This window comes from Ursus americanus, chromosome 24 (genome assembly GCF_024610735.1).
Source record: "Ursus americanus isolate L20-20 chromosome 24, mUrsAme1.1.p, whole genome shotgun sequence".
In the NCBI taxonomy this organism is placed as follows: domain Eukaryota; kingdom Metazoa; phylum Chordata; class Mammalia; order Carnivora; family Ursidae; genus Ursus; species Ursus americanus.
The window spans coordinates 839,041-911,129 of NC_142150.1; the positions used below are offsets into that span (position 1 = coordinate 839,041).

General features: G+C 35.7%; 2 protein-coding genes and 3 pseudogenes across 2 annotated transcripts; 4 read left to right on the top strand and 1 right to left on the bottom strand.

Annotated features, from left to right (window-relative positions):
• Nucleotides 1-3,584: 3,584 nt before the first annotated feature.
• Nucleotides 3,585-4,497, top strand: LOC123791615 (olfactory receptor 6C65-like; annotated as a pseudogene).
• Nucleotides 4,498-11,589: 7,092 nt separating this feature from the next.
• LOC123791623 (olfactory receptor 6C76-like) lies at nucleotides 11,590-12,528 on the top strand (annotated as a pseudogene).
• A 9,957-nt stretch (nucleotides 12,529-22,485) lies between these two features.
• On the top strand, nucleotides 22,486-28,303 carry LOC123791624 (olfactory receptor 6C2). Its single transcript, XM_045796468.2, has 2 exons — nucleotides 22,486-22,529; nucleotides 27,328-28,303. The coding sequence occupies exon 2, from the start codon at nucleotides 27,356-27,358 to the stop codon at nucleotides 28,301-28,303; it is 948 nt and encodes a 315-aa protein (XP_045652424.2). The 5' UTR covers nucleotides 22,486-22,529; nucleotides 27,328-27,355.
• A 22,490-nt stretch (nucleotides 28,304-50,793) lies between these two features.
• Nucleotides 50,794-52,194, bottom strand: LOC123791625 (olfactory receptor 6C70-like). Its single transcript, XM_045796470.2, has 2 exons — nucleotides 51,265-52,194; nucleotides 50,794-50,832 (listed from the first exon to the last, which is right to left on the bottom strand). The coding sequence occupies exons 1-2, from the start codon at nucleotides 52,165-52,167 to the stop codon at nucleotides 50,794-50,796; spliced, it is 942 nt and encodes a 313-aa protein (XP_045652426.1). The 5' UTR covers nucleotides 52,168-52,194.
• Nucleotides 52,195-68,875: 16,681 nt separating this feature from the next.
• LOC123791626 (olfactory receptor 6C2-like) lies at nucleotides 68,876-69,814 on the top strand (annotated as a pseudogene).
• Nucleotides 69,815-72,089: the final 2,275 nt, after the last annotated feature.

The window sequence follows — 72,089 nt, forward strand, 5'->3', positions numbered from 1 at the left end:
TGCTAATGACCTAAAATTAAACTAAAATGTCCATTAATGGGTCCCACATTTTACCTATTCCATCAAAATTCAAGTATGCAAATATTTATTTTAAGAAATCTAATAATCTGCTAATTCAACAACTAAAAATGCATGGTCTTCTCCAAAGAGAACCTCAACTGTACTAAAAAAAAATACTTCATCCTGTTTGTACTGTAAAATCACCTATGTTGGGATTTTTTTCTAGGAGCATCAATGAGAATATCTTTTCTTTTAAAATAATAATCAGAAAGATAATTTAAGAAATAATCAAGAAAGAGATACTTTTTTCATCAGTATTTCCTTTTACTTCATTCAAAGTCTAATATTATAGGTAGAATTCTATATTCCTCCAATATATAATGGCTCCCAAGGGAACCCAACTAAAAAGTATTGCCAAAATTAATTACATTTGAGATGCACTATTTTTCTGTCTCCAGAGAGGTTTCTGTTAGGTTTCCCTCAAAAACAAACACTCCAGTAATGATATACACTCAAAAACACATAAAATGTGTCTTGCTTCTTTTGAAGAAATGTTTTCTGGAAAACTTACATCACTGAGCAGTATCAGAAAAATCATGAAACACATGACATTTAAATTCCAAAACAAAATATTTTTGAAAGTATGCTCATTGGATTTTCTCATCCTCACAGACTGGATATCTGATTGAGAAATGTATGGTTTGTAACAAAAGGGAATCTGAACAAAATCTTTAAATTTTAAATAATGAATGCACAAATGTGAATTAAGTTTATAAAATGTAAAAATGAAGGAACATTTTTCTATCTAAAACATTGTGCTTCTCTTATTACGCGTAATCAGAAAAATATCTAAATTTAAACTTTGACTTGGACCCATCAAGGACTATCATAAAGTGAGTATGTTTCATCTTAATTGACATTGTTAATTTATCTTTATAAATCATAGAACTCTAACAATTACTCTCTTTGAAATGTGTCATGAAAGTATCTTGTTCATTCTTGCATTATTTTCTCTTCCTATAGCTTCCTAAATTTGGCATAGCTGAGCTCATAAATGTATCACACTTGCTTAGGAAGAAGTCAGGTAGCATTTTTTCTTTTAGCCCGACCTAATCTTGTATGACCACCCATCGTCATACCAGCTGCAGGATAACCCCATGTTATTCTCATCTGCACATTCCTAACATTTCATAGTTTGATTTTGTTTTTAAATTAGACTATCGTCATAGTTTACTACATTATTGCCAATCTGGTTTCTCTCTTTCTAGCATAGAATCCCCCCCCTTATTTGTGGGGGATGTGTTCCAAGACCCCCAGTGGATTTCTGAAACTATGAATAGTACTGAACCCTATATAGACTGTTTTTTCCCATACATACATACATACCTACGATAAAGTTTAATTTATAAATTAGGCACAGTAAGTGATCAATAACAACAATAAAACAAAACAATTATAACAATGTATTGTAAAAATATGTGAGTATGGTCTCTCTCTCAAAATATCTTATTGTATTATATTCACCCTTCTTCTCTTGATGAGGTGAGATGATTAAATACTTACATGAGATGAAGTGAGGTGAAGATACCCATGTGACATAGCATTAGGCTACTACTGACCTTTTTTTTTTTTAAGATTGTATTTATTTATTTGGCAGAGAGAGAGCAGAAGCAGGGGGAGCGGTGGAGGGAGAGGGAGAAGCAGACCTCCCGCTGAGCAAGGAGCCTGATGTGGGGCTCGATCCCAGGACCCCAGGATCATGACTTGAGCTGAAGGCAGACACTTAAACGACTGAGCCACTCAGAAGTCCTACTAATGACCTTCTGATGAAGGTCAGAAGGAGGGCCTTCTGCTTCGAGACTGCAGTTGAAGGTGGGTAACTGAAACCGTGGAAAACAAAACCATGGATAAGGGAAGACTGCTGTACTGGTAGAAGCACCCCATGCTGAACTACATCGGTAAATATCTTTATTTAGTATTTTTTTTAAAGATTTTATTTATTTATTCGACAGAGATAGAGACAGCCAGCGAGAGAGGGAACACAAGCAGGGGGAGTGGGAGAGGAAGAAGCAGGCTCATAGCAGAGGAGCCTGATGTGGGGCTGGATCCCAGAACGCCGGGATCACGCCCTGAGCCGAAGGCAGACGCTTAACCGCTGCGCCACCCAGGCGCCCCTATTTAGTATTTATTAAGTATCTACCTCACTGGGATTCCAAAACTCTCATTACCTAAAGCTCCCGTTTTGTTGACACACACTGTCTGTTTATCTATCTGGATTGACTAGTTCAGAATAATCAATGCATGAATGCAGAGCTGAACCCATACAGCCAAAGAAATCTCTGGATTTTTGAGGGCATTTTTAATCTGGTATTCATATACATTATTCAATCATTAATTTGTTCCTTAATTCATCAAATAAAATTGAATCAGAATTTGTGTTAAGCACTGGGAATGGTGCAGTCGAAGACACGGAAGTAACCTATCTACATACACTGCTTACACGACCTTGGGCAAGTTACAGAACCACTGTGTACCTCAGGTTCCTCATCTGCAGAGTGAGTCTCTTAGATGGACCTACCAGAAGCATGCTGGGGCACAAAATAAAGCTGTTTCGATCTTTGCCATAATATTAATACTAATGATAATGACAATAATAATAATAATAAAACTTTAAGATATGTTGTATGATTATTAATTACTATTATCTCTGTTCCAATATACTTCTTTTCTTTATCACATCCTTGAAAACTACAGTTTAATAAATAAGAAAATTATCAGATTATTATTTTTGAAAGTGGAGTTTGACGAAAGCTGTCATGCAACAACTGTCTGAAATAATTATTTAATCTTGGAATAATCTGACTTCTTTTATTGTTTATATAATTGACTATATTTAAAGAGTCCAATTTAAACAGCCCTTTTATACTATGACCTTGTTTGTTTGTTTGTTTGTTTGTTTTAATAAGGGTTGTCATTGTTTGTGCCAACTTTAGTCAAAGAGTAGCAAACGGTCAATTTTATATAAAGGCTAAAGGGAATGGATTTCAGTGAATTCCCCATAAATACAGTATTTTCTGTTTGATGTTTTACTATAAATATAAAACAAGACTTACATAGAAAAATATTGCATTCTGACTCAAAAATAAGTTTTTCAATGGCAAAATTAAAATATAGAATTTTATGGGCATTAAGTTTTCAAAAATAGTATATATTTCAATAACTTGTTTAATCTTCTCAAATGAATTACTTCCACAATGAAGTAAGCTAAGTATTTATCATTATTTCTCTTCTTTATGACTGTAAAAAGACTTTCTGTATGTTAAGGAAGTAATTAAAGTATATAGCTGGAAATTAAACATATTTAAATCTCAGTTTTTAAAAATAAAACAGATTAATGTTTCTCTACTAAACAAATTCTGATATGAGTTTTCAATTCTAATGAATAATTATTTTTTCACTTCTTGATAATGCATGCTTTATCATTCTTTGTGCAGAATAAGGGCACTACAAATTATTTGAAATTATCAAGAGCTGACTCCCACTCTTATTTTTATCTACAGAGCTACAGAATCCAGAGTTTAGTCATGCCAAATAAGACACCACTTAGAGAATTCATTCTGGACTCACCGACGACCAGAGTTACACATGTGACATTCCTCTTCATGGAGATCACCTACTTATTGAGTGTAAGTGGAAACAAGACCATCGTCATGTTAACACTAGCAAATGTTCATTTGAAGACTCCCAGGTATTTCTTCCTCAGGAATTTCTCTTTCTTAGAAATTTCATTCACAACAGTCTGTATTCCTAGATTTCTGATCAGCATTGCCACAGGAGACACAACCATTTCTTATAATGCTTGCATGACACAAGTATTTCTTTTACTCCTTCTCGGATCAACAGAGTTTTTTCTTCTGGCGGTAATGTCCTATGATCGGTATGTGGCTATCTGCAAACCTCTACGTTACACAACTATCATGAGTAACAAAGTCTGCAACTTTGTTGCAGGAGCTTTCCTTATTATCTTTCCTCCTGTGATGACGGGCCTCCGGCTGGATTGCCGTGACTCCAGTATTATTGATCACTTTACTTGTGACTCCTCCTATGCTATCCATTGCTTGCACAGACATAACATTTCTAGAGCTCATGGCATTTTTGTTAGCAGTATTCACACTCATGGGAACTTTGGCCTTGGTGATACTCTCTTATACACTCATCCTTAGAACAATTCTGAAGGTCCCTTCCGCCCAGCAGAGGAAAAAGGCCTTTTCCACTTGTGCCTCTCATATGATTGTGGTTTCCATTTCTTATGGGAGTTGCATTTTCATGCATGTAAACACATCTGTGAAAGAAGGTGTGGCTTTGAGCAAAGGTGTAGCTGTACCTAATACCTCTGTTGCTCCCATGCTGAATCCCTTTATTTATACTGTACAGAATCAGCAGGTGAAACGGGCCCTTAAGGACTTCACCAAAAAACTGTTATCAAACAAGCACTAATAATTATGAACCCCGTAGCTAAAACCACAAATAAACCTTCCATATACACAAATCATTGTTCTGGGTGGTAGGTACACACATGGATACGAAAGTTCCTGTCATTGCAGCACTTATTTCTAGGGAGGGGACACACACATTAAACAAGCAACATAACAGAAAAGTAAAATTCCTAGTACTTAAGTAAATGACAAATGCTGTGGGGGAAAAAATGAAATACTTCAAGGAAAGGAGAGAAGAAACCAAATTAAATAGAGTGGTCAAGGGGTACCTGCATGGCTCAGTGGGTTAAGCAACTGACTCTTGATTTTGGCTCAAGTCATGATCTTAGGGTCATGAAATCAAGCCCTGTTTCAGGCTCCATGCAGGTGTGGAGTCTGCTTAAGATTCTCTCTCCCCCTTTGCTCTTCCTCCCCACCCCACCCCTGCCCACTCGCATGCAGGCTCTCTAAATAAATAAATGAAAGAAGGAAGGAAAGAAGGTAGGAAGGAAGGAAGAAAGGAATGAATGAATGAATGAATAAAGTGGTCAAAGATTTCAGTCATTTTAGAGCTCCTTTTTATTTCATTTTTCTTCTTTCAAACGTATTTTTCTATATTCTCTACCTTTTATCTTTTCTGTAGTTTTCCTAGGTCCATACAGTCATCGTCTCATGAATGTCAAACATAGGGAGCCCATGAGATATGGCTCTAACTAAGCATTGTTCTTCACTTTCTAAAGTAGCAAGATCTAGATAACTAATCCAAATTCTACTTGAAAAGAAATGATCAGAAATACAATGCACAGCACTCCACAGTTAATGGATGGAATGGAACCTAACTTCAGGGCTTAGAAAACCATGCTTTATGATTACTTCTAGCAATTAGCTCTGTCTCCTGCCCACTCTTATTCCCTTATGCTATTGAATCAGATATTCAAAAACTGCACAGGGGAAAAAAGCTGATAAACAGTTATCGTCTACTGTGAAAATGATTTATTTCAAGCTGTCTGATTACTTTTCTACCAACTATGCTCCATCAGAAATATTTGTCTATGTCTTTTCGGATTGTACAGCTCCTGTTAAACAATAAACTGGAATTTCGAGAGGCTGCAGCTGATGGGAAGGGTGTTCTCTTCCCATGAGTGCTATAAACTGGGTTACTCAGAATGCCTGTTTTTACACCACATGGAGTGACCTTAATTAATCGTTTGATATATCATATATCAGAAAAGAGTTAGAGGTGGGAAATCATAAAAATCAGTCCATGAAGTTACTGAAAATCAATCCAGAGTTTGTACACACCTATTTAACAAGCCCATGAAGATCAGAGAACACATTTTTTTGGTACTCTGATGAATAAGGGGAGTTCAAAGACAATCCACTTGCCTGCGCTGTTTTCCAACAATCACTCTAAGTCTCACGTTGTTTAATTAGTAGGAACAAAAATATTGGAATTACACGAAATTCGGGACCCTGAAAACTAAAAAACAAAAAAAGTCAGTATGTGGAAAACCAAAGAAAATAAATATTATAAGGAAATTAATGAAAATAAACAGTAAAGTTGATACGAATTAAAATTACTAAAAAAAGAAACTTCTGCAATTCTAATATAAAAATTTGAGACAAATGTAAATATTTTAATATTATAATATTCCAAGTACAGAAAAAAGAGTAAAATTGTATGCTTACATGATACTAATGCATTATGCTACTACGAGCAATTATATAAAAACACTCCTATTTTTAAATTGTTAGGATATAGTATTAATTAGCAAGTATTCATAAAGCAACAGATAATCTGAATATGTATTTTAACTATGGAAGGAATTGCTGGAAAAACATACGAAGTTCTGAGTGTTGTGCTTTTAAAAATTCCCAACATTTTATTAATATCCTGTTAGGTTCATGAACCTTAGATGAATAAGCCATTCATGTAAAGTATTGTGTGTGTGTGTGTGTGTGTGTGTGTGTGTGTGTGTGTGTGTATTCACACACTGTACTTTATTAGTGTATGGCCAAGTTTACTTACCAGAGCACACAGTGGAAGGACCTGAAAACCTTAATAAATTGAATGACTAGGCTCTGTGCTTGATACATGTTTTGAGTTTTGATACCTAAAATCAGATTCTGTAATCCTCTATTTCTGTAGAAAATTGATATAGAGTATCACATAAAATGATTGAGAAGGGTTAAAAATAATTTTCTAACCTCAAGCATCAGGGTAACTATTAAAATGTTTAGAATAATAGAATTTTCCATGTAGAGGGGATTATAGATATATTCTCCTGCAGGGGTAGCAAATGAAAGAGACATGCCACTAACCGCCCTTTCCCACAGATATAGCAAATCATTGCAAATAAGTTCTAATATTACTTATACCTCGAAGAGTGAGGATCTGACCTCAGAATCCTTCTCAACTTGCTGCCAATACCATAAGAGTTGACCTACGAGATGAGATTCATTTGTACCCCTGATAAAGTAAACTTTCTCACTTGTGAGATGAAGAAAGTGAAACCCAGAAAGGGAAGGGAATTCTCCAAGGTGACTCAGTGAATCAGAACAAATTGAGATCTACATCCCAGTTCAGTTAATTTTCCATACACCATGCTGCCTACCTGCTTGGTCCTTTCCTGGTCATGGTTCCTAAACTAATTTATGCTTTCCAAACAAAGCATGCATGCCAAAAACTAGGAGCACATACAATATCAAACCCAGAAAGGAGAGTCATGGTATGTTTATTCCCCCAAGATGAGAAACCGCATCCCTCCCTGATCACCATAAAATGTTTTCTGACAGCCAATCCTCATCCTAAACTAATCACACACATCCTTCTTGCATCTCAGCCTTATTCTCAATCCCCTGATATGCACTCCTTGCCAGGTATCCAGAAATGACTTTTGCTGAAAGTCTTCAGGACCCTGACACTCCTGCTTACTGTTGCTTATACCTCAAGGTTGTCCAGATAAATCCGGGGGCTGGCTGGGGGTGCACAAATGCTTTAGTGCTTCCTCCCTCTTCCCTGTAGTGCAGTTGTTTGCAGAGCTTCCCAGAGGAAAAAGCCAAAGGGCCCCCTTTTCAGAACTGTGGTGAAAACACATAACATGAGATCTACTCTCTTAAATTTTTAAGTGCACAATACAGTATTGCCAACTGTAGGCACGGTGTTATACAGCAGATGTCCTCCCCACTGCCCCTGGCAACCACCATTCCACTCTCTGTTTCTATGATTTTGACTGGTCTAGGTACCTCATTATAAGTGGAATTATACAGTATTTGTTCTTTTCTGTCTGGCTTATGAAAATTAGCATAATATCTTCAAGGATCATTGATACTGCATTTTATGTATCTAATTTCCTTCCCTTTTAATTCTGCATACTGTTACATTGTATGTGTACACTACATTTCTTTATCCATTCATCTACCAATGGACACTGAGGTTGTTACCATACTTTGGCTATTGTAAATAAGGCTGCAATAAACATATCTCTTTGAGTTTCTGATTTCAATTATTGTGGGTATACCTCCAGAAGTGGATTTGCAAGATTATATGGCAATGCTGTGTTTAGTTACATATAAAAATATATTAAAAATATGCATCCAAGGGTGGGGGGGCAGGGGCATTTACGCTCTACCACGCTGGTAAGGGTTGAAAGTATTCATCTTTTGCATGCTGAGTTTGTGTTAAAATAGCCCTTCTTATTAAAGTATGACACATAAACACCACTACTCTAGAGAAATATGTAAATATGTATGAACATTTTAAGTATGCAAAATTATGATCAGTAACTCCGTTTGTGGAAACTTAACACTCAAAAGGTAATAGGACGACAATGCTGAAATGTATATGTGTGTTCTACGCATTCTAATATTACTTATACCAGGAAAAGATTTTTCAAATCATTTATTTATTTATTTATTTATTTATTTATTTATTTATTTATTTATGAGAGCAGGGGAAGTGGTAGAGGGAGAGAATCTTCAAGCAGGCTCCCTGCTGACAGGGGGCTCAATCCCGTGACCCATGAGATCACAACTTGAGTGGAAACCAAGAGTCCAACACAATTGAATGAGCCACCCAGGCGCCCCCTGGGAAAATTTTAAATGCTCAGTAAAGAGGGATTTGATTCCTCATGGCGTATCCATAAACTGAAACCATATTCAGCCATTAAAATTGACACTGGTAATGTTTATGCTAATATCAAGTGGTTAACGATTGCTTAAAATGAAGATTTCCTAATTAGGTATAAAATGCTTAAAATTAAGCATATCACGTGAAACAACTCCTTTAAATTGAAAATATCCATGTTGCACTTTTGTTAAATTATACTTGCCCCTACAATAATGATAAAGTCTCTAATAATCCAATTATTAACTAAATATCTGGTTTTGAAGTGCCATTATTGGTTATACAAAAGTAATTTAAATATCCTAGTTTTCATTTATGTAGTATGTTTTAACAAGAAGATACGATTTCAAAGAAGTTTTTTAAGTGTTATATTTATTCACAGTAGAATGAACTGTGCCTAATTTGCTCATTAACAAAGAATAGCTTTGGTGCACATTATATAATAAAATATGTCTTGGGTTTTACACTAACATGTTGAAAATAACATAGAAGCGTAAAGGTGAAATCTGAGTTGCTTCTAATTTTATATTTAAACTGGTTATTTATTTATTTTCATTTTCTTTTAAGTAGGCTCCACACCAAGCATGGACCCCAACACGGGGCTTAAACTCGCGACCCTGAGTTCCAGACCTGTAGTGATATCAAGAGTCAGACACTTAAATGACTGAGCCACCCAGATGCCCCTACATGTAAACTGTTTAGCTCAACTAAAAGAACTATTCTCTAAGGAAATTTTAGTTGAAATGATATATCTCAAAAGTCTACAATAATTCTAAAATTATTTTATAAGCAATGGAACTAAGTGCTTTTCCTTGATAGTCTCTACTAATTTGCCTTTCATACCATAAACTGATTCCCCACAGTGTTAAAAACGATAACAGAGGTCATAGGAATATGAACATTAGAAAATGCTGGGGTTTTTTTTGTGAAGGTCCCTCCTCCCCCAAATACCAGGTCATCATCCTCCTGGATAATTTACTTAGAATTCTCCTGGGACACAGGTCCTATAATAAACCAATTAAATACACTCACCAAAGTTGATCTTGTGCATGATTCATCAGTACCCTGTTACTATTTTCCCAAAAGTCATTAAGAATTTATCTCAAAGGATGTTTTCCAAAGTAAAAAAAATATATCTGTAGAAAAGCACATTAAAGGTGCTAGGTTTACTTTTTTCCTCAGGAAAATAAATGGAAACGGCCCTCTGTGAAATATGAGAATAGCTTATCAAAAAATAATTCTAAGTTGTTTTTCTTTTATGAATTTATGTGAAGATTTGCTAGTAAGATGGCAGGTGGGATATATCAGGATTCCATGAGAAAATTGTTCCATTAAATATTTTGAGATGAAACATGGTTTTTATGGGAAATATACAGGTTTGTGGGAAGACAGGGAAAACAGTTATTTTTCCATGAAGCATTAGCCTACCACTTGTCTTTTGATTTAACATGATTGAGTACATTAGTTTGCATTCAATATTTCACACTGACCATCAATCTTTTGATAATATGTAAGTATTCTCAGTTTATTTATCTTTGTATGTTTCAGCTTTATATATATCTTTAAATGTTTCAGCTTATATGTTATCATTATGTACCAGTGATTAGCCTTTGGTGTGTTTCTCTCTCTCAATATATAGAATATATTACCATATGTGTGTGTGTGTGTGTGTGTGTGTGTGTGTGTTCAATAGTTCAATAAATTAAAATGTAAAAATATTTTAAATGGTAATTTTTACCAATTAACTGAAATATGTGGAACATGACATACTTTCCTTAATATTGATACATTTATACTTTAGAAAGACTTGATGGATATTCCTGGTGTGGGTGTCCAAGATAGTTCTAAATATATATGTAAGCTGTTTGTATCTAATTTCTATATAAGAGTACTGCTGAACTTCATTAACAATATTTTGTGAACATATTTTTTGATGTTCAACTATTAACTAGATTTTTGAAGTTATTTTATTAGGAATCTTGAAATAATAAAGTGAAAATCACCAAGTTAAGTTTTTATATAAAGATACCTTTCTTTAAAATTTTAATTCCAATATAGTTAACATATAGCGCCATATTATTTCCATGTATACTATACAGTGATCCAGCCGTTCCATACATCAGCCAGTGCTCATCGTAACAAGTGCACTCCTTAATACCCATCATCTGTTTCACCCATCTTCCCTTTCACCTCCCCTCTGGTAACCATCAGATTGTTCTCTGTAGTTAACAGTCTGTTTCTTGATTTAGAAAGACACCATTTTTTTTAAAGAATCAAGAATAAAGATAGGCATCAAAAGGCTCAATTTCTACCTGGAAATAGAATGTATAATAGCTTGAAAAAATATGGGTACTACTTATATAAACTATTGTTTAATACAAATAAAAGTTCATAATGCAACATTAGAATGACTTGGTCTCTGAATTTTTACAATGAAAATGGCAAAAAAATAAACTAATAGAGTAGTATTCACAACTTCCCAAAAAGAACACTTAGAATTTTCACTAGAAAATATTAATTATGGTTGGGTTGATCACTAATTTCCATCAGCGGTAGGAATTTTATGCTCAGAAAAGATGACATAAGAAAAACATTATGTCCTCTATATTTTAGGGGGAAAAAAGTGAAGCATGAGAATAACTCATGTTCAATAAATACAGTTCCCATGTAACATTTGTAAAAATGGAGGTGCATATAGGAAAGAATCAGAGGACATTATTCAGAGGAATAAGACTGATTTTAAACACAGAGGATATGCCTGTAAGATATACAATAGAACTGGGGGAAATGAGGAATGTATTTATAGAAGGTAAAAATTTAAAGCCCCCAGGTACTTTTTGTGAAAATACAATCATTATTTTATTTTTTAATTTTTTTTACAATCATTATTTAAAAAAAATAGAGGCAGATATTTAGGTTTGTCTAAATGATTTATTATTGTCTGTATTGATTTTGCCAGTAAGATTTGTGAAAAATCAACCACCAGAAATGAAAAATAGAACATCAGTGACCGACTTCATCCTCCTGGGTCTGACTGATAATCCAGAAATACAGGTGGTAACTTTCTTCTTCCCATTTCTCACATATGTACTGAGTGTTACTGGAAATCTCACCGTCATCATTCTTACCTTGCTGGATTCCCACCTGAAGACCCCCATCTATTTTTTCCTCAGAAATTTCTCCTTCTTAGAAATTTCATTGACTTCTGTCTGAATCCTAGATTTTTGATCAGCATCCTAACTGGAGACAACTCTATTTCCTACAATGCTTGTGCAGCTCAGCTATTTTTCTTTATCTTTCTTGGCTCAACAGAGTGTTTTCTTCTGGCCTGTATGTCCCATGATCGTTACGTGGCTGTCTGCAAGCCTCTACATTATACAAGCATCATGAGTAACAAGATCTGCTACCAGCTGTAGTCAGCTCTTGGCTGGCTGGTTTCTTGGTCATCTTCCCAGCACTGGCCATGGGCCTGCAGCTGGATTTCTGTGACTCCAATGTCTTTGACCACTTCACCTGTGATTCTGCTCCTTTACTGCAAATCTCTTGCACAGACACAAGTACTCTAGAGCTCATGAGCTTTGTTTTGTCTGTGCTTACTCTTATGTCCACTTTGACGTTAGTAATTCTCTCCTACTTTTACATCCTTAGAACAATTCTGAAAACCCCTTCAGCTCAACAAAGAAAAAAGGCCTTCTCAACCTGCTCCTCCCATATGATAGTTGTTTCTATCTCTTATGGAAGCTGCATCTCATGTATGTGAAACCATCGGCAAAGGAAGGGGTTGCTTTGACAAAAGGTGTAGCTATGCTCAATACCTCTATTGCTCCTATGCTGAATCCATTTATTTACACTTTAAGAAATCAGCAGGTGAAACAAGCACTTAAGGATGTTGTGAGAAAGATACTTTTTTCAAAAACATTGATCTGACCATAATTTATAAGTAAAATATTGTCAAAATTAAAAGCAGGAAAGCACATTGAAGTGGCCTTGGCATGCTAGAAGAGGAAGCTGAAAGGGGGTAGCCATACCACTCAGTGTCAATTACAGGAAGAACTGTCAATTCCAGACCTCACCAGCAGAATGGAGGGCAGAAAAGAATCATTATTTACAGGCCCCAACAGGGAACATTGCATCTCCTATGATAAATCGACTACCCCTGCAACTCAGCCAATGAGAAATAATCATCACCCTAAATTCTTGCTATTCTCCAACGAATTTTTGTTCAAAACAACTTCTAGATTCCACCTTTTTCTCCATAAAGTAACATTCTTCTTTGTCGGATTGGCCTATAGCTTTCATGAACCAAACTGTAATTCTCATTCGTTATTCCCAAATAAACTCATTTTTTTTCTGGTAAAATAACCAACTGTTTTGTTTTTAAGGTTAACACTATACACATGACACTTTTCCCAGAGAACCAATAGATAATTCATTGTTTTATTTCTTCTCTCTCCTTACTTTTATCAATTCTCAGGAATACAATTATTTATGTTATTTGGATTCAATGTTCTTACATGAACATCCTTATATGAATTTAAGCACAAAATCATTACAGAATGATTTGTAGTATTTTCCCCACAATATAACACAAAGAAATGACTAAATCACTTCTTACATAAATGTATGTGCTTCAGATATATTGTGTTGATATTTATCACTGCATAATCTATTCACACAGCATATGGCATTAGTATTTTTAGTTATTAAATTATATATACATATGATTGTACCTACATATGTATGTACTTACATACGTGTGTGTGTGTGTGTGTGTGTGTGTGTGTGTGTGTTTGCAAGTATATATATACACTATTTGGAGTTTTTTAAAGATTTTTTTAATGTATTCACTTGAGACAGAGAGACAGAGAGAGAGCATGAGCAGGGGAGAGAGGCAGAAGCAGACTCCCCTCTGAGCCAGGAGCCAGACACAGGGCTCGATTCCAGGACCCGGAGATCATAACCTGAGCTGAAGGCAGACGCAACCATCTGAGCCACCCAGGGGTATATATATATATATATAATCGTTTTAATGGTTTTTTTTAAATGATCCATAGAAGAAACTTACAGAAGGATAGCAGATATACAAACAAACATTAAATTAAAAGTCAAACAATGTAGAGTAGGGGAGCATTATTTGTTATGTTGATCATGAAATTCAATTCACAATTTACTTACTTCCAATATAAAAGAGAAAACTTGAATTACATGTTTGTCATTATGACAGCAAATCAATAAGAGCTAGAGTAACCTTTAGTAGTTTTTTTCTTTTGTCTTTAAAGCAATTTATGGTATGAGTGCTTAAATAACAATAATCAATTAATAAACTATGCCATTAAGAACAAATTTCATGAGTGAAGAACTTTTCTAATTGGAGTTATTACTTAAAGGAAAGGCAATAGCATGTAATCATCTTTCTATAAAAACATTTTACAGACAACTAGCATCATTTGGCTTGGTAATGAAGCTCTCTAGGGACCATTAACCAAGACTGTGGTTTATAATTATATAACCATACAATATCTTAGCCAATAGTATTGTTTTTTTCTCTAAGTTGTCTCAGTCTAATTTTGATAAGATTCACCTATTGTAGCATGTGGGATTATATTGCGGCCTAATGCACATAAAAAATAAACCATCTCTTCTTGCTTAAAAATGAGAGTAAAACAGTTTTTAGGCAAGTAAAATACCATCCAATTTATATGAGTCATCCTCACTTGTCCTATTTGGTTGTATGGAAAGCACACATAACTGAAGATGCAGGGGCCCTGACAAGATAAAGACCACCTAAGGATGCATATCAACACTCTTTAAACAGTGGCATCCTTCTGGTGAAGGGTCAACTGTTTGACATGTCCAAGTAACATATTTGATCAGATTTGGACACTACCATTTGTAATCACAAGAGAGTCAAATATATAGATAGCACAATATAAATTTAATCACTTAAAAATTGTTATTAGTGTCTGGGATTGTCAGGTGCCTTATGGGAAGGAGCCACACTTTTATCATCAGCATACTAAGATGCTGAGAAAATCAGGGTGATATAGATAATAAATATCATTGTTCTTTTTTCCATTTTTTATTTCTTTTCACCTTGACATCAAGATACGTGATGAATCATCCTTTCACCTAATAGCATCTGTGACAAGTTTAAATGCTGTAGACCAAATGTATTTCTCCTAGAATACACCAAGTCATACTGCCGAGTTCTGACTTTGGATATTTTGTGTGTGTTTTTACGATATGCTTAACTCCCTTTAAATGACTTGTACCAACGTTGTTTAACCACTCAGTGTCTTGTTTTATTAACTGTCACACTGGGTGAATAATCCATGTCATATTTTTTATTTGATTGATTTTTAATTTGTTTGACAAGGATAAATTACGTCATTTAAAGTGTTTATTTCAGGAGCCCAATAAATATTTGGTATTATTTTATCATACAATCTTTTTTAGCAAACTCCATCCCTGGATTTAAAGAACCTGACTCTTCCTCTCTTTTCTCTTGTTTTGTTTTCATTCCCAAGTTTACCAATAACTACTTGTCTTCTGTAATTAACTGTTGATAGTATTTTGTTCTCTCATTCTCTATATACCCCCTTTTAAAACTTTATCACAGAGTTCCATACTGCATTCTGAGATAATGGCATCTAAACCAATGATTAACCCACTCCTATCATGCAGCCAAGGCCTCAATATCTGACTTCCTAATTTTTGCCATGTTTAAGTGGTTTGATTAGTGGATTTACTCAAACATTGTTTGGCCTACAACCTCAAAAAAGTATGCTAAGAAAAACAACATCTTTGCTACATAACACCGTCTAAGATGTAATTGTCCCAGTGATAAACCTGATATGGAGATTGCCCCCATAAGCCAGCTCTTCTATAGAGCATGTCTGGAACTGACAACATGTAATCATCCCATCTACATTTCTACATGGATATCTGAATGCACATCAAAATCAGGGTCCAAAAATTGAAAATATCCTCTTCTCCCTCATACAAGCAGAGGTCAGTGGGCACCTAAAAATCCTATTCTGACCAGCTGTAATGAGGAAGCTCCCTTCACCTTGATGTGAAAGTGGCCAAGTAGGGGACCCACGTCTAGCGGTAACAAGGCTGAGTACTTGCCTTCCACTGCTGGACCAGTCCCAGAGGAAGCCAGCTACAACAGAAAGTCTAAGTAAGATCCGGAGACTCTTAAAGTAATAACAAATTTGTCCAGATTTCAAGAAAAAAATCACCTGTAATACTAGTAACCAGGGAAATCGTAAATTAAATGAAAAAAGACAATCAATCAAAATCAACACTGAATGAAAGAGGTGTTAGAACTACCTAATAAGTATTTTAAAGCAGCTATTGTAGAAGTACTTCAACGAACAATTATAAAGACACTTGCAGAAAAGAAAAATTAGAAAGTCAAGAAGAGAAGAAAGAAAGAAAGAAAGAAAGAAAGAAAGAAAGAAAGAACCCCAGCAAAAGAAAGGAAAAAGAAAAGCCAGGTAGGCACAGAGAAGAATATGCATGAAAGATTTAGTTATAGAAACAAATTCAATCAACAAGCTCAATATAAGAATGGAAGCCACAGAGAAAAGATTCAGTGAACTTGACAAAAGAACAACATACATTTACAATCTGAATTAGGAAGAAAATAAACTGAATATTAATAAGCATAACAACAAAAATAAACAGAGCCTGAGGGACCCCTGGGACAGTAACGAAAGTTCTAATATTCTTGTCAGACTCATCTCTGAAGGAAAGGAGAAAGAGGGTGGGACAGAAAAATTATATGAAAACTCTAAAATGAAAATACAAAATATCAAAAAATTTGGGACAACACAAAAGTGGTGCAGAGAGAAGAGTTTATAGCATGAAATACTTATATTAGAAAACAGGAAAAGTGGGGAGGCAGGTGGGGGATGGGCTAAACAGGTGATGGGTATTAAGGAGGGCACTTGTTATGATGAGCACTGGGTGTTATATGTAAGTGATGAATCACTAAATTCTACTCTTGAAACCAATATTACACTATATGTTAACTAATGGTAATTTAAATAAAAACTTGAAACATACATACACGCAATTTAAAGTATAATATGTACATAAAAAAAGAAAACAGGAAAAGTCTTAAATCAATAATCTAAGCTCTCTGGTTCAATATAGAAAAGAGGAGCAAATAAACTCAAAGCAGGCAGAAAGAAAGAAAGAATAAAGGGAAAGGCAGAAATACAATAAATCAAAACCAGAAAAACAATAGAGAAAATCAATGAAACAAAAAAGTTGTCATTTTGTAAAGATCAATAAAATTGGCAAGCATCTGGTAAGAATGAAAGAGAGATAGAAAAATAAAAGAATGGCTCAAATCACCAATATCAGAATGAAACAAGGTATATCACTAGAGACAATGCAGACATCAACGTGATAATATGGGAATATTATGGACAAATCTATGCACACAAATTTGACAGACGCAATAGAGCAATTCTTCAAAAAACAAACTGCCATAGCTTATCCAATAAGATATCAATAATTTTAATATTTTTGTAATTATTAGGTAAATTGAACTCATAATTAAAAATAAAACAAAAGTTCCCCAAAGAAGTATCTAGGCCCAAATGTCTCACTGGAGATTTATCAAAGTGTTCCTACTCCTTGAACACACAGTATGTTAAAAATGTTTGCTCAGTGTGTTTTTTCTTCGTTTTTATTTATCTCTGCTTTCAAGTTCTACAACTGTCCACATAATGGCTCCAGGCTTCAATGTTTTTGAACCTCAGGCCTCATTAATTTGTTTTTATTTTGTCAGTATGTATAAGCATTGGTCAGCGGCATATTATTCATTTGTTTTGTGAATTTTTATAGCCATATAAGTAAGCTGTGAGAAAAATGATTTATTCTGTTAATGGAAAACTGTTAAATAAAAAGAGCAACAAGTTAAAAAGGTATTACATTACTGAACCTAACTTCTGTTACCCTTTATCTTACTGTGTTCTTCCTTCAGGATTCTGAAAAACATACCATTTCTCCATAATCTCTTCAGTATCATGTCATTTGTCACAAGCAACATATGAGTGTGAATTTCAGAAGACAGAGTACAGTTTCACCCAGGGAAGGATAAGAAAGTCAACTAATAGGTTAAGAAAGTGGCATCTAATTATATTGGAAATTCAGCTTTCTCTAAGAATAAAGTAAAAGAAAAGTTGAATTAAATAAATATGTATTCTATTTCTGACAGTGCTGGACTAAGTGGTTTATATCAACATGTATACTCTGAATTAAAAGAAAGATGGAAAAATATGTTTAAAGTACAGCTAAATAATTGGAACAGTATCGATATTGTTCCTCAGATTAAGGCTGTCATCATTTAAGGCTAGTTTTCCACTGGGACATCTGCTGATACTGGAATTCAACAACAAGAAAATGCACAACTCAATTAAACAATGAACAAAAATCTGAACCACACTTCACCAAAAGTGATACACAGATGGCATAAAAGCACATGAAAAGATGTTCAATATCATACATCGCTAAGGAATTGGAAATTAAAACAACAATGGGGTGTTGCTAAAAGCCTATGAAAAAGGTGAAAATCCAAACATTGACAATACCAAATGCTGGTAAGGATGTGTATCAACAGAAAACCTCATTTATTGCTGGTACAAAAACAAAATGGTACAGTCCCTTTGGAAAAAGCTTGGCAATTTCTTAGAAACCAAAACACACTCTTACCATACAGTCCAGCAACTGTACTCCTTAGTACTTACCCAAATGACTGAAAACTTACATCCACACAAAACTCTACACACTAATGTTTATAGCAGCTTTATTTATTATTGCCGAAACATGGAAGCAACTAAGATATCTTTCACTAGGTGAACGGATAAAGTGTGGTACATCTAGACAATGGAGTATTTATCACCACTAAAAAGAAATGAGCTATCATGGAGAAGCCTTAAGCACATATTACTAAGTGAAAGAGGACAATCTGAAAAGGCTGCATACAGAAGGATTCCAACTACGTAACATTCTGGAAAAGGCAAACTATGGATATAGCAAAAGAAATCAGAGGTTGCCAGGGGCTAGGAGAGAGAGGGAGGAAGCAATGAACTGGCAGATCGTAGGGGATTTTTATGCCAGCGAAATTATTCTTATGATATTACAGTGCTGCATACATGTCATTATACATTCGTCACAACTCACAGAATGTACAGCACAAATATGAACTCTGGAATTCAGCTGCTTAAAAAAAGATAATAATCTATATTCCCCCAACTAAGCATACATGATTTTGAACAGGTTTTTTTTAAGCATTATGTTTCCTTACAAGGGACACATCTAAAATATGTGCACAGATTTCAAGTAAAAGCATGGAAGATATACATAATACAAACACTGAAAAAAGAAAGCTTATATACCTATGTTAATAATAAGGGCATGTATCCTACACGATCAAATTAAAAAATCACTAAAGATAAAGATTTCATAATGACAAAATTTTCACAGTTAATGTAATTGCTAGATAGATAAAATTGGTAGAATCAAAATAAACACAACAAAATCATTAGAACTTTCAAGAGAAATAGACAAATCCACAGTGAGTATTTGAACAAACTACTCTCAGTAACTGATAAAATAGACAATAATAAATGTGTAAAGAATATAAAACATATCTTTAGGCAAAAAACACTTGGCAAGTATAATATGCAAATCTGAACTAACTGACGTATATAAAATACTACATCCAACTACGCCAGAATTAGTATTTTATGCAAGTAGTTACAGAAAATTTGCTGAGAATAGCCATATATTGAACCATGAAATAGATATTAAATATTACAAAGGAGTGAAATAACCGACAGGATAAATTCTGAACAGAACAGTAATAAAGAAGAAAAAAACTATTGAAATCACCATACATTTGGAAATTATGAAATAGCATCTAAATATGACTTTGGTCAAAGAATAAATCACAACAAATATAAGAGGAAAGTTTTATGTCACACAAAGATATGAAGTAACAAAATTGTGGAGTAAATATAAAGTGATTAGCAGCATATTGAGATCCAAATGTATTAGAAAATAAATTATAAAATCTTGAAATCAATGATCTAAGCATTAATCCAAAGAAGTTTTAAAAAGCATGACATAATGCCTAAATCGGAAAGAAGAAAGTAATAAATATTAAAGGAGATATTATAGAAATAGAGAAAAAGCAAATAGAGACTGAGCAAAAAATTTTTTAAAAACCTGCAGTGCCAAAAAAGGAATGTTTAAACGGACTAATGAGATCATTAAATCTCTCCCAAGGATGACCAAAAAAAAATAAGAGAGGAATTCAATCATTATATTAGGAAATAGAGTGCACATAACTACACATAATACAGGCATAAAAGTAAAATAATTATAATTTTGCCAATAAACTTGTAAATAGTGTTGAAATTTCTACAAAAAAATAAACCTATCACAACTGGTACAACAAAAAACATTAAATCTGAATATTCATATATTGATTACAAATTTTGAATCTCCAACTAAAAATCATCTAATAAAACTTCCATAACATATTGGTATCAATGAAGTATTTAGTAAATATTTAAGAAATGTATTCCAGTTCTACACAGACATTTCCAGGGCATAGTTCAAGGAATATCTACACATTGTAAAAAATGAGAATAGCATAATCTTGATACAATAGTTGATGATGATATTCTAAGGGGCTCTCACTGGCTGAACCCAAAATCAAATCCACAGAAAAGGAGCTCGTGCATGCAGTGTATCCTGGTCAGCCTCCTCAGACAAAGAGCAGGATGAAGAAGAGGACAAACAGAAACTATGTGGCCCTTGAATTCATCTATTAGAGATAAAGAGGAGTTTGACCAAAAGTGGACAAACAGGAGGTTTCAAAGGAACGGGTAATGTTCTGTTCCTTAACCTATCTTGTGGATACCTCTACAATGATACATTATTTTGTATGCATGGTAGATTTTTTAAAAATAAGTCTTATTTAAAAATTCTGCAATAATACAACTCTATGGTATTGTAAATCCCATTGGTGAATCCATGAAAAAATTATTATAATATAATCATAATATGATTATATGTTTGAAAAATCTAAGAGAATCATCTGTTAGAAAAGATGACTCGTTATAAGATATATTTATTAAGATCAAGTCCTTTCTAAATACAAAAATATTAGTTAGATATATTACATATATCAATGTATTACCTACAATTAGTAAAAAAAAAAAAAAGGTAAGATAAAGGGATGAAAGAAAATTTAGAAATATCTAGGACTAAACCTTTTTGAAGTTGCACAATGTATATGCATGATATGATTCATTCTTATTACTTAAAATCCTACAAATATGGGGTACCTGGGTGGCTCAGCTATTAAGCATCTCCTTCGGCTCAGGTCAGGATCCCAGGACCCTGGGATGGAGCCCCGCATTGGGCTGACTGCTCAGCGGGAGGCCTGCTTCTCCCTCTCACACTCCCCTTGCTTGTTTTCCCTCTCTCCTTGTCTCTCTCTGTCAAATAAATAAATAAAATCTTAAACAAACAAATAAAAGCCAACATATAAAATCATAGTTTTCATAAATCTTAAATTCACTGTTTATCCGCTTTCTATTCCCCAGACCAAAAATTTGAATACTTATTGGCATGATAAGAACCTATTCCAGGGTGCCTGAGTGGCTAAGTCACCTAAGAGTCTGCCTTTGACTCTGGTCATGATCCCAGGGTCTTGGGAATGAGCCCTGAGTCAGGCACCCTGTTCATGGGGGAGTCTCCTTCTCCCTCTGCCCCTCACCTCCAATTCCTTCATGTGTTTGTGCAGTCTCTCTCTCTCAAATAAATAAATAAAATCTTAAAAAAAGAACATATTCATATAATATATTGTCTTCCATAACATAAATCCTAATAATAAATAAAACTTTATTGTGTGAAAAATCTTAAAAAGAAGAATAATTTTAAAAACAAATTCTTGCCTTAATTAAAATATAAAATGAAAATTAGGGAAAGAATCAGAGAGGGAGACAAACCATGAGAGACCATGGACTCTGGAAAACAAACTGAGGGTTTCGGGGTGGGGGGGGGAAGAGGGGGATGGGATACCCAGGTGATAGGTATTAAGGAGGGCATGTGTTGTGATGAGCACTGGGTGTTATACACAACTATTGAATCATTGAACACTACATCAAAAACTAATGATGTACTATATGGTGGCTAACGGAAAATAATAAAAAAAGAAAAAGAAAAAAGGAAGAAAGAAAAGAAAATTAGGGAAAGAAAGCCATAGAAGCGATGCTGGTATAATAAAAAGTAATGATAAAGAGAGATTAGCTTTATTTATTCAAGCATTTTGCAACAAGGGCCTTTTCTCCTTTCTTCAATATAGGAGCTTTCCTTCTTAATCATGACACATGTATTAATCATGAGCCCTAATCTACCATCATCAAACCATAACTCCTAAAGCAACTAATATGAAACCATACAAGCTTTTTCCAGATCTCTAAACAGTCATCTCATCTCCAATCTACTGTAATACATATTTCAAATTCTCAGGGGCAGATATTTCACAGCAGAAATTATTAGAGCCGTGGTTTTTACTCGAGTGAAGTGTTTTTGAGTCATCCATGTAACCATGGTCTTATCAAGCATCGTCTGTAGGTAGAATAAAAAATATATCTGCCATATATATTTTTTCCTGTTTCTCAAATGTAGGTAAATATTCCTGTGATTAAAAAAATAAATTCATCCTGTGATATCATTGAACATAGTAATTTTTTCAATACATATTTTCATATTAGATAATTTACAAACAAAATGATATCATGGGAGATTAGATAAGGCAAAATATTTTTATTATTAAAGTCTCCTATACCCATATCTTTAGGAAGTGTAGTAGAGATTTCAGTCAGGCTTGCACACTTTTTCTCATTAGTACGATGGGCACCTAGCCTCTGTCTGATGCTGTCGTTCTATCTTATTGTCTCAAAGGACAGCATCCCTGTTGCTGTCTATTTTAGTTGCTTTGCCAAAATTCATTAAGCAAAAGATTCCTTGGTGACATTAGACCCCAGGGCACTGAGGATCCTTTGCTTTATTCACACAAGTGATCCCAGTGCACCCCCAGAAAATAGAGCAGAGGAGCACAAATATCATTATTTTTGGAGCAGGAAAGCCAACTCCTGGCTCAGAACAATCAGAGCTCTTCCAACACCCAGAGAAAATTTGTTTGGTTCTCCTCCCTTACATTAAGTTTTCTTCCTTTCTTGACAGAAACCAAAGGAAAATGCTTCCAAGGTTTAAAATAAGAGTCTCTAATGAGAGTCTTTACATGATATGAAAACAGAAAACTCAAAGAACTCAAGACCCTCCAGAAAATGCCTGAAGAGTGACTGTGAGTTGATGATTCCGTTGGACCTGGGCTGAGGCACATCTCCTTCCACACCACACAGTGAAACACAGGAAGAAGCTGCCAGCTGAAACCACAAATAATTACCCAAAGAGTAAGTACTGTAGGTAGACATGAGAATTACTTTCTCTTTTAAAAGGTAAGAGAAAGAAATATTTGTTGGCATCTTCTTCTGTAATGTGGTTACTTAAGCTTAGTTTAACTTTTAATGTGGAAAACTATAGTCATGTTATCAACTATTCAACAGCCTTTTGTAAGGTCATAGCCAGAGCTATATATTTGCATCTGTAAGTTGTCACCATGTAGTGTAATTTCAAGAACATACAGAAATATGCCTTTCAATCCCTGGAATTTGTACCCAAAAAGAATATTACATTGCTTAAAATGTCAACATTTTCTAATTTGTAAATATCCTCTATGATGAAAAAATTAAACAGAACTAATTCGATCCCTCCTAAAAACCTATTAGTTCAACAGAAATGTTCTCTTAATACCTAATTCCTCAATAACAATAATTTGAGTAATTTGATGGCTAAGGAGAAAGAGGCCACTTTATTGTTCACAGAGCACAGTTCAGGATAGCAAGGTTGAGAAGAGTATTTCACTCGGGCAACTTCTGCCTGGTGTGGTGTGTATCCAGAGGGGAAGTATGAAAAAGGAGATCAGAGCAGGATGTCAATTTTTAGTTACTTTGTAGTTAGTTCTACTTATTGCCCTTTTTGTAGCCCTGAAGTGGTTAGAGAGAATAAATTCTTATACAAACCAAATATCAAAGGACAAAGCAAAGAATAAGCCATAGTAAATTATTAGCACACTATGTTACTTGCATGAAAGAGAAATCATTAATAAATTGAGCTTTTCTAAAATAAGCAAAAATAAAATTGCCCAGAGAAAGAGGGTTGAGGGGAAATGAAAAATCTCAGAAAGTTTGAAAACAAAGAACTCTGTTTTTCTTTCCTTGTATAAGCCATTGGTTAGTATCAGAGGCTCACAAAGAGATCACTCTTTAGGAGTGGAAGAGTCATCAAAGAAACAATTTCAGTGATTTGAGAAACCTTGAGAGTTTAAGCATTAGGTAAACGCCATGTGACAGGCTGTCCTTACATAAGGTTGGCCAGTAGCTTTTTTAAAAAAATATTTTATTTATTTGAGAGAGAGAGCAGGGAGCCCGACTCAAAGCTCAATCCCAGGACTCTGGGACCATGACCTGAGCTGAAGGCAGACACAACTGACTGAGCCCCCCAGGTGCCCCTAATGTTGGCCAGTAGCTTTGCTAGTGTCTTCACTTTAGTTGTGCCAGGTCTGCACTATTTCCTTTATCAGAGTTTTTCATTAGAGTCCCTTCAGGAGTGTCCATTTTCCTGTGATGGTCCCTTTAAAGCAAGGTTTGCCCTGCTATATACCCCGCATAAGCCTTTAGAAGGCACAAATCCATAGGAAGAGAGGAATTAATGTTGCCAGACTCAGAGGGCTCATGCCATTTGGAGGAACTATTTTAAAACCAACCTAGTGAAAAATCATTCATATAGCAAACTAATTGATGTCTCCTGGGGAGATACTATGCCATTCAGTAATGGAGAAATAGCAGAAACCCTAGGGACTATGTTTTCAGATAGGACGTATTTTCATAGCTACCATTATAAATAATTAATGCTAATTGAGGACTAGCAGGAGTTACTGCTCCACAAACAGAAATAGAGTCTTTCCTTTGTCGAATAATATACATGATGGTCACACATGATATCAACAAAATAATAAGACTCATACTATGGGAAAAGGGAGCCAGTTACTGTTTTACTCATCCTTCATGTGTATCTCCAGCTATAATATAAATATATAAATAAGGTGACTGCACATGCTGTCACAGCACTGATTGGAGGAAGGGAGGTGTGGATAGGAGTGATGAGGTGGGTCAACAAACTTCCTTAATTGTCTCGGTGGAGCTCAAACATTCACATGCATATGAAATTCTTGATCACCATAATGCAAAATAAGAATGTTGAGCAACCTAACCGGAATAGACATTAAATAAGATAGCTCAGTCTAAGTACACAGACAACTCTTTTTTGTTTCTTCAGTTTACATTTACATAACAACATTCTTGTGTCAGACATAGGGAATAAAGGGATATATAAAAACATAACCTCTGTTTTGGAGAAGCTTACAGTAACATAGCAGAGAAATGTAAGTATATGGAAGCATACCATGTGATCCATTTCAAGAAAGAGTGAGCAGCAGGTGTTTATAAATAACATGGTATCATAATCTCACATACTCTGGGAGGGTGAATGAAGATTTCTTTGGAAAACTGATACCTAAGGAGAATTCTGAATGACCCATTGATATGAATCAAATATTAGCCGTTGAAGAGAAGACAACATGTGAAAAATATGAAGGATCCAAGCAGTCAATGTTTGTGGAATTAAGTTATCAGAAAGAACGGTAAGGAATTTGTAAGTGATGAAATGAGAAAATAAGGAAGGTCCTGTCCATGAAGAGCCTTGCAGGACACACACAAGAGACTAATTTTTGTCAATAAATAGTTAACACTAGAAGAGAAGGCTTGGAGAAGGACCATGATGTCACGTTGAATTCATGGTGTATGAAGTGTCTGTAGAACATCTAACAGGTGATGCACACTTAGCAATTGTTTTATATGGAAAAGTCCAGCCTGTGGAATTCATTATATAAATGACAATAAAATCAATTGCATGAAGTGAAATCCTCTTGGAGAGCATGGAGTAAGAAGAAGAACAAAGAGAAAACAAGAAAAGAGAGGTCTCAATACAAAATATTGGGGAACAGAAATACTTCATAGGTGAATAGAGGATGAGGAGACTGTAGGTCACTAAAAAGAGAGATATAGGGCTCCTGGGTGGCTCAGTTGGTTGGGCAACTGCCTTCGGCTCAGGTCGTGTTCCCAGGGTCCTGGGATTGAGTCCCACATCAGGTTCCCCCTGCAGGAAACCTGCTTCTCCCTCTACCTCTGCCTGCCACTCCCCTTGCTGTGCTCTCTCTCTCTCTCTGTCAAACGAATAAATAAAATCTTTTAAAAAGAGGGAGAGAGGCAAGAAGAAAATCAGGATGCTGGCATGGAATCCATTTGAAGAATGATGGAACATTAACTTTAAAAAATATTGTGGGGATCTCAGGCAAAACAACTACAAAAAAAATATGCCGATGGCCTCAATGGTAATACCGTTCCTGTGGGTGCTAGAGCAGTGGGAGGTTGGATATGAAAGTCAGGTTGCAGAACCTTAAGACCTAAACTAAGTAGGGGTAAGATGAGAAGGTAGAGATGATAGTATCTTTCCAAAGGAATTAAAAATATAATTAAAGATGCACAGCCTGTGGGGAGCCTGGGTGGCTCAGTCAGTTAAGTGTTCCACTCTTGTTTTCAGCTCAGGTCATGATCTCAGGGTAGTGAGATCGAGCCCCGAGTTGGGCATGGGGCACTGGGCATGGAAGCTGTTTAAGATTCCCTCCCTTCCTCTCCTCCTGCCTCTCCCCTTCCCTCTCTAGAAGAAGAAGAAGAAGAAGAAGAAGAAGAAGAAGAAGAAGAAGAAGAAGAAGAAGAAGAAGCAGCAGCAGCACAGCCTCTGGAAGACTGTAGTTATTGATATTAAACATAGATTTCATCTCAGGGCTTTTGAGAGATATGGAGCCACAGATGACTGAAAAATAACATGTATGCATATAAAAATATTCCTTTTCTTACACTATAGATAAAATAGTTGTCTATCAAACCATCTTTGAATTAAGAACGAGGAATATAAGCAGATAAGAATAAAGAGGTAAAGGAAAATCTCTGGATCCAGTGCTGTGTTTTGTTGTCATTATTGTTTAGTTGTTTTCCAGAGGAAATGCATGTTACCCTTAAAACAACCCTTTGATAATAACAACTGAAGAGAAGCCATGCTCTTTGTTATCTGGATATGATAAATATCCAAAGTTTGTTTTGGATAAACATTTAAGTACACATTAAGTAACATCACCTTTTTTCCCTCTAACTTCCTTGTAAATTCAATCCACGTGATGAATTATAATCAACATGTATGGATGCAAATTTTGAGGAGCAAAGATTGATCTGGGGAAACGTCGGATTGTTTTACAGAAACGTGAATTCTGAAGGAATAATCTTTACTGCTCATACGTGGAATATTCAGGAGGGCTAACTGAATAGTGGGAATATTGATTATGATGTGAAATGAGAAAATAAATATAGACTTGGTTTGCTTGGCTTTTATACTCAGTCTTTTGCTACAGAATTCAAATATTGATCTCCTCATAAAAATCTTTTATTTTCACATGCTGATTGGTAGATTTCAAAAGTCAGTGATGAGAAACTACACAGCAATAACAACTTTTATCCTGCTGGGACTGACAGATGACCCACAACTGCAAACCCTGCTTTTTGTCTTTCTACTTCTCACCTATATCTTGAGTGTAACAGGGAACCTGACTATTATCACCCTCACATTGGTAGACTCCCATCTTAAAACTCCTATGTACTTTTTTCTCAGAAATTTCTCCTTCTTAGAAGTCTCATTCACCACTGTCTCTATTCCTAGATTCCTGTACAGTATATCAACTGGGGACAATACCATTACCTACAATGCTTGTGCAAGTCAATTATTTTTTATTATTCTCTTTGGAGCAACAGAATTTTTTCTCCTGGCCACCATGTCCTATGATCGCTATGTTGCCATCTGTAATCCCCTGCGTTACATGACCATCATGAATAATAGGGTGTGCACCTTATTTGTCCTGTGCTGTTGGGTGTCTGGCTTGATGATCATTCTCCCACCCCTTAGCTTGGGCCTCCAGCTGGAATTCTGTGACTCCAATGCCATTGATCATTTTGGCTGTGACGCAGGTCCCCTCCTGAAGATCTCATGTTCAGATACGTGGGTAATAGAACAAATGGTTATCCTTGTGGCTGTATTTGCACTCGTTATCACCCTACTGTGTGTACTTCTGTCCTACACATACATCATCAGGACAATTTTGAGATTCCCTTCTGTTCAACAACAAAAAAAGGCCTTTTCTACCTGCTCGTCCCACATGATTGTGGTGTCCATCACCTATGGCAGCTGCATCTTCATCTATATCAAGCCATCAGCAAAAGAAGAGGTGGCCATAAATAAAGGTGTTTCGGTGCTCACTACTTCTGTTGCACCCCTGTTGAACCCCTTCATTTACACCTTGAGGAATAAGCAAGTGAAGCAAGCTTTTAATGATTTCATAAAGAAGATAACATTTCTCCCAAAGAACCTGAAGTTTTGACAAATCAGTAAAAAATGAAAGAATAAAATCCTCTAAATATTTAACTACAGCTTCTGACTTGTTTCATTGCTTTGTGACTATGAATTAGTCATATTAACTCTTTCAAAGACATTTAATAATACATCCTAATCTCAACTTTTAAAAAATTTTTTTATTATATTATGTTAGTCACCATACAGTACATCCCTGGTTTCTGATGCAAACTTCGATGATTCATTAGTTGGGTCTAACACCCAGTGCACCATGCAATACGTGCCTTCCTTACTACCCATCACCAGTCTATTCCATTCCCCCACCCCCTCCCCTCTGAAGCCCTCAGTTTGTTTCTCAGAGTCCATATTCTCTCATGTTTCATTCCCCCTTCTGATTACCCCCCCTTTCTTTATCCCTTTCTTCCTCTACCTATCTTCCTAGTTCTTACGTTCCATAGATGAGAGAAATCATATGATAGTTGTCTTTCTCTGCTTGACTTATTTCACTTAGCATTATCTCCTCCAGTGCCGTCCATGTTGTAGCAAATGTTGAGAACGCATTCTTTCTGATAGCTGAGTAATATTCCATTGTATATATGGACCACAGCTTCTTAATCCAGTCATCTGTTGAATGGCATCTCGGTTCCTTCCACGGTTTAGCTATTGTGAACAATGCTGCTATGAACACTGGGGTGCATATGGCCCTTCACTACATCTGTATCTTTGGGGTAAATACCCAGTAGTGCAATGGCTGGGTCATAGGGTAGCTCAATTTTTAACTTTTTAAGGGACCTCCACACTGTTTTCCAGAGTGGCTACACCAACCTGCATTCCCACCAACAATGTAGGAGGGATCCCCTTTCTCCACATCCTCTCCAGCAATTGCTGTTTCCTGTCTTGTTAATTTTTGCCATTCTTACTGGCGTAAGCTGGTATCTTAGTGTGGTTTTGATTTGAATTTCCCTGATGGCTAATGATTTTGAACATTTTTTCATGTGTCTGTTGGGCATTTGTATGTCTTCATTGGAAACGTGTCTGTTCATATACTTCTGCCCATTTTATGATTTGTTTCTCGTGTATTGAGTTTGAGAAGTTCTTCGTAGATCTTGGATACCAGTCTTTTATCTGTAGCATCATTTGCAATTATATTCTCCCATTCCATGGGCTGCCTCTTAATTTTTTTGATTGTTTCCTTGGCTGTGCAGAAGGTTTTTATCTTGATGTAGTGCCACATGTTCATTTTATCTTTTGTTTCTCTTGCCTTTGGAGATGTGTCATGAAAAAGGTTGCTTGGCCGATGTCGTAGAGGTTGTTGCCTATGCTCTCCTCTAGGATTCTGATGGATTCCTGTCCCACATCGAGGTCTTTCATCCATTTGGAGTTTATTTTTGTGTATGGTGTGAGAGAGTGGTCAAGTTTCATTCTTTTGCATGTAGCTGTCCAATTTTCCAGCACCATTTATTGAAGAAACTGTCTTTTTTCCACTGGATGTTTTTTTCTGCTTTATCGAAGATTAGTTGCCCAAAGTGCTGAGGGTCCATTTCTGGGTTCTCTATTCTTTTTTTTTTTTTAATGATTTTTTATTATATTATGTTAGTCACCATACAGTACATCCCCGGTTTCCGATGTAAGGCTCGATGATTCATTAGTTGTGTATAACACCCAGTGCACCATGCAATACGTGCCCTCCTTACTACCCATCACCGGTCTATCCCATTCCCCCACCCCCCTCCCCTCTGAAGTCCTCAGTTTGTTTCTCATAGTCCATAGTCTCTCATGTTTCATTCCCCCTTCTGATTACCCCCCCTTTCTTTATCCCTTTCTTCCCCTACCGATCATCCTAGTTCTTATGTTCCATAGATGAGAGAAATCATATGATAGTTGTCTTTCTCTGCTTGACTTATTTCACTTAGCATTATCTCCTCCAGTGCTGTCCATGTTGTAGCAAATGTTGAGAACTCGTTCTTTCTGATAGCTGAGTGATATTCCATTGTATATATGGACCACAACTTCTTAATCCAGTCATCTGTTGAAGGGCATCTCGGCTCCTTCCACGATTTAGCTATTGTGGACATTGCTGCTATGAACATTGGGGTGCATATGGCCCTTCTCTTCACTACGTCTGTATCTTTGGGGTAAATACCCAGTAGTGCAATGGCTGGATCATAGGGTAGCTCAATTTTTAACTTTTTAAGGGACCTCCACACTGTTTTCCAGAGTGGCTGTACCAACTTGCATTCCCACCAACAATGTAGGAGGGATCCCCTTTCTCCACATCCTCTCCAACAATTGTTGTTTCTTGCCTTGTCTATTTTTGCCATTCTAACTGGCGTAAGGTGGTATCTCAGTGTGGTTTTGATTTGAATTTCCTTGATGGCTAATGATTTTGAACATTTTTTCATGTGTCTGTTAGCCATTTGTATGTCTTCATTGGAAAAGTGTCTGTTCATATCTTCTGCCCATTTTTTGATTTGTTTATTTGTTTCTCGTGTATTGAGTTTGAGAAGTTCTTTGTAGATCTTGGATACCAGTCCTTTATCTGTAGTGTCATTTGCAAATATCTTCTCCCATTCCGTGGGCTGCCTCTTAGTTTTTCTGACTGTTTCCTTGGATGTGCAGAAACTTTTAATCTTGATGAAGTCCCATAAATTCATTTTATCTTTTGTTTCTCTTGCCTTTGGGGATGTGTCATGAAAAAGGTTGCTGTGGCTGATGTCGTAGAGGTTGCTGCCTATGTTCTCCTCTAGAATTTTGATGGATTCCTGTCTCACATCGAGGTCTTTCATCCATTTGGAGTTTATTTTTGTGTATGGTGTGAGAGAGTGGTCAAGTTTCATTCTCTTGCATGTAGCTGTCCAATTTTCCCAGCACCATTTATTGAAGAGACTGTCTTTTTCCCACCGGATGTTTTTTCCTGCTTTATCAAAGATTAGTTGCCCAAAGAGCCGAGGGTCCATTTCTGGGCTCTCTATTCTGTTCCATTGGTCTATGTGTCTGTTTTTGTGCCAGTACCATGCTGTCTTTGTGATCACAGCTTTGTAGTACAGCTCGAAATCTGGCATTGTGATGCCCCCAGCTTTGTTTTTCCTTTTCAACAGTTCCTTGGAGATTCGGGGCCTTTTCTGTTTCCATACAAATTTAAGGACTGTTTGTTCCAGTTCTTTGAAAAATGTCCTTGGTATTTTGATCGGGATAGCATTGAAAGTGTAGATTGCTCTGGGTAGCATGGACATTTTAACTATGTTAATTCTTCCGATCCATGAGCATGGAATATCTTTCCATCTTTTTATGTCTTCCTCAATGTCTTTTAAGAGTGATTTATAGTTTCTAGAATATAGGTCCTTTACGTCTCTGGTTAAGTTAATTCCAAGGTAACCTATGGTTTTTGGTGCTATTGTAAATGGGATGGATTCCCTAATTTCTCTTTCTTCGGTCTCGTTATTCGTGTATAGAAATGCAACTGATTTCTGAGCATTTATTTTGTATCCTGCCACGTTACTGAATTGCTCTATAACTTCTAATAGTTTGGGAGTGGCTTCTTTTGGGTTTTCCATATAGAGTATCATGTCATCTGCAAAGAGAGACATTTTGACTTCTTCTTTGCCAATTTGAATACCTTTGATCCCTTTTTGTCGTCTGATTGCTGTTGCAAGGACTTCTAGTACTATGTTGAATAATAGTGGCGAGAGTGGGCATCCTTGTCGAGTTCCTGATCTTAAGGGAAAGGCTTCCAGCTTTTCCCCATTGAGAATAATATTTGCAGTAGGCTTTTCATAGATGGCTTTTATGAGATTGAGAAATGTACCTTCTATTCCTACACTCTGAAGGGTTTTAATCAGGAAAGGATGCTGTATTTTGTCAAATGCTTTTTCTGCATCTATTGAGAGAATCGTATGATTTCTGAATTTTTGTTTCTGGATAAAATCTAAGACACTGATAGATTTTCGAATGTTGAACCACCCTTGCATCCCAGGGATGAATCCCACTTGGTCATGATGGCTAATCCTTTTAATGTACTGTTGGATTCTATTAGCCAGGATCTTGTTGAGGATTTTGGCATCCATATTCATTAGGGAAATTGGTCTGTAATTCTCCTTTTTGATGGGGTCTTTGCCTAGTTTGGGGATCAAGGTAATATTGGCCTCATAGAATGAGTTTGGTAGCTTTCCTTCTGTTTCTATTTTTTGAAATAGCTTTAGGAGAATAGGTATTATTTCTTCTTTGAAAGTTTGGTAGAATTCCCCAGGAAAACCATCCGGGCCTGGAGTTTTATTTTTTGGAAGATTGTTGATCACTGACTCAATCTCTTCATAATTAATTGGCCTGTTTAAAAAATCAATTTCTTCCTGCTTCAGTCTTGGTAGTTTATGGGTTTCCAGGAAGGCCTCCATCTCTTCCAGATTGCTTAGTTTATTGGCATAAAGCTGTCGATAAAAGTTTCTAATAATCCTTCCAATTTCATTGGTGTTGGTCATGACCTCTCCTTTTTCATTCATAATTTTATTAATTTGGGTCCTTTCTCTATTATTTTGGATAAGACTTGCCAGAGGTCTCTCAATTTTTTTAATTCTCTCAAAGAACCAGCTTCTAGTTCTGTTGATCTGCTCTACTGTATTCCTGGTTTCTACTTCATTGATTTCTGCTCTAATCTTGGTCAACTGCTTAATCGTGAGTGGATAACCTGTCCCTCTGTTGCTGTTCCAGCTTCTTGAGGTGCGAATATGAAAACTGCATTTTAGATTTTTCTATTCTTTTGAGTGAGGCTTGGATGGCTATGTATTTCCCCCTTAGGACTGCCTTTGCAGTATCCCAAAGGTTTTGGACCATTGTTTTTCATTCTCGTTGGTCTCCATAAATTGTTTAAATTGATTTTTGATTTCCTGGTTTATCGAGTCATTCCTGAGCAGGATGGTTCTTAGTCTCCAAGTGTTTGAGTTTCTTCCAAATTTTTCCTTGTGGTTGAGTTCCAATTTCAAAGTGTTGTGGTCTGAAAAAATGCAGGGAATAATTTCAGTCTTTTGGCATCGGTTGAGACCTGTTTTGTCTCCCAGAACATGGTCTATTCTAGAGAATGTTCCATGGGCATTAGAATAGAATGAGTATTCTTTGTTTCTGGATTGTAGTGTTCTATATATATCCATGAGGTCCAACTCGTCGAGTATGGCATTCTCAGCCTTTGTTCCTTTACTGAGTTTTTGCAAGGGCGTTCTATTTCTGATAGTGGGGTGTTGAAGTCCCCTACTATTAATGTATTTTTATCTATATGTCTCCTTATTCTGGTTAAGAGTTGGCTTTTGAATTTTGCTGTTCCCCTGATGGGGGTATATATATTTATAATTGTCATCTCCACTTGTTGGATACATCCATTAATAATAATATAGTGCCCTCTGTGTCTCTAACTATAGTCTTTAGTTTAAAATCCAATCTGTCTGATATGAGAATTGCTACAACAGCTTTCTTTTGAGGTCCATTGGCATGAAAGATGGTATTCCATCCCTTTACTTTCAGTCTGAATGTATCTGTAGGTTCAAAATGAGTCTCTTGTAGACAGCAAATGGATGGGTCATGTCTTTTTATCTGATCTGCAACCCTGTGCCATTTATGCAAGCATTCAGGCCATTTACGTTGAGACTGAGTATTGAGAGATATGATTTTAATGATGCCACATTGCCAGTAATGTCTTTGTTTCTATAGATTGTGACTTTCTGTCCTGTATCACTCTTGGGGCCTTTTTACCTTTATAGAACCTCCCTTAATATCTCCTGTAGGGCTGGTTTCGTGGTTTCGAAATTGGTCAATGACTGGCGATTTTGGAAGGTCTTCATTTCTCCATCAATTCTGAATGACAGCCTGCTAGATAAAGGATCCTTGGCTGCATGTTTTTCTCTGAAAGAGCATTAAAAATGCCCCCCCCCCCAACCCTTTCTCTCATTCTGGGTCTGTGTAGACAGGTCTGATGTAATTCTGATACCTTTGCCTTCGTATGTGAGAGATTTCTTTGCCCTGGCTGCTTTCAATACTGTATCCTTGGATCTAATATTTGCAAAATGCACTATGATGTGACATGGAGTAGGTTTGTCGTGGTTGAGCTTGGGAGGGGTCCTCTCTGCCTCTTGGACACGAAAGCTTGTTTCCTTTGCTAGATTATGGAAGTTTTCAGGTACAATTTGTTCAAATATCTCTTCTAGACCTCTGTTTTTCTCCACCCCCTCAGGGATGCCGATGATTCTGACATTGGATCATCTCATTGAGTCAGTGATCTCCCATAACCTACATTTGTGGGCATGGATTTTTTTAAGTCCAGCTTCTATTTTCACCTTTTCTTCTACTAAACCATCCTCCAATTCACTAACACGTTGTTCTGCCTCAGTGACCCTGGCCGTCAGAGTCTCTAGTTTTGACTGCACTTGGCCCATAGAATTTTTAATTTCTGCCAGATTCACTCTCATTTCCGCCCTTAGAGATTCTATATTCTCATTAACATTTTCGTTAATACTTTTTTCAAGTCTACACATCATCTTGACCATTGTTACTTTGAATTCCATTTCTGATAATTTGGTTATACCCATATCCATTAGTTCTGTGGCAGAGGCCACAGACTCATTGTCTTTTCTTGGGGGGGGGTATTCCTCCTTCTCATCATTCTGATGAGGAGAGATTGCGGGGTTGTCCAGAGCCCAAATTATTGGCTGGTACCCAGGCCGTGAGCCCTTGTTTTATAGGGACCTTAGGTATGTGGGCTTCTTGATTTTTCAGCCTGCCTTCTGGGGGAGGGGCCTATCACACTGATACTCAGGCAACCCTGTTTGGGTAGAGTCTCCATGTCCCCTGCAAGGGGGGATGGGGATGGGCCCACTGTAAGCCAGTATTTCCAGGCTTTTGTTCTCTGGCAGCTTTCCCTGGTGGTTTGCTGTGCCTCTTCTGAGAGTCAGAGCAGCAGTGGCCAAACCTCAGCCTCTGTCAGAACAGAGGGATCGCGGACCGTTCTCCATTGATGTTCTGGCCACTTTAACTCTGTTTCTGTTGGTGCTACTCAACCCTTCAGCATCCCGGGATGTGCGCTCCACAGCCGGCATCCCAGCCCTCACTTCCAGGGCCGGCGTATCTCTGTCCTCTGTGTTTCTAACACCGCCAGCCACCAGCTGTCAGCTGCTCCCATGCGCTTCCGGAGTTCCCGGTCTCAGTCTGTTTCCAGTGAGCACACCGGATTCCGTGAAAATCTGGTAGCGGGTGCGCTCCCTGTTCACGGTCCCAGTCTGTTCTCTCTCGGGTGCCAGTCTGCGAGTTCCCCCGCTGCCCTGTGCAGGTGGCTACCGCTTCCCAGCGCCCGAACACGGCGGCTCCCTCCCCCTTCCGTTTATCTTCCAATTTCTGTGTGCGGTTTCACGGCTCCCCGCTTCGTACCCCAATACTCAGCGCTGGAGATGTTCATTTGTAGAGATCCAGATGTATCTTCCTGCGTCTCAGGCTGATTCCATGGATGTTCAGGCTGGTCTGGTACCTATCCAGCTCGACTCAGGGGACCGGCTGAAAAAGGGGTCCCCTACTCCTCTGCCATCTTCGTCCATCAACCCATCCTAATCTCACCTTAATCAAACTTCTTTTTCTTTCAAACCAAACTCATTTACCCCACTGTAAAACTATAAAATATATTTCCAAGTAATTAAACTTAACTCCACTTCTGACTTAGTCTTTTCTTCAATAATCTAGGGAAGGAAGGAAAGTAGTAATATTTAAAACTATATAAATTCTGTAATAGACACATTACATAGTAACAAAGCTAGTTTATTCCCCTAATCAAAGCCATCAAAATTAATATCATAATCTAAGACCCAAATACAATATAGAAAACAGCAACAACAAAGACGCATCAAAATAAACCAAATAAGGCATTCTAGGCTAATTAAAATAATGACAACAACAAGTGGAAACAGAGATATCGAAGGGAATTTGGGAATAATCAGAATTGAACAGATGGAAACAGCTTCACAAACACTGATCAGACGTATTAATTATGTACTTACGTTTATGACAAAACGTCACTTCAAATGCATAGATTTAATTTGAAACAAATGTAAACAGGGGCACCTGGGTGGCTTAGTGCATTAAGCGTCTGAATCTTGGTTTCAGCTCAGGTCAAGATCTCATGGTGGTGAGATCCGGCCCCGTGATGGGCTCCATGTTCAGGGGGGATTCTGCTTGTTGATTCTCTCCCTTTGCCCTTCCCCCCAGTCACTCATGCTCTCTCTCTCTCAAATAAATAAATCTTTAAAACATAAATAAATAAAAAATATAAAAGCAAATGTAAACATTATGCCACTTAACATAGGTTACAAAATTAGAATAAATGCGTAAGAGCAAATTGGAACACCAAATTTTGAATGATGATGAAATAAGACCATTAGTCACATCAGCACAAAGCTAAGTGAATGATTTAAGAAGGTATCAAGGATACGTAACCAGTAGAAATAGGGAAAAATAAGGAAATACAAAACAGATAAATTTTAAATTTTAAAAGTGGGCTTAAGGAGGGCACATGATGTGATGAGCACTGGGTGTTACACACAACTGATAAATTATTGAGCACTACATCTGAAACTAATGATGTACTATAACTTGGCTAATTGAATTTAAATTAAAAAATAATAAATAATAAATAAAATAAAGGAAAATAAGTAATTATTTAATTAATTAATTACAAATGGGCTTTGAAGGGCTCCTGCATGGCTCAGTCAGATAAGCAGCCAACTCTTGATTTCAGCTCAGGTCATGATCTTGGGGTTGTCAGATAGAGCCCCACTTGGGACTTCTCACTGAGCAGGGAGTCTGCCTGAGATTCTCTCGTTCTCCTTCACCCACCTCCTCTACCCCTTCTCCTGCTTGCCTTCTTTCTCTCTCTTTCTCTCTCAAATAAACAAATAAATCTCTTTTAAAAAATCAATAAAAATAAAAGTGGGCTTTGAAATAGCACCTAAACATCCTTTTTTTTTTTGGTTTAAGATTTTATTTATTTATTCAAGAGAGAGAGGATGAATGGGAGGGAGGGGCAGAGAGAGAGGGAGAAGCAGACTCCCCTGCTGAGCAGAAAGCCCAACTTGGGGTTGAATCCCAGGACCCCAAAATCATTTTTTTTTTTGCTGGGTTTGTACTTAATTTTATTTTTTTTAATTTATTTTTTTATTATTTTTTTTAATTAATGATTTTTTTATTATATTATGTTAGTCACCATACAGTACATCCCCGGTTTCCAATGTAAAGCTCGATGATTCATTAGTTGTGTATAACACCCAGTGCACCATGCAATACATGCCCTCTTTACTACCCATCACCAGTCTATCCCATTCCCCCACCCCCATCCCCTCTGAGGCCCTCAGTTTATTTCTCATAGTCCATAGTCTCTCATGTTTCATTCCCCCTTCTGATTACCCCCCTTTCTTTATCCCTTTCTTCCCCTACTGATCATCCTAGTTCTTATGTTCCATAGATGAGAGAGATCATATGATAGTTGTCTTTCTCTGCTTGACTTATTTCACTTAGCATTATCTCCTCCAGTGCCTTCCATGTTGCAGCAAATGTTGAGAAATCGTTCTTTCTGATAGCTGAGTAATATTCCATTGTATATATGGACCACAACTTCTTAATCCAGTCATCTGTTGAAGGGCATCTCGGCTCCTTCCACGATTATTGTGGACATTGCTGCTATGAACATTGGGGTGCATACGGCCCTTCTCTTCACTACGTCTGTATCTTTGGGGTAAACACCCAGTAGTGCAATGGCTGGATCATAGGGTAGCTCAATTTTTAACTTTTTAAGGGACCTCCACATTGTTTTCCAGAGTGGCTGTACCAACTTGCATTCCCACCAACAATGTAGGAAGGATCCCCTTTCTCCACATCCTCTCCAACAATTGTTGTCTCTTGCCTTGTCTATTTTTGCCATTCTAACTGGCGTAAGGTGGTATCTCAGTGTGGTTTTGATTTGAATTTCCTTGATGGCTAATGATTTTGAACATTTTTTCATGTGTCTGTTAGCCATTTGTATGTCTTCATTGGAAAAGTGTCTATTCATATCTTCTGCCCATTTTTTGATATGTTTATTTGCTTCTCGTGTATTGAGTTTGAGAAGTTCTTTGTAGATCTTGGATACCAGTCCTTTATCTGTAGTGTCATTTGCAAATATCTTCTCCCATTCCGTGGGCTGCCTCTTAGTTTTTTTTGACTGTTTCCTTGGCTGTGCAGAAGCTTTTAATCTTGATGAAGTCCCATAAGTTCAATTTATCTTTTGTTTCTCTTGCCTTTGGGGATGTGTCATGAAAAAGTTTGCTTTGGCCAATGTCGTAGAGGTTGCTGCCTATGTTCTCCTCTAGAATTTTGATGGATTCCTGTCTCACCTCGAGGTCTTTCATCCATTTGGAGTTTATTTTTGTGTATGGGGTGAGAGAGTGGTCAAGTTTCATTCTTTTGCATGTAGCTGTCCAATTTTCCCAGCACCATTTATTGAAGAGACTGTCTTTTTCCCACCGGATGTTTTTTCCTGCTTTGTCAAAGATTAGTTGCCCAAAGAGCCGAGGTCCATTTTGGGTTCTCTTTTCTGTTCCATTGGTCTATGTGTCTGTTTTTGTGCCAGTACCATGCTGTCTTTGTGATCACAGCTTTGTAGTACAGCTCGAAATCCGGCATTGTGATGCCCCCAGTTTTGTTTTTCCTTTTCAACAGTTTCTTGGAGATTCGGAGCCTTTTCTGTTTCCATACAAATTTAAGGACTATTTGTTCCAGTTCTTTGAAAAATGTCCTTGGTATTTTGATCGGGATAGCATTGAAAGTGTAGATTGCTCTGGGTAGCATGGACATTTTAACTATGTTAATTCTTCCGATCCATGAGCATGGAATATTTTTCCATCTTTTTATGTCTTCCTCAATGTCTTTCAAGAGTGATTTATAGTTTCTAGAATATAGGTCCTTTACGAAGGACCCCAAAATCATGACCTGAGACAAATGCAGACACTTAACCAACTAGGCACCTAGGCTCCCATCTTTTAAATTATTTCCATTGGCATGGCACCTGGGAGGCTCAGTCAGTTAAGCATCTGCCTTCAGCTTGGGTCATGGTCCCAGGGTCCTGGGATGGAGCCCCACATAGGGCTCCCTGCTCTGTGGGAGGCCTGCTTCTCCCTCTCCCTCTGCCTGCCACTCTTCCTGCTTGTGCTCTCTCTCTGTCAAATAAATAAATACAATCTTTTTTTAAAAAATTTTTAATAAATAATTTCTATTGGGATAATTTTGAAAATAACTGCATTTTTTGAACTATCAAAGATAAGTCAAACTCTTTTCAAACATTATTATTAATGCCCTTGCAAAACCTCAAAATACATTTTAATTGTATCAAAATGTGGTCAGAAGAAGATTGAGTACATTGACCTATAATACATCATAGGCACAAACAGTGGAGCCTGCAGTCTGATATCAAGCCATGTTCAGTCCCCTACAGCAGTAGTGTAGTTTTGCTGGGAAAGGGATGAGAAAAGACACTGATTGAAAGTATGTACACTGACATAGTAGTTGGGCTCTCTCTCTGCAATCATACAATGTTTACTGATGTGTCTGCTTTTCTCTGGTTATTAAATTGCTTTACCAACATCAAAGAAAAAACTTAAGTTGTCTAAATACTTCAAAATTTATGTAATAAATTTTATATACTATGTTTTGCATGGAAAAAAATCATAGTGGCTTCTGAAATCCCATGTTATGATTTGTTATTCTAATCATTACTTTCTAATCAGAAATGCATTGTGGTAAGGCAAGTCTGTGAGGGTAACATTGTATCGAGATAATTTTGAATCTTCTCTTGTTTGTATATGAAACAAAGTAATTTTCAATTATGATTTATTTCCACACTTATTAATATGTAACATGATACAACTATATTGAGATATGAAGGTTAGAGTCATAGCCCTAGGAGAGAGTTAAGATGGCAGAGGAGTAGGGGATCCCTTTTTCAGCTGGTCCCCTGAGTTGAGCAGGATAGGTACCAGACCATCCTGAAAATCCAAGGAATCAGCCTGAGACACAGGAAGATACATCTGGATTTCTACAAATGAACATCTCCAACAATGAGTATAGATGTACGAAGTGGCGAGCCGTGAAACCGCGCACAGAAATTGGAATATAAACGGAAGGGGGAGGGAGCCGCCGCGTTCGGGCGCCAGGAAACGGTAGCCACCTGCAAGGGGGAGCTGGCGGACTCGCAGACCAGCACCCATGAGAGAGCGGACTGAGATCATGAGCTGGGGAACGCGTGCGACCAGACTGAAATGGAGCTCCAGTGTGCTCACTGGAACCAGACTGAGACCGGGAGCTCCAGAGCGCACAGGGGTGGTGTGGCGGTGTTCGAAACACAAAGGACAGAGACACGCCGGCCCTGGAAGTGAGGGCAAGGACACCGGCTGTGGAGCGCACATCCCGGGACACTGCAGGGTTGAGTAGCACCAACAGAAACACAGTTAAAGTGGCCAAACAATAGTGGGGAGTGGTCTGCTATCCCTCTGCTCTGAGACAGAGGCTGAGATTTGGCCATTGCTGCTCTGACTCTCAGAAGAGGCACAGCAAACCACCAGGGAAAGCTGCCAGAGAACAAAAGCCTGGAAATACTGGCTCACAGTGTGCCCATCCCCATCCCCCCTTGCAGGGGACACAGAGACTCTACGCAAACAGGGTTGCCTGAGTATCGGGGAGACAGGCCCCTCCCCCAGAAGGCAGGCTGAAAAATCAAGACGCCCACATGCCTAAGGTCCCTATAAAACAAGGGTGCACGGCCTGGGTACCGGCCAATAATTTGGGCTCTGGACAATGCCGCAACCTCTCCTCATCAGAATGATGAGAAGGAGGAATTCCCCCCCGCAAAGAAAAGACAATGAGTCTGTGGCCTCTGCCACAGAACTAATGGATATGGATATAACCAAATTACCAGAAATGGAATTCAGAGTAACAATGGTCAAGATGATGTGTAGACTTGAAAAAAGTATTAACGAAAATGTTAATGAGAATATAGAATCTCTAAGGGCGGAAATGAGAGCGAATCTGGCAGAAATTAAAAATTCTATGAATCAAATGCAGTCAAAACTAGAGGCTCAGCAGCCATGGTGGATGAGGCAGAAGAACGTATTGGTGAATTGGAGGATAGGTTAGTAGAAGAGAAATCTAAAATAGAAACTTGGCTCCAAAAAATCCAATCTCAAGAATGTAGGTTACAGGAGATTACTGACTCAATGAACGTTCCAATGTCAGAATCATCGGCATCCCCGAGGGGGTGGAGAAAAACAGAGGTCTAAAAGAGATATTTGAACAAATTGTACCTGAAAACTTCCATAATCTAGCAAAGGAAACAAGCTTTCGTGTCCAAGAGGCAGAGAGGACCCCTCCCAAGCTCAAACAAGACAAACCTACACCACGTCACGTCATAGTGCATTTCACAAATATTAGATCCAAGGATACAGTATTGAAAGCGGCCAGGGCAAAGAAATTTCTCACGTACCAAGGCAAAGGTATCAGAATTACATCAGATCTGTCTACACAAACCTGGAAGGAGAGAAAGGGCTGGAGGGACATTTTTAATGCTCTTTCAGAGAAAAACATGCAGCCAAGGATCCTTTATCCAGCAAAGCTGTCATTCAGAATTGATGGAGAGATAAAGACCTTCCAAAATCGCCAGTCTTTGACCAATTTCATAACCACGAAACCAGCCCTACAGGAGATATTAAGGGGGGTTCTATAAAAGTAAAAAGGCCCCAAGAGTGATATAGAACAGAGAGTCACAATCTATAGAAACAAAGACTTTACAGGCAACATTTCATCATTAAAATCATATCTCTCAATAATCAGTGTCAATGTAAATGGCCTAAATGCTCCCATAAAGTGCCACAGGGTTGCAGATTGGATAAAAAGAAATGACCCATCCATTTGCTGTCTACAAGAGACTCATTCTGAACCTAAAGATACATTCAGACTGAAAGTGAAGGGATGGAATACCATCTTTCACGACAATGGACCTCAAAAGAAAGCTGGGATAGCAATTCTCATATCAGACAGATTGGATTTTAAACTAAAGACTATAGTTAGAGATACAGAAGGGCACTATATTATTCTTAAAAGATGTTTCCAACAAGTGGATATGACAATTATAAATATATATGCCCCCAACAGGAGAGCAGCAAGATACACAAGCCAACTCTTAACCAGAATAAAACACATATAGAGAAAAATATAATAATAGTAGGGGACCTCAACACTCCACTATTACCAATAGACAGAGCACCGGAGCAGAAAACCAACATAGAAACAAGAGCTTTGAATGCCATACTCAACGAGTTGGACCTCATAGACATATATAGAACACTACTCCCCAGAACCAAAGAATACTCATTCTATTCTAATGCCCATAGAACATTCTCAAGAATAGACCATGTTCTGGGACACAAAACAGGTCTCAACCGATACCAAAACACTGAAATTATTCACTGCATATTCTCAGACCACAACGCTTTGAAATTGGAGCTCAATCGCAAGGAAAAATTTGGAAGAAACTCAAACACTTGCAGACTAAGAACCAACCTGCTCAAGAATGATTTGATAAACCAGGAATTCAAAAATCAATTTAAACAATTTATGGAGACCAAAGAGAATGAAAACACAACGGGTCAATACCTATGGGATACTTCAAAGGCAGTCCTAAGGGGAAAATACATAGCCATCCAAGCCTCACTCAAAAGAATAGAAAAATCTAAAATGCAGTTTTTATATTCTCACCTCAAGAAGCTGGAACAGCAACAGAGGGACAGGCCTAATCCACGCATGAGAAAGTCGATCAAGATTAGAGCAGGGGCGCCTGGGTGGCACAGCGGTTGGGTGTCTGCCTTCAGCTCAGGGCGTGATCCCGGCGATCTGGGATCGAGCCCCACATCAGGCTCTTCTGCTATGAGCCTGCTTCTTCCTCTCCCACTCCCCCTGCTTGTGTTCCCTCTCTCGCTGGCTGTCTCTATCTCTGTCGAATAAATAAATAAAATCTTTTAAAAAAAAAAAAGATTAGAGCAGAAATCAATGAATTAGAAACCAGAAGTACTGTAGAGCAGATCAACAAAACTAGAAGCTGGTTCTTTGAAAGAATAAATAAAATTAACAGACGACTGGCAAAACTTATCCAAAAGAATAGAGAAAGGACCCAAATTAATAAAATTATGAATGAAAAGGGAGAGGTCACAACAAACACCAATAAAATTGGAAGGATTATTAGAACTTTTATCAACAGCTATATGCCAATAAACTAAGCAATCTGGAAGAGATGGAATCCTTCCTGGAAACTTATAAACTACCAAGACTGAAACAGGAAGAAATTGATTTTTTAAACAGGCCAATCAATTATGAAGAGATTGAGTCAGGGATAAACAACCTTCCAAATAACAAAACTCCAGGCCCGGATGGTTGTCCTGGGGAATTCTACCAAACATTCAAAGAAGAAATAATACCTATTCTCCTAAAGCTATTTCAAAAAATAGAAACAGAAGGAAAGCTACCAAACTCATTCTATGAGGCCAATATTACCTTGATCCGAAAACCAGGCAAAGACCCCCTCAAAAAGGAGAATTACAGATCGATTTCCCTGATGAATATGGATGCCAAAATCCTCAACAAGATCCTGGCTAATAGAATCCAACTGTACATTAAAAGGATTGTCCATCATGACTAAGTGGGGTTCATCCCTGGTGTTCAGGGGTGGTACAACATCACAAATCTATTGGTGTCTTAGATTTTATCCAGAAACAAAAATTCAGAAATCATATGATTCTCTGAATAGATGCAGAAAAAGCATTTGACAAAATATAGCATCCTTTCCTGATTAAAACCCTTCAGAGTGTAGGAATAGATGGCACATTTCTCAAGATCATAAAAGCCATCTATGAAAAACCTACAGCAAATATTATTCTCAATGGGGAAGATGCTGGAAGCCTTTCCCTTAAGATCAGGAACACGGCAAGGATGCCCACTCTCGTCATTTTTATTCAACATAGTACTAGAAGTCCTTGCAACAGCAATCAGACAACCAAAAGGGATAAAAGGTATCCAAATCATCAAAGAAGAAGTCAAACTGTCTCTCTTCACAGATGACATGATACTCTATATGGAAAACCCAAAAGAATCCACTCCCAAACTACTAGAAGTTATAAAGCAATTCAGTAATGTGGCGGGATACAAAATCAATGCTCAGAAATCAGTTGCATTTCTATACACGAATAATGAGACTGAAGAAAGAGAAATTAGGGGATCCATCCCATTTACAATAGCACCAAAAATCATATGTTACCTTGGAATTAACTTAACCAGAGACATAAAGGACCTATATTCTAGAAACTACAAATCAATCTTGAAAGACATTGAAGAAGACACAAAAAGATGGAAAAATATTCCATGCTCATGGATCGGAAGAATTAATATAGTTAAATGTCCATGCTACCCAGAGCAATCTACACTTTCAATGCTATCCCGATCAAAATATCAGTGACATTTTTCAAGAACTGGAAGAAACAGCCCTTACATTTGTGTGGAACCAGAAAAGGCCCCGAATCTCCAAGGAATTGTTGAAAAGGAAAAACAAAGTTGGGGGCATCACAATGCCAGATTTCAAGCTGTACTACAAACCTGTGATCACAAAGACAGCATGGTACTGGCACAAAAACAGACACATAGACCAATGGAACAGAATAGAGAACCCAGAAATGGACCCTCAGCTTTTTGGGCAATTAATATTTAACAAAGCAGGAAAAAACATCCAGTGGAAAAAGGACAGTCTCTTCCATAAATGGTGCTGGAAAATTGGACAGCTACATGCGAAAGAATGAAACTTGACCACTATCTCACACCATACACAAAGATAAACTCTAAATGGTTAAAAGACCTTGATGTAAGACAGGAATCCATCAAAATCCTAGAGAAGGACATAGGCAGCAACCTCTACAACATCAGCCGCAGCAACCTTTTTCATGACACATCTCCAGAGGCAAGAGAAACAAAAGATACAATGAACTTGTGGGGCTTCATCAAGATTAAAAGTTTCTGCACAGCCAAGGAAACAGTCAAAAAAACTAAGAGGCAGCCCATGGAATAGGAGAAGATATTTGCGAATGACACGACAGATAAAAGACTGGTATCCAAGATCTACAAAGAACTTTTCAAACTCAATACACAAGAAACAAATAAAGAAATCATAAAATGGGCAGAAGATATGAATAGACACTTTTCCAATGAAGACATACAAATGGCTAACAGACACATGTAAAAATGTTCAAAATCATTAGCCATCAGGGAAATTCAAATCAAAACCACACTAAGATACCACCTTACGCCAGCAAGAATGGCAAAAATTGACAACACAAGAAACAACAAGTGTTGGAGAGGATGTGGAGAAAGGGGATCCCTCTTACATTGTTGGTAGGAATGCAAGTTGGTACAGCCACTCCAGAAAACAGTGTGGAGGTCCCTTAAAAAGTTAAAAATTGAACTACCCTATGATCCAGCCATTGGACTACTGGGTATTTACCCCAAAGATATAGACGTAGCGAAGAGAAGGGCCATATGCACCCCAATGTTCAGAGCAGCTCTGTCACAGTAGCTAAATCATGGAAGGAGCCGAGATACCCTTCAACAGATGACTGGATTAAGAAGTAGCGGTTCATATATACAATGGAATGTTATTCAGCTATCAAAAAGAACGATTTCTCAACATTTCCTGCAACATGGATGGCACTGGATTAGATAATGCTAAGTGAAATAAGTCAAGCAGAGAAAGACAATTATCATATGGTTTCTCTCAGTTATGGAACATAAGAACTAGGAAGATCGGTAGGAGAAGAAAGGGATAAAGAAAGGGGGGGTAATCAGAAGGGGGAATGAAGCATGAGAGACTATGGACTCTGGGAAACAAACTGAGGGCTTCAGAGGGGATGGGAGTGGGGGAATGGGATACGCTGGTGATGGGTGGTGGGGAGGGCACGTATTGCATGGTGCATTGGTTGTTATATGCAACTAATATATCATCGATCTTTACATCAAATAAATATTAAAAATAAAAAATAAAAAAAATCATAGTCCTAAATTTTAAGGTAACTTTTCTGAATTTTTTCTGAGTTCAGATTTATTGAACAAAGATTGAGCATTTCCATAGTGCAAATGTCCTTTATCTCCTGATTTAGAAGAGGAAAATTTATTCATCTGTGTTTTATAGTATATTCCTTACACTTCTCTGAGATATTTACATCACTGATAAAAACTTGAGGCTTATTTAAAATAAAACCTTGATGTTTTGAAGATAATTGTTTTCAGGGCACTGGTAGCTCAGTCAGTTGGGCTTCCAACTCTTCATTTCAGCTCAGGTATTGATCTTGTGGTAGTGAGATTGAGCCCCAGGACAGCTCCGTGCTCAGCACAGTCTGCTTCAGATTCTCTGTCTTTCTCCCTCTGCCCCTCCCCTGGCTTGTGTGTTTACAGTTGCGTGTGCACATGCATGCTCTCTCTCACACTCTAAAATAAATTAATTACATCTTAAAGATAATTGCCTTAACTAGCTATGGAACTGTAAAATTTCATTTTAATTCTCCTCTCCCTAAGAATTTACTGATAACATAATCGTTTCCTCTTCTAATAAAACATTTTATTGAAAATAAGTGTATTGAAAAAATCTCTTTATAATGTCTGACCACCAAGGACATCAGCTATGCAAGCTAGTTAGTTAACACATTCTATCATGTCATCTCACCTTTCAATCTTCTCTGCTAACAAGACAAAGATTTCCATACAGTAGGCTGGCTATCCTGAAGTTAGGGTTCTAAAGGCTATTAGATCTTCCAGTCCAATCTGCAATTTTTTTATATCCCTTTCCAAAACTACGTTTTTTATTGAGGTAACATTTACATAACATAAAATGCACCATTTTAACTGTTTCACTGTGTGCAGTTCAGTAGCTAGTCGTATATTCACACAGTTGTGCAATCATCACCATTATCTACTTTCATAGCATTGTCATCACCTCAGAAAGAAACTCCGTATCTATCAAACAGTGATTCCCTGTCACTCCCTTCCTCCAGTCCCTGGCAACCATTGATATGCTTTCTGTCTCCAGGATTTGCCTATTCTAGACATTTCATATAAGTGGAATCATAGAATATATGCTGCCTTTTGTGACTACCTTCTTTTACTTAGCATAATGTATTCAAGGTTTATGCATGTTGTTGAATCTATCAGTAAGTACTTCATTCTTTTTTGTGTATAAATAATATACCATTGCATAGATTCGTCAGCTGATGGACATTTAGGTTGTTTCCACTTGGGCACTATTATGAACAATGCTTTTATGAACATTCATCTATAAATTTTTGTTTGAATCATAGAATATTTAGATGTGCTTTCTAATATATAAAATTGCTGGTGATGTCATTAGAGAGGCATAAAAAATTGGAGGGATGATCTTATATATTGTTTTCTAAGACGGGAAAATCACATTAGCTGTAGAAATATAAATGAATCATATTTTATTTGAAATGCATTCTTATGCCTAATAACTGAAAATCTTAAAAAAGAATTTATAATTAAAATATTATTGCTACATGCCATTATCATCATTATGTGCTCTTAAAATTACCCAAAAATCCAAAAGGGATTTAATTAATAAGGGCTAATTTAATAATAGTTTCACATTAAAAAGAGAATATGATAAGTGATAACATCAAACAATGTTAGATCACAATGTTGACAGGTGGAAAATAAAGCATCATTTCTTAAAGTTATGAAAATGTTTGAGCACAGGTAAAATCATCCATACGTGGTGCAAAATGCAAGCTTCTTAATAAATACCAAATACTAGGTTTCAATAAACTAATAGCATTCTAACATTGCATATGAACATGAAATTCTAGAAACTTAATGAATCCATTATTAGGGCATTTAATAGCTTTTAATCATTTGTTAATTAACTACTCTCAAATGAGGAAATGATTTGATAATTTTAGGACAGTCCATATTTTGTCATGACCCCTCTTAAGGCAAATCCATAATGAGTCACATTATATTGAAATAGTTGTTTCAGTCCAAGCCAGTTTTTGTAACTTTTTTGTGATTTAAACTTAAAGACATGTTCCAAAAATAGTACAAAGTAAAACAAAAACAAAAAATAAAATAAAAAATAATACAAAGTCTTACATATGCCCTTTATCTAGTTACAGTTGTTTACATTTTGTATGATTTGTTTCATCATTCTCAGTCTCTCTCTCTCTACATATATATACATGCATGCACTTTGTATTCTATATATATTCTTACATTAAAACATATATATACATGTTTATAGTATTGTCATCTCACCTTTCAATCTCCTCTGCTAAGCATATATATACGCATATATGTATATACTTTCTAAACCATTTGATAATAAGTTGGACATTGTTTCTCTTTATTTCAGAGCATATTTCCTAATAAGATCATTATGTTACATAACCAAAGTATAATGATCAAAATTAGAAAAATCTGTCATTGATATATTATCTAATCCATAGTCCATATTAAAATTTTATAAATTTTTCCAAGTGATGTCTTTTACATCTTTCTCTCCCCTCTAGATCCAGCATAATGCATGATTATACACTGCACTTAGTTCTCATTTCTGTTTAGCTCTGTTAATCTACCACAGCTCCTCTGTGTATATTTCCCCTTATTGTCTTGAGATTTTTGAAGAAGGCATGTTACTCAAGCTCACCTGATTTTCATTCAAGGTTAAACTGAGGTGTTTTTGTTTTTGTTTTTGGAATAAAACAGAAGTGATGATAGATCCTTCTTAGTCCACGTTTTCAAGAGCCATATAATGTTGGTTTTCCCACTGGTGGTGATAACCGATTGTTTGGCTAAGGTAGTCTCTCTCAAATCTCTGTAGGCTGCAAAGTTACTGTTTTCTCCATGTAATAATACTAATTTATTAGGAGATATTTTGAGACTGTATGAATATCTTGTTCCTCATGAAATTTCATCCACTAGTTTCAGCATTCATTGATGATTTGCTAGCTTAATCATTACTTCTATATTGGTAGTTAAGTAAATTTTACTATAAAGATGGTCTTTCTTTTCTCCCAGGTATATTATTCATTTACTATAAAGCAATATTGATTCAAGGATACTCATTTTACTCAAGAAGTTATAATTTATTAAACATTATTTATTTGATATCTAAATTACCCAAATATGGTGAGTGGGAACTTCTTTTAATTGGATACTGAACTTTGTTTATATGTCTTCTTCACTTTTTGAGTACTTCTCAAAAACAAGGTGATTTTAGCTCCCTTATACTTTCCTTGATCAGCCCAAAAAAATACTATCATTTCTCCAGGGATCCCAGGATCCCTTTTAGTTAATGATATGTAAAAACCAATGTGGGCATTGGTTCTGTTGCTGTGTTATTGCTTACAAGCCCTCTCAGAAGACTCGTGTGTGTGTGTGTGTGTGTGTGTGTGTGTGTGTGTGTAATGCATTCATACTGATACTTCCAATTCTAATATAAACTCTTCGGGTTGCTTAAGAAATGGCTGTAATTTGGTTCCCCTACAGTGAGAAGCCTCAGTATCATTTTCTTCAATGCCACTCTTGAATAAGCCTAGAGTACACAAAGCAATTACAGAATTGATCATTGTATCACTGGAAAAAATAAACCAAATATCCAGAACTCAATTTTTTCATAATCTTTTAAACAAAATTTACATCTGATGAAATGAACAAATCTTAAGTATCCAGTTTGATGAGTTTTGACAAATACAAGCCATAGTCCTATTAATTGTCAAGATCAATCAATTATCAATTATGGGTTCTACTTTGAGTTATAGAGTAGTTTTGTTATGATTTCATTAAAAATAATCAATAAGTATTTTCAAGAATACTGACTAGAGAAATGTACGGTAACTGTAGACATAGACAAGAACAAACACCACTGACATGTATGGAAGATAATCTTGAGGAAATAGTTTAATCAGCACTATGCTATACACCAGTTGGCATATAGAGTAGGAGAATTACAGAGCTTTGGCATCTATGTGTCTTAAGAGCTGACACTTAGAGCGACCTTAGTTCTGGAGAAAATAAAACATAATTCTTTTATTAAAGAAGTCATTTGACTTAGAAAAATTTATATTTGACATCATTTACCATGAAAACCTTGTATAGAATTAAAACCTAATAAAATTTGTCATGTACTCCCATTTAGTAAAAAGATTCATTGACATGTTTACAAGATTAAACTTTTATATTTTTTAAAAAGATTGTGTGAGACCAACTACATGTGTATTAAGTCACATTTTATCTTCTACTGCCAACATTAAAATTTAGCCAACATAAATACTAAAATAAAATCACACAAATGAAATGTATGACAAAAACTATGCTTTCTTACGGTGCTGACAATAGACATTTCAAAAAATTACTTTACAAAATATTTCTTTACATCATCCTTTTAAAGTGTAAGGTCTCTCGGAGCATCTAAAACATATTTAATAATGACAAAATTCAATTTATCTAAAAAATTTTAAAGAACATGGCTTCTAAATAAAACATGGTACATTTATTTAAATTATTTAACAAGTACAGTTCTCCAAGTACCTGTATTGTATAATACAATCTCAACCTTTCATTTTATTCTGCAACATGTCTAGAAAAAAACTTGTAATTTTATATTTCTTACATAGAAATGTTTCACTTTGAAGAACAGAAAGTTAAAGTCGGAATGTATAGAATGGAAAGAGTTTCTAAGCTCAGGGAAACCTAGTGATCCAAATAACTAAATATTAAAGATCAATTCTTAAACTGGAAGAGTCAAAGTAGTTTTTATTCACTGTTCTTTTTATGTTTTCATGATAATTATTTCAACAGACAGTATTATTTATCCAAAGCGGAAAGTATCTTACTAAATACATCTCTGAAGGCTTGTTTAACTTGCTGGTTTCTGAGAGTATAAATGAATGGATTCAACATAGGGGCAACTGAAGTATTGAGCGCAGCGACTCCTTTGCTTGAAGTGACTCTTTCATTTGCAGATGGCTTTATGTACATGAATATACAACTACCATAAGTGATGGATACAACAATCATGTGAGAAGAGCAGGTAGAAAAGGCTTTTTTCTTTTGCTGAACTGAAGGGACTTTTAGGATAGTCTTGATGATGCAAGAGTAAGAAAGGATTACTAATAACAATGTGACAATAATGATCATCACAGCTGAGAAAAAAACAATCAGTTCTAGTAAATGTGTGTCTGAGCAAGAAAGTTGCAGGACAGGAGAAATGTCACAAATGAAATGATCAATGGTATTTGAAGCACAGAAATCCAGGTTAAGACCCAAAATCATTGGAGGGAAAACGACCAGGAATCCAGTTGCCCAAGAACTGAGTACAATCTGATGACAAATTCTGCTGCTCATGATGGATGTGTAATGCAAAGGTTTGCAGATGGCAACGTAACGATCATAGGACATAGCTGCCAGAAGGAAAAATTCTGTAACCCCCAAGAATATGTAAAAAAATAACTGAGCTATACAGTCATTATAGGAAATGGCTTTTTCTCTGGTTACAATGGTGATTAGGAATCTGGGGATGCAAACACTTGTGAATAAAATTTCCAGGAAAGAGAAATTACGGAGGAAGAAATACATTGGGGTCTTGAGATGAGAATCCAGGAGAGTAAGGGCAATGATGGTTAAGTTTCCTATCATACTCAGCATGTAATTTAGAAGTAGAAATAAGAAAATTACAATCTGTAACTGAGAATTATCTGTCAGTCCCAGAAGGATAAACTCTATATGTTTTGTATGGTTCTTCATTTCTCTTTTGTGATTTCAAACAAATTCTAGGAATAAAAAGGTACAATAATAAGAAACTACATGAGTAGCTTTATATCCGGGAAATGGTATATGAAAGGATCTGTATTCACATATATGCCCATATATAAGAAGATATTCTATGGGGTTGAAGATATGATCTAGACCCATGCAACAGACAGTATTTTTAAAAAGCACAATAGAAGTCAACTCAGTTTTAAAAAATGACCTGCAAAATCCGTAATAGTATATTTTTTCACTGTTACTTAACAAACTTCTACCTCAATTGTAACTAATTTCAAATTTGTTCATTTCTTTTTTTTCTTTATTTATATTTTAGCTATCATACGGTGCAATATTGGTTTCTTTTTAAAGATTTTTTATTTTATTTATTTATTTTTTTACGTAAAGTTCAATGATTCATTAGTTGCGTATAACACCCAGTGCACCATGCAATATGTGCCCTCCTTACTACCCATCACCAGCATATCCCATTCCCCCACCCCCCCTCCCCTCTGAAGCCCTCAGTTTGTTTCTCAGAGTCCATAGTCTCTCATGCTTCATTCCCCCTTCTGATTACCCCCCTTTCTTTACCCCCTTCTTCTCCTACCGATCTTCTTAGTTCTTATGTTCCATAGATGAGAGAAACCATACGATAATTGTCTTTCTCTGTTTGACTTATTTCACTTAGCTTTATCTCCTCCAATGCCATCCATGTTGCAGCCAATGTTGAGAAATCGTTCTTTTTGATAGCTGAATAATATTCCATTGTATATATAGACCATAGCTTCTTAATTCAGTTATCTTTTGAAGGGCATCTCAGCTCCTTTCACGATTTAGCTATTGTGGCAATGCTGCTATGAACATTTCCCAAAAGAACCACTCCCAAACTACTAGAAGTTATAGAGCAATTCAGTAATGTGGCGGGATACAAAATCAATGCTCAGAAATCAGTTGCATTTCTATACACAAATAATGAGACTGAAGAAAGAGAAATTAGGGGATCCATCCCATTTACAATAGCACCAAAAATCATATGTTACCTTGGAATTAACTTAACCAGAGACATAAAGTATCTATATTCTAGAAACTACAAATCAATCTTGAAAGACATTGAAGAAGACAAAAAAAGATGGAAAAATATTCCATGCTCATGGATCGGAAGAATTAACATAGTTACAATGTCCATGCTACGCAGAGCAATCTACACTTTCAGTGCTATCCCGATCAAAATACCGATGACATTTTTCAAGAACTGGAACAAATAGCCTTTAAATTTGTGTGGAACCAGAAAAGGCCCCAAATCACCAAGGAATTGTTGAAAAGGAAAAACAAAGCTGGGGGCATCACAATGCCGGATTTCGAGCTGTACTACAAAGCTGTGATCACAAAGACAGCATGGTACTGGCACAAAAACAGACACATAGACCAATGGAACAGAATAGAGAGCCCAGAAATGGACCCTCGGCTCTTTGGGCAACTAATTTTTGACAAAGCAGGAAAAAATATCCAGTGGAAAAAGACAGTCTCTTCCATATATGGTGCTGGAAAATTGGACAGCTACATGCAAAAGAATGAAACTTGACCACTCTCTCACACCATACACAAAGATAAACTCCAAGTGGATGAAAGACCTTGATGTGAGACTGGAATCCATCAAAATTCTAGAGGAGAACATAGGCAGCAACCTCTTTGACATCGGCCACAGCAACCTTTTTCATGACACATCTCCAAAGGCAAGAGAAACAAAAAATAAAATGAACTTGTGGGACTTCATCAAGATAAAATCTTCTGCACAGCCAAGGAAACAGTCAGAAAAACTAGGAGGCAGCCCACGGAATGGGAGAATATATTTGCAAATGATGCTACAGATAAAAGACTGGTATCCAAGATCTACAAAGAATTTCTCAAACTCAATACACGAGAAACAAATAAACAAATCATAAAATGGGCAGAAGATATGAACAGACACTTTTCCAATGAAGACATACAAATGGCTAACAGACACATGAAAAAATGTGTTCATTTCTTAAATAAATTAGATAAGATATTGATTCCAGATTCAAAAAATAACTCATTCATTTTAATTATAATAATTAATTTCATCAAAATAAAACATGCCAGTATAATGAATAAGACCTATGTTAAATTCTGAAATTTTGGATTTCGTATTAAAGTGGCATTTGTTTAGAGCCCCATTATAGCCTCTTGCAAGTTTTCTATGATCTACTGATGAAGACAGAAAATGATAAAAGAAAAAGAGTGGGAGAGTGTAACACCACAACGAAATAAATACTAGTTGAATCTAGAAAAAGTTGAAACAACATAAAGCAGATATAACCACATTTACAAAAATGCAGTACTGGATCTGAGCATTAATAAATGGCTACTGAGGAAATAGGATGGGTCTTTCATCGTTTAAGAATGAAAATTTAAAGACTATCTTCCCCCCAAAATAACAAATTGAAAGTATTATAACAGAAAGTTCAGTAATGTGAAAAAACTTTTTTCCTTGAAAAAGGAACAAGATGTTTACAATATATAATGGAATATTTACCCTTCTCAAAGGGCAATTCAATTTTCATATTACATATAGGCTATATGTCATGGCATAGTTTGAAAAGTAGAAAACAATCTATTTAGAAATAAGCAATTCTTTAAATAATCTTAGTCATTCAGATAATTACAGTTTTAAGTCATTTAAAATATTCTAAATGTATTTTAGGTACAAAATTGCAAAAAAGTTTATATAAACTGATGCCTTTTTTATAAATGTCTCAGTCTGATACATGAAGGTATGATTTCTGCAAATACATAAAATAAAGTACTTTCAATGAGTTGTTAAATTATAGAGCATTTATATTTTTCATTTAAAATTCAGTCCTTCTTAATAATAACCTACCAAAGAAATTATGCAATGAAATATGTTTTCTCTAACTTCCTAATTTATTATTTTATAAAAACAAATAAAAACAATGTGAATTCCAAACACTTCTTGGTTATATATTATAGAGCCATATTTTCAATTAAAATAAATCTAGTGATGCACTTCATTTTCCTTTTAACCTGAGGAATTGTTATCAATTTGCTAAATAAATAAGGTATTTCCAAATAAACATAAGCATGGCAGAGAGAAAAAAAAATAAACTATATTTTTTATAGTTTATTTTTTATATAAACTATAGTTTTATTTTATAGTTTATTTTTTATATAAACTATAAAAATACAGTCTATATTTTCTTTCCTTTAAATAAAAAATATTTAAATTACACCCTTTTTTCATTTTGTCAATCATCTTTGCCTGTTCTGTAGTTGCTCTTCTTTTTCTTACTGAATACATAATATTTTTCCTTCTACATGATTTAGCCCCTTACCTCATATACAAATTCACAGACTGCACTAATTATCAATGAATTTTTTAAAAAGATTTTATTTATTTATTTGACAGAGATAGCCAGCGAGAGAGGGAACACAAGCAGGGGGAGTGGGAGAGGAAGAAGCAGGCTCATAGCGGAAGAGCCTGATGTGGGGCTCAATACCATAATGCCGGGATCACGCCCTGAGCTGAAGGCAGATGCTTAACCGCTGTGCCACCCAGGTGCCCCTATCAATGATGTTTTTATTTCTAAGTGTTAATCAGAATCAGCACCTCCAAAGAGCTGTCTTTCCTATTTTTAGATAATGTATTAAAACATGTAAAGCCAATTTTCCAAGAAAAAATATCCTCCAACCTTGTTATGTTTGATTGACTTGTAGAGGTGTTCAGGCACTCTGTTTATCTAGAGAGCACTAGGATAATCCTCCTTCCCCCCACAATTCTGCAGTGCAGTGTCTGGTTTAAACCACTAAAGTATTAGAAATGCAGGTGGAAGTGCATAAATCAAACTTGAAACTCTTGGCATTTGTGAACAATAACTAATGCTTTATACAAGGAGCAATAATAAAATTTCATTTTTATCACTGCTATTTATTTGTATATAACTTACAAGGTATTTGTAATTATTCTTAAGTGTTTGAAAGAAAACAACCCCGCTCTTTTAAGTTATCTCCACTATTTTACTTACCTTGAGCAGTTTATGTTGGTATTTTTTTTTTCTGTAGATTACATGAGCAAGGATCAACCATAATGAAAGGCAAACATGCTCACTTGAAAGTAATATTTAATTTTGTAGGCAGAATGATCAATATAAAATCATCTCATATTAATTTGAAGCAAAGAGATAAAGTGTGGCTATTTTAACACTGTGATTTTTCTGCACTATCACATAACATGCACTAAACATATGGTAGTATCTGTGCCTTGGATAGTAAAGATTTCTCATAAGGTCCTCTTTTTAATACCATACAATTTATAAAATGTGTGTCCTACTAATCCCACCTCACAATCATTCATGAAGATTATCATAGCTGAGATGATTAGCTTGAAACTTGGGAAATATGTATTAGTTTCAAATTATCTAACAGTAATGAATGCATCTCCACAGGAAATCTAAGGAGAGGGTGTCTCTAAGGAGAAATAGGAAAGATGAGAAAACATTCGAAAGAACCTACAAAGCACCGTTGGCCTTGTCTGTATCATTTCATCAAATAGAAGCTTATTGTTTCAGGCATGATGATAAACAGCTGTTAGAGTTGTCACATTAAAAATGCTCATTTCAAGACAACCATGTAACAGTCAGCAGGACAGTCATGCTCTAAACTAGCGGAGTAGATTGGATCCTACGTAATGATACTTGCCAAGGTACCGATAATATGTGCCAAGATAATTCCTTTGAGGTTTTGTGGGTTTTTTCCCAACATGTGACTCTATCACTGGGAGAATGGCGTATGGGTACCTAACTCAAATACCCCTCCTACCTATGTTTTCTACAAGCAACTGTGTTCAATATTAAGAGAAGACATAGAACTTCTGCATAATATTATGATTTGAGAATGAATATTTTATTCAGTGATTTGAGGATGTATGCCTAAGTTCAACCTTTTTCAAATATTACTAATCACTATAACACCTATTGAATATTGAATTCATTTTTTGATTTCTTGAATATTTACTATGCATGAAGTACCCTGCTGACTGCCATACATACGTTATTCAGTTTAATCATCACAATAGGGAAAGTACACATAATTATGAACTTTTTTCGCTGTTGAAAATGCTGAGAATTAGGGAAATTAATTTATGTGCTCACACGCATGACAAAGTTTTGAAAATATAGAGACAGAATTGCAATTAGATCTTTAATTCCAAAGTGTAATTTGTTGACCATTATGCAATATTTCTAATTAAGTAAATGGATAGTTAGATGACAGGCAGATGATGATAATTAGATAGATGATAGATACATAGATAGATGACAGATAGATAGATGATAGATAGTAGATAGAAGAAAATGGTATTTAATTTAGAAAATAATCAATAATCTAATGCCTGATACCATACCTAGGATATAAGTGCTGAATGTTTTTTTAATGAATAAATATATGATCGAAATTCGACATTCTTATATCATAAATGCAGAAACTTTTTCAATAAATGAAATGAATTCATGAACTTTTTTGAGTATACCTTTAAAGTAAAATTTTGATTTTTCAACCATATATTATATATTTTAAAGTTTAAAGGACCATATTACAGGAGAAAAACTACAATTCAATATAAATAGAAATACATGAAGTAACAGTATTTCACACTGAACAAAACACAGGGGTAAAATGCAAAGAAACAGAAATAATTTAGTATGTAACTCTTTAAAATATCATGCTCTAATCACTGTCCATGAGATATTTTCTAAAAAGTAGACTCATTCTGATTTCATTTTGTACAAATTTTAGCACTAGGCAAATTAGTAAATATTTTGATGTTGACAACTAGGAATCTGGAGAGAAAAAGGGAGGAAGGAGAATCAAAAATGAATGAGAAAATAATTCAGAGTGACGGATTAGAATTAGAGGCAGCAATGTCAACTAATGATTTCTTAATGAATTTTTGTCCTAACTTTGTCCTTTGAAAGATCCTAGAAAGCTTTTGACAGCATTACTATGCCCAAAACCAAACTAAGGGAACAATCCAAAACGACACAGGAGCCTTCTTGGCCAAATTTTCTACTGATCCCTCTTTATTTTTCTGACTTCTGCGTACTGGATTGGTCCAAGGTTCAGTCTTTGGGTCTGTTCTCTCTTCTTTCTATGCTTATTCCCAAAGTCCTCTTACTCAGTAATGTTTTAAATCTCCATCTGTGTGCTGGAATTCAACCACATCTCACTATTCCCATGACCGCTTTTCTGGTTAAAATCACCCTTATTTTTATTTTGACATTTTACTAACTATTTTAGTAGGCAAAGATGTTGAGATTAAACTCCTAGCATATGAGAAACTAGTGTTGAACATCAGTTGATGATATGCTGGTTTTTTCAAAGCTTTCAACTTTAGTTAATATATTATTAGCATATTGATAAAAATTAGCATCTTATGTAATGGGTCCAAACATACAACTGCAGGTTTCTCTGCCCAGATGGTATCTTTCTCAGTCCCTGAAATGGCATTAAAACAACTGCCTAATCACTTGGGAGAAAATTCTATATCCTCATACTTTACACCAACTCTAACCCAACAGTAGAGATACTGATGTGAATAAGTCATAAAGTTATTGGAAGAAAATATAAGTAAATATACGACAAGGTCAGAATCAGTAAAGCTTCTCAAGTCATGGCAACAGATTCAAAAATAATAAAATAAAAGATATATATTTTACTACAAATTAACCAAATTTTCTGTATACCACCACCACCCTAAATTATATTAAATGTTCAATAACAAATCATTAAATAGGAGTTGTAATATATATGACTTGCAAAGACTTAATATCCTGAATATATGCAAATATTTTAGAAAAGGATAAGGAATCAGTTTTATTCAAAAGCAATGAAAGGATAGTAATATCATGTTCATAAATAAAGCATAAATTGCCAATAAACATTTCAAAAATTGCTGTATGTAATTAGCAAACAACAAAATGTGAATTAAAGTGAATAAAAAACAAAATATTATTTGGATCATCATATTGACAAAGACTTAATACATTGATAATGCATCTTGTACTACTAATGCATTTTCCAATCTCCAAGGACGCTGTCCCAATTCCCAGATGCATCAGTTAGGTTTTGTTTTGTTCAATTTTTCTATATTAATTACAGTTTACAATCATTAGTGACTTTGAAGTAGGGTCACAAAGGACCTTTTTTTTTTTTAACTTAGTTGATCTTACCTACATAACAGGTTGACTATGTAAAGCATCCTCAATCATATCTTGGTGAAACTTTAAGGAAATCTCCCCATGCTAAAGTTGTTTGGTCAGATCATCAACTTTCAAAAATCAAAGAGGATTTCTGGTTTTCCTTTGCCTGTTTACCAGTCTTTCCTTCTATATAGCTAACCAGATTATGCAGAAATAGTTCCTTTTAAAATTTAGACAGATATTATAATTCATGATAAATGTTAGACCTAGGGATATAAAAATTTACATAGCTTGTGCATGCGTTTCCACCGCTACCTTTGAGTGAAAGTTAAGTGAGAAAGCATAACTACATTATATCCAGGTCACTGCTGATAGTTCTTACTTAACTGTGAATTCCACTAAGGATCTGTGTGGATAAAACAAAGATTGGAGCCTGAATGAGACACCAAAGTGTAAGTATGTTCATATATCTCAAATTAATTATTTTGTTATGAAATTTGGAAAAATAATTAAAATATTTCCTGTCACTTTCCTGTGTATCTATCTATCTATGTATCTATCCATCCTTCTACATTGATATAGAAACACATGTATGTATATGTGTGTGTGTGTACTTTTAAAAATTTGGATATTTCATAAGGATATGAGAAATTAATTTCATTTCTAAAATGTCATTTCTTTTTCAAGAATATTAATCATGGAAGCAGATGAAGACAGTTCTAAGCGTGCTTTATGAATTGGTTAAGTATGAGAGCAATAAAATGGTTAGATCTGATTGGCATATAATGCATTACCTATTGCCCTAATTACCAACCTAATTACCATATACCAACACCCACACACACACTCACCCACACACATAATCTCAATTGTACAATTACATCTCTTCAACTTAATAAAAGTTGGTTGACATTTTACCTAAGAAAATCTTTTTTTTAAAAACAAACTTTTTTACTGTCTTGGTATATTAAATAAAAATTAGTAAGTTACATCTACAATATAATTAGTTATTCAGAATGTTTCTGAGGCATGTTTCTGAAGTAAGGAACTAGAAGGACAGGGGTTGTTTCACATCCAGGGATAATACCCAGGATCAGCAGGGACTTTGCTGGAGGTTACAATAGGGAATGAAGGGAAGATGAGTGTAAGAAGAAAGGAAGGTGGGCTCTGGGTAACAATTCCATGTTTCTCGTGTGAGCTACTGTAGATATTTCAAGTGCGCATCTCCAGAACATTTAAATAGTTTTTTGCCCATGAGTGTATTTCAGTGTGCGTTCTCTCTGATAGTGTCTAGAAATTCAGAATGCTACCTTCTGTTATGAAGTTTTCATCTGAGACCATTCTGTCAAACAAGGAACCCAAGAGCAGGCTTTGGTTGAAACTAGCCATGTAATACCACACCAGCCAATAGAAATGCTAATTCCAGTCCATCTGACTACAGTCTAAGAAGTTTGCCCTATATGCTGTCAGTAAAATCTGAAGAGTATCCCCACACAATTAAGGGACTTTCTAGTAACATGTTCAGGTAAATACAATAGAAAATTATCATTACCTCCTATCTAGAACTTTTTAAAGACTTCATTACCTTATACTTATTTTTTATGATCTCCATTTTTTTTCAAACATGGTCTATATTAGAATTTAAATGAAAAGTCCTGTGGAGCTGTGACCAGTAGAGCTGATGAAATGCCCAGCTTAAGAGACTATGTTCTAATATTCAAAAATCAGGGCACTGAAGGGTCAGGGGAGCACGATACTCATTCCTATATTGAAGGAAGAACCTTTACCATTGGTATAGTATCTTCTATATGAACCACAAAAATTAAAGGACTTTTGTGAAGTAGAATCTTGAAATAGAAGGAAAGAATATATTCTGGTCTTTGTAAATATCTATGTGTTTAATTAGCATACTGAGAAACCATTATATTCCAGGAAATGTGATAAGATCTGAGGCTACTACTGGGAATAAGATGGGCCCTGATCTCAAGATTATCACAGTCTCATTGGGAGACAAACAGTAAATAAACAATTTGATACAGCTCTGATGTAGGGATAATTGATACAGGAACAGAGTGGAGATGTAGCCAGCCTAGTCTGCAGGAATTGAGATGATATCTCAGAACTTATTCTAGATGCAGTGAGGAAAATATATTAAAATGATCAAAACAGGAGACAGGAAGTCCAGTTAGAGTATGAAGTTTTTATATAGAGTATGAGATCAAAGTGACCTGAAGTATGGTAGAAGCAGATGGAATGGAAAAGATGGACTTTTTGTAACATATTAAAGACGTAGAGTCTAAACAGATTAGTCTTATCCAGATGTGGGCAATAGGGTGGAAGGAGGCCTTCTAAAAGAAGAGGAATAATAATGGATTAAGCAAGAGCAGTGATAGTAGATTAGTGGCTAAAGATGCCAGATTTCAGTAGCCTGAGTAATGAATGAAAGATAGAGGGGTAGAGAAGAGAAGAGATGGAAATATACATAACAACTAGGAGAATCACTGAAAAGGCATGGTCTTTGAAATTCAGTGATTGGATGTTAACCTGAGCTATGCTAGTGAACACAACCTGTGCCAAGCATAGCCTCATATTGCAGTAGACGGAATGTACATAAATAGTGTTTGGTGCATCACCAAGAAGTGTAGAAATAAGGAACTAGTACAGAATACTGAAGTGTGAAATGAAATGGTATTTGAGTCTGCCTTGTTTTTTTAATTGTTAAATTTTGCAATAGTTTAACATCACAGATAAGTGAACAAATTACAAGGGCACAGTTCTAGACATACCAATAGAACATGAACTGTATCATCTAAGCCATATATATACCTAGACCAGGTCCATACATGCCTCACAATCCTCCCTGAATAGCAGCACTATCCTGATTTCTAACTCCATCAATTAGTTTTGCTTATTTTTGAAATGTGTGTAACTGAAATCATATTCTACGTATTCTTTTGTGTCTTGCTTCTTCACTCAAAATCATGCTTGGGAGAACTTTCCATGCTATTGAATGTAGCAATATTATTTTTATCTTCATTGTTACGTCCTTCCATTTTATGAATATATCACACTTTAAAAATTGATTCTATCACTGATGGACTTTTTAATGTTTCATGATCTTTGGTTTATTGGGAATAATGAGGCTAAAACTTTCTTAAACATGCATATATTTTATGTACATATGTACACATTTTGATTGGGTAAATACCCAGGATTGTAATTTCCTGTTTCATATATATCAGACATCAGCCTAATAAATACATTCAAAAAGTTTTCATAGTTTATAGGAATGCACACTCTAATCTTCACGATACTTGGGATGGTCCATCTATTTAATGTCCATTATTCTCATGGTTGTGCAGTAGTTTTGAATTTAATTTCCTTTTCCTAAATCCTAGAAAGTTCACATTTCATATGTTCACTGGCCTTTAGATATGTTCTTCAGTGAAGAAATTAGTCTAATTGTTATAAGGTTAAGTTTTTCTTTCTTACTGAGTTGTAGTAGATTTTATAAATTCTGGTTACAGTCCTTGACAATCATTGCAAGTATCTTCTCACATTCTGTGACTTGTCTTATTTAAATGACTTTTAGGGCACTTGTGTGGGGCACCTGCGTGGCTCCGTCAGTTAAGTTTCTCACTCTTGGTCTCAGCTCAGTCTTGATCTCAGGGTGGTGAGATCAAGGCCCATGTGGGTCTACATGCTGGACATGGAGCCTACTTAAGAAAAAAATCAGTTTTATTAAAGTATAACTTACACACAGTAAAACGCACTTATTTTAAGTGTAGCATTCTATCGAGTCTTGACAAATGTATGTATTCATCTTTCTAACTACTAATACAATCAAGATATATAAATTTCTATCATTTCTAAATGTTTGTTCTCTTTCCCGGTTAATTAACCTTCATAATAGATTTGGGTTGTCTTTTCCAATTAAACTAAGTCTTACAGTATTTTCCCTTTAATATGCATATATTTTCCCTCGGCATACTACTTTGAGTTTATCCACATTATCACACAGATGAATTCTTTGTTCTTTTACTGCTATGTAGCATTCTATGTATAAATATACCACTTTTTAAAATCATTTCTCAATGATTACGTGTATTACGTTCCTCTTTTGATTATTATGAATAAAGTTGCAATTATCAAGTCTTTCTAAGGTCATACTTTTTTTCTCTTAGGTAAATTCTTAGGGATGGTTTGCCATGTTATATAATAGATATATTACTAATTTTATAAGAAACTGGAAAACTGCATTCCAAATTGTTTTGCTGTATTTCCACCAGCAATATATGAAAATTTCAATGCCTTATGTTCTTCCCACCCTTGCTATTGCTGCTAGTACATTGATTTTTGTCTATTCTAACAAATGTTTAGTAATGTCTTATTACCATTTAGTTTTTATTTCCTTAATGACTAATGATGTTGAGCACCTTTTCATGTGCACATTTGATACTCATGCCTCTTCCCATGTGAAGTATATGCTCAAATCTTTGACCAGTTTTATTGGGCTCTTTGTCTTCATATGAGTAAACTGTGTGTATGAGTATGTGTGTATACTTATACATACATTTACTTTATATCTTTATCATATTAGATACACAATATAATTTAAGATGTATTTCATATCTATGAAATGAAGCATATCCATAATATATATATGTGCATATATATAGTGTGTTAGATATATATGTTATATCTACATATAACCTTTGTGAGATACATGTCTTATGAATATTTTCTCCTAGTATAGGGCCTGTCTTTTCACTTTTTTTAAATGTTTTTTATTGTATTATGTTAGTCACCATACAGTGCATCCCTGGTTTCTGATGTAAAGTTCGATGATTCATTAGTTGCGCATAACACCCAGTGCACCATGCAATACGTGCCCTCCTTACTAGCCATCACCGGTCTATCCCATTCCCCCACCCTCCTCCCCTCTGAAGCCCTCAGTTTGTTTCTCATAGTCCATAGTCTCTCATGCTTCATTCCCCCTTTTTTTTAAACAGTTCTATTTTTAAAGTTTATTTATTTAAGTAATCTCTACACCCCATGTGTGGCTTGATCTCAAGACCCCAAGATCAAGAGTCGCAGGCTCTTCTGACTTGCCAACCGGGCACCCCCTTTTCACTTTTTATGTTATTTTTTAAAAGATTTTATTTATTTATCTGAGAGAGAGATAATGAGAGAAAGCAGAAGATGGGGAGATGGGCAGAGGGAGAGGGAGAAGCAGACTCTCCACTGAGCAGGGAGCCTGCCCTGGGGCTAGATCCTAGGACCCTGGGATCATGACTTAAGCAGAAGGCAAATGCTTAATAGACTGAGCCACCCAGGCACCCCCAACAGTGTTTTGAAAAGCCATTTTTTATTAGGTCTATGATCTATATTTTCCATTGTGTTCATTTTTATCCATATGTATATCTTATTGTAGCAACACCATTTGTGATAAGGAATCATTTTTTCCTTCGCTTTGCCTTACGTTACTCTATTTCAGTACACATTGTTCTATCCCAATGAGTTATATGTGTACGCATATCTCAATGTCAGCTTTTAAAAGTTTCCATTGTATTGCTATACCATTATAATTTGTTCAATTTATGCTCAAGTATTTCATGTTTAAATGGTGCTGTAAATGACATTTTTAAAAATTTTCAAGTTCAAATTCTCATTGTTGTTATACACAAACACAATTTTTAATATACATTGACACTCTCTCTTGTGCTTTTGCTGAACTCACTTATTTATTCAAGGATTATCTTGTTGGTCATTTAGGATTCTTTATCTACCCAGTCATGTTACCAAAAGAAGATGATTTAACTCCTAATTTCTAATCACAGTATCATCATTTTTTTCTCACCTTATTTTATTGGTTAGGAACTCCAGCACAGTGTTGAACATGAGCTATGAAGTAATCATCCTTTCATAGCTCATGATTTTAGAGGAAAGCTTTCAGGATTTTCTCCTTCTATTTGATCTTAGCAGAAGGTTTGTTTTGTTTTTTTATAACTGGGTATCCTTATCACGTTGAGACAGTTTTCTCTGCTTCTACTTTACTGAGAAATTTTCAGCATAAATAAGTGTTGAATTTTGTCAAATATTTTTCCCTGAAACTATTCAGAAGAATTCTCCTTTTTTTCTGTTATTGTGGAGAATAAATTAATTGATTTTAAATATTGAATATTTAATTGAATAAATATTGAATTCCTGGGGTAAATGTCACCTTCTCATGATGTGTTATGTTTATATTGCTATTGAGTATAATGATTTTGATTTGCTATTCTTTTGTTGAAAATTTCTATCTACATTTATAGAGGATATTGGTCAATAGTTTTTCTTTTTTTGTAATATCTTTGTTTGGTTTTGATATCATGGTAACTCTGACCTTATGAAAGGAGATGGAGAGGGTGCTTATACATTCTGTTTTCTGAAAAAATCTGTGTAATATTGTTTTTTGTTTTGTCACATTGTCTTAATGATGGTTTCCTTAAAATAAGTTTTGATGTAAAGCAGTGAAAACTCCCATGGCTTTTTATGTTCTTCAAATGTGACCTCCTATTTTGGGCCTTGCAGTCTCTCTAAATCTCACAGGTGTTTTTAAATCCTCAAAAACTAAGGTGGGGTACATTCCCTACTCTTATTTTCTCAAAGAGATTGTGAGAATCCATAATATTTCATGTTTAAATATCTAGTCCTGGAAATTTTGCTTTAGAATGTTTTTAACTAAAAATTCCATTTCTTTAGTAGTTGTAGGATTATTTCAGGTTCTGTATTTCATTTTGCATGTGTTTTTGTAGTTTGCTGACTTTGAAAAATTCATCTATTTCATTTAAGTCCTCTAAAGTATTTGTGTTAATTGCTTGTAGTATCCTTTACTAGCCTTTCCATATCTGAGATCTGGGGTGATAGGTTTGGTTTCTGATTTTTCTAGAAAGTGTGTTTTCCCTCTGTCAGTGTTTTATTTTGTTTTGTTTTGCTTGTCAATCTGGTTAGAAGATTATCAATATTATTAGTCTCTAAAGAACTGCTTTTGGTTAAATTAATTTTCTCTACTGTATTTTTGTTTCAAATTTTATTGATTTCTGGTCTTATCTTTATCTTAACTTTCCTTCCATTCTTTGGATTTATTTCACCTTTTCTTCTAGTTTTTTTTTAACCGTCAAAGATTTTATATTTGATTTGAAACTTTTTCTTTTCTAATATAAACATTTAACATTATAAATTTCCCACTCATTCCTGCCTGCTTTCCACATATTTTGATATGATGTATCTTATTTTCATTTATTTCAATGTGTTGTTTTATTTCCTTTGAGTCTTGGTGGTTGACTCATAAATTATTTCGAAGTGACCTGTTTAGGGGCACCTGGGTGGCTCAATCATTAAGCACCTGCCTTCAGCTCAGAGCCTGATCCCAGGTTCCGGGGACCAAGCCCTGCATCGGGCTCCCTGCTCCACTGGGAGCCTGTTTCTTCCTCTCCTATTCCCCCTGCATATATTCCCTCTCTTGCTGGCTGTCTCTCTCTCTGTCATATATATATATATATATATATATATATATATATATATATACACACACACACACATATTTTTTTTAAGTGGCCTGTTTAATTTGTAAATATTTTCTTTCTGGGTTTTTTTGGTTATTGATTTTCAGTCTGAATTCTTTGTGGTCAGAGAATATCCTCTACATGATTCCAATTTGTTTAAAATACAGTCACATTTGTTTTCTATTGCCTCTCTTGTTAAAATATCTATCTTGTTGAATCTTCCATGCACACTTCAAAATAATGTGCATTCTGCTGTTATTACGGAGAGTTTTCTATAAATATCAATTACATATAATTGATTGGAGATACTGTATAGTTTTTCTTTAATTTTGTTGCTTTTCAGTTAACTAGTTCCATTGATTAGTAAGAGAAATCTCCAACAATCATTGCCAATTTATCTCTTTCTTCTTTCATTTTGCCAGTTTAATCTTCGTATACTTTGATGCACTGTTAAATACATAAATAATTTGAATCTTTAGGTGTTCGTGGTGAATTGGATCATTTATCAGTATGTGATTTTGCTTTGTGGTGTTATTAACATAGTTACTCCAACATTCTCTTTACTATGGTTTACACGGTACTCATATTTTAATTCTTTAGCTTATCTTATTCGAAGTGAAGTGTTTAAATACTACATCTAGGTGGGCAAATTTTTAAAAAACACATTCTAATAATCTCTGTCTTTTAATTGGTGTGGTATGTTTTCATCAATTATACAATGTAAATATTTATGTTTGGACTTTTGTTAATCGTTACTTGATTTTTGTTTGTTCCCATTGTTCTTTCTTCTGCTTCCCATTTCTTGCCTTAAAATAAACAGCCCTAGTGTTTCATTTTAATTTATATAATGTGTTTTTGACTATACCCGTTCTTTAAAGTTTGTGTGTGAATTATAATATAGACAGTAATCATTTCACAGACCACTTAGAATCCATTTTTACCACTGGAGGTAGAATGTAGAAAATGTATTACTGTATAGGACCCTTCTCTCTTCCCTTCTTTATTGTGGTTTTCATTTATATTATGTTTATACATCAGAAGCTCCATCAGATAATGTTGTAATTCTTGCTTTCAACAATCAGTTTTATGAAAGAACTTGTATATTTTGGTATCATATGGTTTCACTCATTTATGGAACATAAGAAATAGCAGGAAGATCAGTAGGAGAAGGAAGGGAAGAAAGAAGGGGGGGTAAGCAGAAGGGGGAATGAACCATGAGAGACTCTGGACTCTGGGAAACAAACTGAGGGCTTCAGAGGGGAGGGGGGTGGGGGAATGGGATAGACTGGTGATGGGCATTAAAGAGGGCATGTATTGCATGGTGCACTGGGTGTTATATCCAATTAATGAATCATGGAACACTACATGAAAAACTAAGGATATACTGTATGGTGACTAACATAACATAATAAAAAGTATTATAAAAAAAAGAATTGGAGTTTTTGTCATAAATGTTTAGTAGAAATCTACAACTAAGAGATCTGAGACTGAAGTTCTCTTTATAGGATGATTTAACCATATATTTGTTTACTTTAATAGATACAGGGCTATATAGATTAGGTATTTCATCTTGAATTAGCTTTGGAAAATTGTATCTTTCAAAGAACTAGCTCATTTCATTTATGCTACTTAAGCTATTCTGCAGATGTTTCCAAAATATTTCATTTTTATCTTCTTAATATCCATACAATCTCTGATGTAGTTACTGCTTTTATTCCGGATAAATCTTGTTTTTTCTTTTTTCCAGATCAAACAACAGTTTTATCAATGTTGTTTATGCTTTCAAGAGTCAGCTCTTGATTCTTTTGAACTTCTCTCTTGCTTTGTTTTCTGTTTCATTGATTTTTGCCTTATTGTTTCCTTTCTTCTGTTTAGATACTTTCTCCTTGACTTTTTACATTTAGAGTGCCAAAAATGTCAAAAGTGGCAATGAGAAATCACACAGCAATAACAACATTCATCTTGTTGGGACTTACAGAGGACCCACAGCTGCAAGTTCTTGTTTTTATCTTCTTACTCCTCACCTATGTGCTGAGCATTACTGGAAATCTGACCATTATCATTCTGACATTCATGGATTCTCATCTTAAAACACCCATGTATTTTTTTCTTCGAAACTTCTCCTTCTTAGAAATCTCATTCACAACAGTGTGTATTCCCAGATTCCTGTACAGTATATCAACTGGAGACAAAACCATTACTTATAATGCTTGTGCCAGTCAAATATTTTTTTTTGGGCTTTTTGGGGCCACAGAGTTTTTTCTCCTGGCAGCCATGTCCTATGACCGCTATGTGGCCATCTGCAAACCCCTGCATTACATGGCCATCATGAACACCAGAGTCTGTACCATCCTCGTCCTCTGCTGCTGGATCTCTGGGCTGATGATCATCATGACACCCCTTGGTATGGGCCTCCAGCTGGAATTCTGTGACTCCAATGCCATTGATCATTTTGGCTGTGACGCATCTCCTCTTTTTAAGATTTCATGCTCAGATACTTGGTTTATAGAACAGATGGTTATAATCTGTGCAGTACTGACATTCATTATTACACTGATAGGTGTCATTCTTTCCTACACGTATATCATCAGGACAATTCTAAGATTCCCTTCTGCTTCTCAAAGAAGGAAAGCTTTCTCTACCTGTTCTTCTCACATGATTGTTGTTTCCATCACATATGGCAGCTGTATTTTCATCTATCTCAAGCCTTCAGCCAAAGAAGAAGTGGACATCAATAAAGGGGTATCAGTCCTCACTACGTCTGTTGCCCCTTTGTTGAACCCTTTCATTTATACTTTGAGGAACAAGCAAGTGAAACAAGCTTTCAGTGGCACAGTCAAAAAAATTGCCCTTATTTTACACAAGTAAGAGCACATGGAATTTGAAAAATCAATTACAGCAATTATTTGTTCCATAGCATTTTTTTTCTGGAAGTCCTAACTAGTCCAGTAAGGTTAACTAACCTCAGAATCTTTTAAATCTTCATTTGTGAACCTATTCCGAATAAATAATTTCTTTCTCTCTTTAATCTCAATCCAAACTGTTTCCTCAAATAAAGGTACATGAGAATTCATTTCCAAGAAATGAAATCTTCTCTCATCTCTCACTAATGGTTTCTATTAGTATTCAAAAGGAAATTATGTAGCATATTAAATATAGTGTCTTTTCCATTTTTACAATTTTGTATCATTGGGAGGAAATAATGAGAGGCAGGTTGCTATAGGGTTACACTGCCTTCGTCTACCCAGATGTCTCCAGAAAGGAACTTTTAAACTTGTGGCCAGCCTGAAGAATTGAATCAGTCCATCCCTCTACAATCTCCCCTTTTGTCCATAACTATACTTCAAAACAGATTTTGAAAGAATGAAAATTTGGGGAAGCCTGTCTATTCTGTCCACCTAGATCTCACACTAACAACTCAAGTTAGAACCAAATCAGTGTTTTATAAGAAACCGGGAATCCACTTGTTTGCCATTTAATAGAAAATTTTGTTCAGCCCACTAATTCTTATAAATCTCAAATCTCAACTTAGTGACCCCTGGAAAAATACTTACTCAGAACTCCCAAAGTTGTGTATGTGCAATTCCAAATCAAGCCACAGTAGTATATTTCCTAGGGTTACTGAATTTGAAGTAAGGCCATCCTTGTGATCTGCCCATCATTTGGCTTAAGTATGTGCCTTACGTGTAAGGCACTCTCCCTAAAGTTTGGATAGACTCTCAAGTGCTGTTTGGCTGAGTCATTCCAACTACAGCTTGCCCTGCACCCACATAAAAGGAGCCTATCATTTTTAGCCAAAGCCACATTAATTGAAGAGACCATCCAAAATGAAAATTATTGAGACTAGTTCTTCTTAAATACTACTGGAAATTTTAACTGTTTTTTTTATAGTGAGTGCATTTACTAATCCTTATGTTGTATGATATATGAGACAATTCTCTAGTAAATAAAAAAATCTTTTTTATCCTAGGTATTTAAAATAGATATTGGAACTGTTTCAAAATTAAAATAAGATTTAATATTATACACTTCAGAGTCTGAAAATGAAGATCATTTAAAGTTGACATTTGATTTTGCCTCCTTATAAAATATTAACATTTCTAATTTTATACTTTACAACCCAAAACAGATAATAGCACATATGTGTTATATACACTGGCCTTCTATTTACTGGTTTAAAGTAGCCACTTTATGGTATGAGCAGTAAAAAAGGGGGAATAACCAATTAATCTCTTCAAAAAGACTACTGGAACCCTTGTCAATCAAAAAGGTTCAGATTGGAAGATATGAATTTTCTGGTTATATTTATTACACATGGTTTGTTTTTGCTTTTTTTAAACAGGTAGGTGTTCTGGAACTTTTGATTGCTAATGAGTGAGGAAAACAATTAGATCTATTTAACCCAAAATTTGCACTGGTTACAGATAAATTCCTATTCTCTGTTTTGGAAATTAATCTTTTTGAATATAAAGGAAAATAACCATCGTGCTATGCAAATTAAAGTAGAATTTAGTACAAGACCATATTAGCAATATAATGAGTATAACATGTTGAATCACTAAATTGTACACCTGGAACTACTATTACACTGTATGTTAACTAATTGGCTCCTCTGTTGGGAGCCTGCTTCTTCCTCTCCCACTCCCCCTGCTTGTGTTTCGTCTCTCGCTGGCTGTCTCTCTGTCAAATAAATAAATCTAAAAAAAAAAAAAAAACTAGAAAGAAAGAAGAAAGAAAGAAAAAGAGAAAGAAATAACAGTACATCATAAAGTTTTACTTATCTTTACTTCTGGTACCCTAAGAGTCACCAAACCCATTGAAAGCCATCAGGTAATTCTTCAAAAAGAGAACTGACAATTTGGGCACATAAAAAGTCATAAAATCATACAAAAAATAGGAAAAGAGAGAAATACAATTATTTTATTGGAAAACAATTAATTAATGTAAGTAGTGCAGGATTCCTGATTCATAGCTGGGGAAAATGATGATGTACATCTAAAGCATAAGTGCAATAGGATTAAACACTGGAACACAGGTATGGTGGCAAATTATATAACCAGAAAAAATATATTTGAAATTATTACCTCAACAGAAAAGAAATCCTCTTCATCTGAAAATATGTTTTATATCCCACTCCTAGGAT

Bases quoted from the DNA above. Each gene is read 5' to 3' on its own strand.
- LOC123791625 (XM_045796470.2), bottom strand. From the start codon at position 52,167: ATGAAGAACCATACAAAACATATAGAGTTTATCCTTCTGGGACTGACA. The intron at 50,833-51,264 runs GTATTTAGTAAG...AATATGTTTTAG, and splicing joins TTAAACAAGCCTTCAGAGAT to ATGCTCCGAGAGACCTTACA.
- LOC123791624 (XM_045796468.2), top strand. From the start codon at position 27,356: ATGAGAAACTACACAGCAATAACAACTTTTATCCTGCTGGGACTGACA.